Source organism: Myotis yumanensis, unplaced genomic scaffold, assembly GCF_028538775.1.
Source record: "Myotis yumanensis isolate MYYU_CA2020_CCGP unplaced genomic scaffold, mMyoYum1.0.hap1 SCAF_10, whole genome shotgun sequence".
NCBI lineage: Eukaryota > Metazoa > Chordata > Mammalia > Chiroptera > Vespertilionidae > Myotis > Myotis yumanensis.
Window position 1 is genome coordinate 74,824,019 of NW_027223761.1, and position 72,089 is coordinate 74,896,107.

Below are 72,089 nucleotides of genomic sequence, written 5' to 3' on the forward strand. Positions count from 1 at the left end.
AACAGAAATGAATAGAAGGATACATGCAAAACCCCTTGACATGGTTGCTCTTGAGAGGCTGCATAGAAACAGTGTCAGGGAGGGGGGTAAAGAGAATAAATAACTAGATATAGCTAAAGAGGGGCCTTTATGAATGGTGATGGCAGTAGACTAGGGACTGATGAGTATGACTAACAGAAATTTTTATACTGGATTTCCTTCTTTGGTGTGCAGATAGGGAGTACCATCTGAGATGAGTGTTAGTGGAGAATGGGGTTTAGATAGAAAGGGATGAAAAGTGCCATTTCATGGCATGGCATGAATAAAGCAAATATTTGTAAAACAGAGAGTGTTTGGTTTAGTTTTGCGGGAACATAATTAGAATAATAATAAGAGGGTAGGAGAAAAGACTAAGAAAATAGGTTGGTTCCAGATAGTAGTTGAACTTCTGTTTCCTCTTTTTTAAAGTATAAAATTGATTTTTAACAAGAAAGTTTAGCACCTATTAAGAGTAGGGCAATACTAGGAACAAAAGCTACAGTGAAGAATTACACCAGTTCCTACTCTGTCATTCTTATGGTGGGAGATTTTCGTATTCAATGATTGAACACCTACTATGTGCAGAGGACTGAGGATGGGCAGGTTAATGAATACATCCCTTGTGTTGTAGGTATAAGTAGAATGATAGGGACACCCATAAAAAGGAGACCTCACAGGGGATATTGGGAGCTGGATCTTGAGAAATGATTAGGTATCCATCAAACAAAGTACATTTATATGTATTATCACCTCCTTTAATTCTTAACTCTGTGAGGGTGAATTAAACATCACATATTAAAGGTATACTGCTTAGGGGTTATTATGAACTATTGAGCAAGAAGAGAAGAGGGTAGTTTGGTAGCCCTGCCAATCCTTGTGTTCCTCTTCCTAGTATCATGCTTTGTTTGAAGTGTCCCTTTTATTTAGCTCCAGGTGAATGAGCAAAAGTATTCCTTGAGACTATTGATATTTCAGGGTGTTAAATGATATGTTTACCAAACAAAATACACAATTTATACACATTATTAATAATTCAAGCAAATACATTCTCTAAAGGGAAGTCTTCCTTTCATTCTCTCTACATAGAGGCAGAATTAGTAAACAGGTTAAAACAAAGTTCCTCTGTCAATATAATTTTTAATGATATTATTAAGGGTTACAAGATTCCTCCTTCCTTTGAAGCAGACTAGTAAGAAGCTAGGATATTTCCTTGATAAGTGGAATGGGGAAACTGAGACAGATGGCCGATTCAAACTTGCCTCATCCAGCACTCTGACTCAGCTGCCTCCTTCTCCTTTGCTCTACCACTCCTTTAAGCATTAAGCCCTCAAAACAGTGAGGTTCTGATCAGCATCAAATAATCTTAGGAACAAAGCCTCAGGTCTGTTAACCACAGAGATACAGTTTTGGTCAAACTATACCGGTAGATAACATCTAAGCCTCAGTTGTGCTTCGGCACCAGGCCCAAAAAGCAGCTAAACCAGAGGAAGCAACATCATGATTGACATCAAGACCAGATGCAATGACTAGTGACCCCCTATCCTAGCTCCCAACCAAGCAAGCAGTAGAGATCACAATCCTGAAAGGGCACACCTTAAAACTGATGAATGATCTCTTGAGATCCTCTCCTGAAACCTCCCCTAAAATTCTGGCCTTTATAAAATAGATAAAAATCCTAAGGCAAAAGGCCCAATGCATGTTTTCTCTCCCCCGTCCTCTCTGTTTCTCTCTCTCGTTTCCCACACCCTCCCCTCTCATCTGCATCTATCCCTTGTCCCTTCTTTACCCAGCACATGTCTTTGCTGGTATTTCTCCTAAGCTCTAAAGGTTTGGCTAACATTGGTCCTTCTTTTGCCTCTGTAACTTGTTTCCTAAGTCCATGCCGCCTGGCTCACCTCTTCCACCTCCATGCTAAATAGACTTCCTCTTGCACTAGAGTTCTTGGCTCTGAATTCTTTCTTTGCCAAACTCAAGAACTGAGGTTACTGAACCAAGAGCCCACTTTGCCACCAAAACTTTGACAAAGGGCTTTCACTTTCCCAGACACCAATGAATATAGATGTGCGAGCAATATTTTTACTTAGGTTTATAGTGTTTGGTATCACTATACTGTAAAAGATTTACATTTTAGTTGAATGTAAAACTAACAGCCAAGATTATTTTAAAGATTTTTTAACATTTATTTTTAGAGGGAGAGAGAAAGAAACATCAATATGGTAGCTAAACATCAATTGACTTCCTCCTGCACACCCCCTAAGGGAGTCGAGCCCACAACCTGGGTATGTGACCTACCCTGATAGAGAATTGAATTAGTCAACCTTTCAGTGCCCAACTAACTGAGCAACACTAGCCAGGGGTAACTTCTGACATTAAAAAGTTAAGTATTATTTTCTAAATTAAATGTTTTATTTTGCATAGCATGCATTGTGTCTCCTAAGAAACAAGGCATTCATTTTCTTGTTAATGAGCTACTTCTTCCTGTTGATCAGTGTAGGTAGCTTGTCATATCAAGTCAAGGACACTGCTTTGGAATTCATGTAAATAGGATTCAATTATCCCCAATGAGTTTGCAAATCATTAATGCATAAATCATTAATTTGATAAGCATAAGATCTTAATGCAGGGGAATTTGGAGCTGATGTCAAAGACACTTTAAAGTTACTCCATTTATACATTAATTATTAACATGCTCAAAATGCCTAGTGTAGCTAATTTTAATTATAACAAATCATAACTTACACAATAAAAGTGGAATGGGTAAACTTCTTATTTCTAGCATAATTTTCTATAAAACCTAACATTTCTTTAGATTAAAATATAACTTTATTGGACAGCCAATGTCACTTAAAATAAAGATACCAGCAGAGCATTCCTAGATTATCCCATTAAGTGCTTTAATCCCTACAATTCATGTTATGTATGAGAACATAAAGAGAAGCTCATTGTCTACATGTCTTCCATTTACTTGTAAACATTTTAGCTGTCCCTGCCCCACTTACACAATAATTTAGCTTATACCTTCAAATATTTAAAAAATTATTCATTTAGCAAATGCCAATTTGTCATCTATTATATACAAGGTCCCATTTAAGACATTGGGTAGTAAAACACATTAGTGATGCATAAATTTGATAAGCTCATAATTTGTAAAATATATTTTATTTTCATTGAAAAGTATATAGTCACTATAACGAATTGATCACTGAAGATACACAAGCTCTATGCTGTTTTAAATCTCTTCTTCCTTTTAAAGATAAAATAATGTAATATTTATTAGACATAATCTCTTCCCCTATTTTTTATAAATCCCCTTATATCATGCTCTCTTTCCTATGACTCCACCAAAACGCTCATATGTATTAACAATAACCTCCACCAAGTCCACTGTTGAATTCTCAAGCCTCATCTCCTTGACCTATTGATACCTTTAGGATAACATGGTTATTAAATAACATGAACGGAGTAAAGGGGTGAGTAGATAGAATAGACATATCATGTGTACAGCTTTGCCAAGAAGCTGCAATTTAGCATCCTCCAGGTCTGCTCCTGGCAGATTGCTATAGGAAGGGACTGGATAATGGATTCATTGTTGCCCAGTAAGTTCTGAGTAATGTGGGAAGATGCTTACCTATCAGTCACACCTGGGACAGAGTCAGTGGCCAGAATAGGCATGGCCACTGCAGGGCTGCAAAATCTGAGATACTTAACTTCTGAACAAAGGGGTCTTCTCTCTCTCTTGCTACTCACACCTGACTCCTAGCTTGAAGGGCTTGCAGGAGTTGCATACTCTATACTGCCCCACGTGGCTCACAGACATGTGGACTGCACACAATGGACTAATGGGCTTTGACTAGCGTAATGCTACATCAGACCCAGCTCCACTATGGAACGCAAACTCTGGACACTGGTTCTGCTTTTAGCTCTACTGAGCCTCCAGCCACACATTTTCCAGGACTGGTTTAAAGACAATGGGACTCTGCAACCCAACAAATAGAATTCCATGCCAATAAAAACAACTCATTCTCCAATGGGGGCCTCCAGGAATTCTTATTCCAGCAGTACTCCCACCACCCCACTCCCACTAGTGACAGGAATCCCACCCACCCAATCATCTGGCAACACTAGCAACAGAATATGAGACAGTTGATCACACCCTCTTCTTTAATATACTTTCTGCACTTCACTTAGATTCTAAGCCTTCATATTCTCCTGACTTTTCTTTAATCTTCTGGCTGAGTATCCCCCATGTCCCTGACTACTAGTACTAAATTTTAAAAAAAATTAAATGCCAGAACTTCTCTTTCTGTATTCATGCCTTTGGTTATTTTATTTACTATTATAGTTTACATAGATATACATGTTGATGACTTTCAAATTTATATCTCTACTCCTGAACTCCTGATTTGTATATCAGTTGTATATTTGAAATTTCCACTTTTATGTCTAATGAAGTCTCAAACTCACCAGGTTCATAGTAGTATTTTGCTGTTTTCTCTACCATTTCTCCCAAAGGGGTATTCCAGTTAGCTCCCTCTCAGTAAATGACACCTTGATCCTTCATTTTGTTTGGGTAAATTCTGTGGAAACATCCTTGATTTCAAAATTTCTCTTAAACTTTCACATCTAATATATGAACAATACCTGCCTTTTAAAATATATCCAAAATATGAACCATTTTTACCTCTCTTATTTCTACATTTATGGTCCAAAATAGAAACATGTCTCTCAGGATTTTTGCACTTGGCTACTGGAAAGCCTACTGATCTACTGTAAAGCCTCAGAGGGCTCCAGAGTTCATTAAGTTAAAACCAAAGAGCATGCAATGACTTCCACTTCTTCCCCTTGCCCTCAGCTTCACTCTTCTCTGAATGCTAGACAGGCTCACTCTACCACTGTGCCCAAGCATTCATTGGCTTTCTCCATTCTACTTGTAATGCTGTCTACCAGATGTCAGCATGCTCTTCTTACCTCCTTCACGTCTCTGCCCAGTGTTAGTCTGGACCAGTGTCAAAAAAATAAATAATAAAATAACATAAAATAAAATAAAATAAAATAAAAAAGCCAAACACTAGTTCAAGTGTGAGGACAGATCCTAATCAATGATATGCAATTGTAATAGAGAAAGGTATACAGTGTGGACTGAACTGAACTCTGATTTTCACAGAAATGACTGTGTTTTAGAGGGAGAATGAGAGAAAATGTGGGGTAGCAGTGAACAAGGATTCAATAGAGTCAAAGAATTGAAAAATCACAAAAAGATGGGAAGAGGGGTTGGTCCGTATGAAACCCATCTGGGTTTGCTAACTGGCACTTATGGAAGTTAGACTCTTACCCTCCCAAAGAGCCTGGGAGACAGGAACCCAATGTTCAGGAGCGCGTTGAGAAAAGCATTAAATGCTTTTGGTAACCTTGAGTTTTCTGAGGAAGGTACTTTGAGGGGAGTTAGGGTCACCCTAGAGTTGAAGCCATGAAACTATTCAATCTTTATAGGCAAAGTTTCAGGCTTAGTCAAAACATAGTCTCTGAGGATCTTGGTTAGAGTTTAGTCAAGGAGGGAATCTGGTCAGCAGTGCTGTCTTTAGCCCAGGGATGATCACTATCCACTGCTGAGCCTTGACACTTCTGATACCCCGCTCCTTGCAACACTGCCTGGAAACTCTCAAGGGTGGGAAAATCATTGGACCCACCTCATTTTCTTCCAGTCACTAAGAGATCACTCTCCTTCACTGGTAAATGTTCTATTTTGAAGTTACTGTATTATTTACTATGTGTTTCTGTTTGGTGGTTTTAAGGAGAAAGATAGATGTGGTTCCTATTAGTCCATTTTATAAGTAGAATTTCTATTCTTTGTTTTTAAATCTCTTCCATCTCATAGTAATATAGCCACTTCAACATTCTCTTAATTTGAAATTTGCAGGTTTTGTTTCCATTCTTTGTTTCAAGCCCTGTATGTTAAAAATTGGTTTATTGTAGAAGTTATAAAATAGTTTCAGAGTTTTGTGTTTTTCCCCCAATCTGACAATCTTTACTTATTGAGATGTTCTAAACTTTGTTGATATTTTTGGATATATACTTACCATTTATATGGTAATTTTCTACTTGTTCCACATGTTATTTGAACTTTAGAACTATTTTTTAAATTCTGCCTTGTTTTGAATTAATTTATTTTTAAGGTTTCTAATATGCATCTTTAGTTTATCACTACCCACCTTTAAAAATATTTATTCCCTTATTCACAATATAGGAAACTCATATTTCCTAGTTTTGTCTCCCATTGCTTTTGTTTTTCTGTCATACCATTTACATACATTAAAAACAACTCATTATTTTGTTATTTACAATTTAAGCAATTAAATGTCATTTAAAGTAATTAGAAATCAGAAAAATGTCTTATACCTTAATTTTAACTATTTTTGGAAATCTTTATTCTTTTTGTAGATCCAACTGTATGACTGGTATCATAGTCCCCCTGCCTAAAGAACTTTTACATCTTCTTTATTCAAGTCCTCTGACAATTATATCATATTTTTTTTTTTATTTTTTTTTATTTTTTTTTATTTTCCTCTTAAAGTATAATTATATCATATTTTTTGTCTGCAACAAAGTGTTTATTTTACCTTCATTTTAAAATAATTGATAAACTTTATTTTTTAGAACATTTTTATATTTAAAGGAAAATTGAAAATATACTAAAAGAGTTTCCATATATTCCACATTCAGATTCTCTTTATTAACGTATTGCATTAGCATAGTACATTTGTTACAGTTAATGAACAATTTTTATTATTTTTTAAAAAATATATTTTATTGATTTTTTACATAGAGAAAGGGAGAGGGATAGAGAGTTAGAAACATCAATGAGAGAGAAACATCAATCAGCTGCCTCCTGCACACTCCCTACTGGGGATGTGCCCGCAACCAAGGTACATGCTCTTGACTGGAATCAAACCTGGGACCCTTGAGTCTGCAGGCTGACGCTCTATCCACTGAGCCAAACTGGTTAGGCAACAATTTTTATTATTACTATAACCTTATTATATAACTAGAGGCCTGGTGCACAAAAATTTGTGCACTGGGGTAGGAGGAGGTCCCTCAGCCTGGCCTGTGCCCTCTCACAGTCTGGGACCCCTCGGGGGATGACCACCTGCTGGCTTAGGCCCACTCCCCAGGGGACTGGGCCTAAGCTGGCAATCAGACATCCTTCTGGTACCCCGGGAGCCCTCAGGCGATTTCCACTTGCCAGCAGGGAGCTGACCTAAGCTGCAGTCTGACATCCTTAGTGCTGCCTAGGAGGCAGGAGAGGCTCCCACCACCACCGCTGTACTGGCAGCCATCAACCTGGCTTGTGGCTGAGCAGAGCTTCCCTGAGGGAGCGCACTGACCACCAGGGGGAAGATCCTGCATTGAGCGTCTGCTCCCGGTGGTCAGTGTGTGTCACAGTGACCAGTTATTCCCAGAGTTTCTGCTGTTAGGGTCAGTTTGCATATTACCCTTTTATTATATAGGATAGAGGCCTGGTGCATGGGTGGGGGCCGGCTGGTTTGCCCTTCAGGGTGGGGGTCCCCACTGGGGTGCCACTGGGGTGCCTGGCCAGCCTGGGTGAGGGGCTGATGACTGTTTGCAGCTGGTCCACCCCTTCAGGTGGGGGTCCCCACTGGGGTGCCTGGCAAGCCTGGGTGAGGGGCTGATGGCTGTTTGCAGCTGGTCACATCCCCTTCAGGGTGGGGGTCCCCACTGGGGTTCCTGGCCAGCCTGGGTGAGGGGCTGAGGGCTGTTTTCAGGCTTGCCAAGCCTCCCCAGCGATGGAAGCTCCCAGCCTCTCCTTTTTTGCTTTTTTCCCCCTGGGATTTATTTACCTTCTATAATTGAAACTTTGTAGCCTGGAGTGGAGCTCAGAGCCAGCCAGGGCTTGGCTTCCTCCATCGCCAGGGGCAACCCAAGGCTTCAGCTCCATGGCCAGCTGAAAACAGGTATCTGGGGTTTATTTACCTTCTATAATTGATACTTTGTTGCTTTGAGTGAAGCTTAGAGCAGGGCCTCAGCAGGCTTCCTCCATCATTGGGGCAAGCAAGCCTCCTGCTTGTTCCAGCTCCATGGCTGCCAGCCGCCATCTTGGTTGGGTTAATTTGCATATAGTCACTCTGATTGGCTGGTGGGCGTGGCTTAAGGCATAGCAAAGGTGTGGTCAATTTGCATGTTTGTCTTTTATTAGTGTAGATGTCCATAGTTTATGAAAAGTTTCTTAGTTTTGACTTATTGCCCTTTTCTGTTCCAGGATATATTCCAGCACCCTGACTGGCATTTAGCTGTTATGCCTAGTAAGGCTCCTCTTGGCTGTTACTATGTTTCAAATTATCCTTGTTTTTGATGACCATGAAAGTTTCAAGAAATACTGGTATTTTTTCCTATAGGAATTGAAATAGTTTTATTTCAGAATACACACACAAACACACACACACACTCATATGTATATATGCCATGAATTAAGTACTCTGAACTGTTAAAATTAGTTTGGATATTTGAGAAGGAATATCTTTATTCATTTGGAACAAATAAATTATGCATAGTACACTTGGTAAATCACAGTGTCTATAAGATAATATATGTTGGATGATATAAGTTGTCTCTAATGGTGGAATCAAAGAAATCTAGGATTATGCTTTTCAACATTCCTTATGTAATCATCAAAGAACCTACTATTTGCCAAGTTCTATATAAAAAATGCTGCTCTAACTGGTTTGGCTCAGTGGATAGAGCATTGGCCTGCAGACTGAAGGGTCTCAGGTTCGATTCCAGTCAAGGGCATATACCTTGGTTGCGGGCACATCCCCAGTAGGGGGTGTGCAAGAGGCAGCTGATCAATGTTTCTCTCTCATCGATGTTTCCAACTCTCTATCCCTCTCCCTTCCTTTCTGTAATAAATCAATAAAATATATATTTTTAAAAAGTGTAAAAAATGCTAAATAATTTTACAATTTAAAGTTGTGGCATCTGCTCTCAAATCACACACATGTAGTCTAATAGGGGCAGCATATATAAACAAATGATTGTATCAGACGACAGTGATTCTGAGTTAGATACTAAGTGCAAAAACCAGTAACAACCCAATGAAGGAAGTAACCAACTTCATCTGAGAGGGAAGAATCAAGGAGCATTTATTTAAAGATCTTGAAGGAGAAGTAGTTGGTCGTTAGGCAAAAAAATGAATGCGTATTCAGTGTGGAAGATACTGCTTGTACAGAGTGAAATACAATGGGTTTTCAAAATCACATGTAATTGACTGGAACTGATGAGGAAAATAAGACATCTTTGGGGGGAGACCAGCAGCCTGACTCTGTACCTAGTTAATTAGTATCCCTAATGCATATTCCTATTATCCTATAGTCTAGTCACTGCCCCTTCCTTAATTATCTGGTCTTGCAAGACCTGTTTACCTAAATACTCACATTTTACAGAGGCCATAAGCCATGAACAATACTAGCACACAACCCCCAGAGGGGGTTATCAGTGCTGGCACCAGGCCAGGCCTTTAGATGTGTTCTCATGGCCCCCATCCCAACACACGGGGCTTTTTGCAAGGCCTGAGAAAGGTCCAGAAGTATGATTCTTATTTAGGGGACAAAGAAACCGAAGGGTATAAAGAGAAAGCTTCCTCCATATTGGTTTGCTCAGGATTTGGAAACAGGCTCCTCTGATTCTCGGTACTAGTACATCTGGAAATAAATATGTTTTTTTTTTTTGTATCTCCAAGTACTCCTATGTGTGTATTTTCCGGTCGCCTGGTAAATTCTGTAACAGAACCAAATTCATGAGTTTGGACTTTAACCTGGAGGTAGTGTGAGGTATTGTTGAGGATTGAGCAGTTTTAGAAGGGGATTGCATAGTTGATTTGTTGTTCAGAAAGTCCACTAATAATAGAGGATTAGTTAAAATAAAAAACAAACAAAAAAAAAACTAGAAAGGAGAGCTCTGGGGAGTCAAGTGCAATATTCCAAAAAGAAGAAGCAAAAAAGACTGAAGTAGAGCCCTGGTGATGGTATTTACAGGTGAAGATACATGGGAAAACTCCTTCAAATAGTAAATTTGACAGGACTTAGTACTTTATTAGTTGTGCGAGGCTGAGAAAATAATCTAAGATAATGTCAAAGTTTATCGCAAACTACTGGTTGGTAATTCTAAAATTAAGAGAGGTGACATGCAAGAAGTATAGGAAGGGAGGAAGAAAAAACCTTGAGAGAGAAAATGATGAGTTATATGTAAAATATTTAGCTCATGCAAGGTTGGCAATATGCATATGAGTCTGAGAGCAGATTCAAAATCTGCATTAAATATGTATCCTTATAGAAGACGTCCAGTTTATTCTTCTCTCTGATGTGCTCATATCCTCTTCCTTAGGTCTTTTATCATAGCAATGAGAGGAACATTTATCATCTGGCTTCAGTTCCAATACTGTTGAATGACTAAAACGTGAAGACACAATAGCACATTAGAAAGTGATTTTGAAAGCACTACTTTTTCAAAGTTAGAGAAAGGAGAATATCACTAGACACTCTATTCATCCATTTCTTCTAGTTTCATCTACCACTGGCTGCTGAAGCTCGGGGCAGGAGTGTCATGATTTATGAAGCATAAGATAACATTATGCTATGACAGCTCCATGTCAAGTTTTAGCAGGTACATTGCTGCTTTATACACTAGAACTACACAGGATTTGGTCTTCTCCCAAGCAGAAAGCTTGTGTATTTGCTAGTCTTCATAAAAAATCATCCTTTTCCATGTTGAACCCCAGTTGTTCTGACCTAAGTTGCCAGCCAGAATATACCCGTGCTGCAAATTTGGATTCTTGAACATCTTGCTGTTTCCTGCTCTTTCAGTTTCTATGAATTTCCAGATATTTTTCTTTCTGTCTTGCTTCTTTGATTTTATGCTCTGCATTCATGCCATCTTTTGATCTGACCTAACAAACATCTGTCACACCTCACCTCCACCTTAATATCAAGTAGTGATTTGAGCAGAGAAGCACTTACTAAGCCAGTTCTTTACTCAAGCCCTCCCCTCACTAACTGATGCCAACTCTAGCAGAAGATAAAGCTAGATGGTAGTGAAGAATCAGAGTATGGAAACAAATATGTCACAGTTTCCTCTGGATGAGTAAATTTACATTTTACTGTTCATATTACCCCTGGAAGTAAGTATTCCATTGTACTTCAGTTCAGAGGCATTTTAAATTTCAATTGTTATGTTGAAAAATAGGAGTGCTAAAAAACAACCTAATAAAACTTCTGTAAGGATAAAACCTTGCAAAGCTATCATAATCACTCAGATAAATGATGCTAGCTTAAGTGGGAATAATCTTTATAGCAAGCTGATATGCTATGTACAATTACTAACCCTGTTTTACAAACCATATATGTGAAGTCTAGTGAGATTAAGAAATTTGCTGAAGATCACATGGCAAATTATAACCTCAGATCATTCTAAACACAAAGACAATATTCTTAACCTCACCAATACATAGCTATTTAGAAAATACTTTTAAAATCAGGAGAAAATATCTTCTGTAATAACAAGAAGAACATTATATTCTATAAAATCCAAATTAAAATTATATATTTATTCTAATTTTAAACTTATGTTGTATACTGAAAAGGATCTGAGTTTTTTAAGCAGAGAAGTGAAGTAATATATTCAAGGACATAGTTAAATTTGCTCTGGGCCTCAGTTGCAGCAAATCTTTATTAAAACAAGTTAGCCTCCTACTGGAACTTCTAAGTAGTTTTATTAAACAGGAATTTCCATTGAAATGTTACCTGCTATTTAAAGTTTCAACAGTATATGATATAATCTCCAAGCCAGGAGCTTAGATTTTAAGTGAGTTTGAAAAAGACATGCCAGATACATAGACCATGTAATACTATATACCAATTACACACATTGATCACAATTTAGAGTCTCTAAATCTTCTCTTCTCTTCTCTTCTCTTCTCTTCTCTTCTCTTCTCTTCTCTTCTCTTCTCTTCTCTTCTCTTCTCCTCTCCTCTCCTCTCCTCTCCTCTTCTCTCCTCTCCTCTCTTCTCTTCTCTCCCTCCCTCCTTCCCCTTCCATTTATCCCTCCATCCCTCCCTTCTTTTTTCTCTCCTTCCCTCCCCTCGCTTTATTTTCTACTCCTCTTCTTTATTTTATTCTTCAGTTTGTCAGTTTATGAATGATATACATAGAAACTTAAGAAACTGCATGTGAATGAGAGTTTCCGTACAGCAGTCACTGATATAGAATCATTGCCAGATAAATGCAGTGCAGGACATATTTATGTGTGGGATACTCATGGTAGGGAGTGGGGAGCAAAAGAGATGAACAAGGAGAAGGAGAAATGGAGCAAGGAAGAATATATATATATATATATATATAGAGAGAGAGAGAGAGAGAGAGAGAGTAGGGCAGCATTCTTGAGGAAAGATATCTGTTAGGCATGTTTGCTGGAAGTCTACTGCCCAGCTGCCTGGAATAAATAGACTATATTATTTTTATTTTATTTTATTTTTTCCATAATAGGGTCAGTAGGGTGAACTCTTATTTATAGTGGAAAATTATTCCAGGAAATTGGGTAGGTGGTTACAGTGAAGTCTGTAACCTTAGCCAAAAATATTCACATTTTATTCTTGAAGAAGGGGGGGGGGGGGCGTTTCTTGCATTATTTCTTACTTACACCCTCCTACCCAAATGTAGGCATTACCTTTTTCTTGAACTATTATAATTTAAATAACATGTTGATTAGTCTTTTATTTAAAAAAACTTCAATCAATTCTCTTATGTGATTTTTTAAAAAGTTTGTGTATTGCAGCTGATTTATTTGAGTTACTACTAATCATCATGATGACTAACCAGTCAAAAAACATTCACATATAAAACATGCCAGGCAAGCAAGACATTTATTTTTTAAGTGAAAGAAAATCTAAGCAATCAATAACACTTTAATATTTATTGACTTATGTAATACCTAGATGAATACTATCTGTGTTTTTATATATATACACACATATATGTATGCATACACATATTCATATACATATACATAAGTGTTTGTATTAATATAAAATCTTTAAACTATAATTATCTGCTTTGTCTTTGGCTTACCACATTGATTATGTATTGTTATACCTCTAATTCTAAAACATCAATATTAGTGAAATACAAATAAGCAAGAAAGTGTTCAATAACTCAACTTGGCAGTCAAGAGTTGGATGGAATTGAATGGCAATGGACTGCAATTCCAGCAATATCTAAAAAAGTCACACCCTTTAAGCCAGTGTCACAAATGAATAATATTGTTTATGGAAAATTCAATCCTAAAGAGGCACAACTTTTTTGACGAAAGTGGGAAATGAAACTGGTACATTCTTGATAGTCTCTTTATATACAACTGCAACATATGAAACTTATTGTCCATGCCTGACATGCAGCTGTCACCCAATAAATTTTACTTCTGGAGGAGGGTTTCATAGCAGATAGGAACACAGCAATGTGAGCCAAAGTAGAATCAAATCTTAGTTTCAACATTTATTAAATTCATATTTTTGGGTAATTTATTTAATCTATCTAATGTTTTGTTTTATGTTCTGGAAAATGATAATAATAGGGCCAGCATTACAGAGTAATTATAAAAATTAAATATTGTACAAACTCATTACAGTTTCTTAGTCATAAAGAGTCTCCTCTCTCTTCATCATTGTTATCATCATCATCACTATCACCATTATTAGTATTTTTTTACCTTTTTTTCTTATAGATGACATATAGTCAGAAATCAGCTAAAGATGAAGAATTACCAAAATTGAGCCACCTAACAAGACCATCATTAGGAATCGAGATCAGGTTGTCATGCCAAAGTCAGAAACATGGGAATATTAGGATATAATTAAACTAAAAAGATAATAAAAGGAAGGCTGGATATGTGGGTGAACAGTTTTGGAGAAGGTAAAGAGAAAGCAAAATGAAGACTCAATAGAATGTGGGCAGGTGACTGATGGGAGCAACAAGGGTTCACATGTCTAATGTGTTTGTCTTTAATGACTAATTCCATTCTTAATTCAGGCACGTGTATTCAAGTTCTCTGCCTTTCTAAATAGCTATATAATTCTTAGACTTGGTCATATAAATTTACAATAAGGTGGAAAATAATTTCCTGGAAATGGGAGTGATACTTTAATAAATGAACACAACTTATTTATTAAGTAGTGTTGTACACTGTAATACTTGTATTACAACAGTGATATTTAAACTCTAGTTTCAATACTAAGCTTGAGGTTTGGAAGATAGTTCATTTTATTAACATTCACCTATATGAAAATGCCCCACTTACCACTGGTATATTCATGTTGCTCTATTTATATGCAAACGTACATCTAAAACTTGCAAATTTTATGTATATAATGCATAAAAAGTATTTCTTAAAAGGAACTCCATAGGCTGTCGGTTCCATTTCCAATGAGGAGTGGGTGAAACATTGAGTTGAGCAGACTATTTCTAGTGAACAAATTATACTGGTAAGGTGCCTACTCCAAAACTACCTGCTGGTGCATAAATTATTAATATGGTGCCATACCAACCAAAACAAAAAAGGTTATATTTCTAGAGTCAAGACCATGCTCCCCTGTGTTAATTCCTAGGACCTTACTTCTATCATCTCTTCACCGGAAAACTTAGCATTGGACCAGGAACTTTTTCGTGAGTGATGAAGGAAGAACTGTATCCCCAAAGCAGGGGAAAGATACATCTCAGCCAGGATATGCACTTTTTCTTTTTTTGTATATCTTTCTTTTGAAAGTGTAAACTGTGTGAAGGTGTCTTTGTTTGCCAATATGTACACTGGTTCCAACACAAATTTAACAGAAGGGGGGTATTGACTGGAAAATGCAATCTACTTAACACCCATTCATACTGATTAGGGTACTTAATTGTCACCTTCCTTCCCATTGAGTATTAAGCTCCATAAAAAATGGCTTATGATTATTTTCATTAAATACAGATCTTTATGTCTATAAACAGGCTTTCTCTCTATTCATAAAAGAATGTCAGAATCCCAAAGGAGTTCAAGGCCATTATTTTTAATGAATACTACTGACTAAAATTATCTATTTATAGATTTATAAATTGTTAAAACTGGGCAAAACATGAAAATAAATCATCTCAAGATTCACATGTATGAATTGGGAAAAAATAATCATGTCATAGACTTTACAACATTTGGAATGGAAATAATCACTAAATAAAGCAGAAGTATTTGGCTTTTGCCAAATTAGAAACATATTTTTAAACTTAGGAAATATTGAGCAATAGCATTCCGAGTATCATATGCCGTTCTCAATGGAATACAATATCAAGTCAAACTATTGTTAATTATACAGCATGATGTGTTGATGTTAAAAGAATCTTGGGTGCTCACACTGAATAAAAATGAAGTTGCAATTACTTTTCAAAGTGAGTTTACATCTTCTTTCACAGTGTTGAAGAGTATCATAAGTAGAAAAATAACGTGTCTTGAATGATAATGTTCCTCTAGTGAAAACATCAAAAGCACAGGAGGTAATTGATACAATTATGTTTTCAAAGTCTTTCCTTGGGAATTTGAAAATCTCAACTCATAAATGGCTTGTAAATAATTAATCCCGACATCTGTTCAGTTCTCACAGCATATACACATGAAAAAATCGTATTTTGAAAGCAAAATATTTTCTTAGGTTCTACCAAAGCCTAAACCTTTAAGCAGGGTAACAGATCACGGCAGGAAGCTTCACTCAGATGCAGAAAATGAGTGGCTTTTTACCCAAATGGTGTTTTTGAGGACTCATTCCACCTGAGGGTACATCTGCATTGGTTATTAAAAAATCCAGCGTCTAATGGATAACTGTCAGGCAGCTAAGTTTTTGTCAGTGTTTTGTGTCCCATACTCCACAAACCACAATAAATCCCGGAAGAAGTCAATTGTTAAAACCTCTCGACTCTGCCACTGCACAGTAGAGAAATTCAATAGCTAAAGAGTCTCACATTTATGGGAGTGAATTACAAAGGTTTAATTTAGATAGGATTTAGATTAACAGCTCTTTCCACACAAATGGAAACATACCACACTATCTCAGAGTTTATGCTGCGGCATTAGGAACTTCATTTCAGCAGTTTTAGCAACAGACTGCACATTACAAAGACCCGTAGAGCCAAGTTGCCTAGCAGCAGGAGAAAGGGAGACTGAAACGTTCTTAAAGTATTTTGTTTAAGGTTGCAAATATGTAGTTATAAATCACTTAGAGGTTTGCAGCATTTACGTTTATTTATTTTGGGAATAATAAAATTGCACAATGTGCTAGTCAAGAGTTTTCTTTGTCTGGACTGTTGAAAAATGGCCAACTTAAATTTAAAAGGAGAATTTGGCTAGAGCACCTAGATGGGAGGAAACAATTGGAATGTCCCGCCACCCCCCCATTGATTAATTTACATCTATAATAATAAAAGGGTAATATGCTAATTACACCCAACATCCTTCCTGATGTCATTCCAGATTTCCTTCTGGACGAAGCCAGTTCCGGAGCAAAGCCCGGGTTTTGGGTGCCTGTCAGTGGCCGGAGGAAAGCCTGGGTCCCGGGTGCCGGAGGGAAGCTGGTGCCAGCAGCAGGGGGAAGGAAGGCCTACTCTTCCATGAATTTTCGTGAATCCAGGCCTCTAGTCTTTAATAAGAGGTAAGATTACAGGAACAATAGTATTAAAGGCTTAATGGTATTTGAAATCCCACCAAAATTGTAGGCATGCCTGCTACTTGTGATGGCTATAAAAAGCAGTAATGTTAATGTTACAGAAAAAGTAAAAAACAGGATCAGAGTTACTTAAACTCATATACATATAGCTAAATAAAATTGAGTAGAATCTTATAGAATTCCTAGAGCAATGGTTATAAACCTTAGCACCAAGTTAGAATCACATGGAATACTTACCTGAACTATCAATAATCCATGCCTTTCTCACCCATAATTCTGAAATAGGTTATAAGGGAGAAAGGCCCCAGTAGCAATAACTTCTAAAAGCTCTGTATAGAAAAGGGCTTTTACTCAGGGCTTAAGTGGGCATTTTACAGAAGGAATAAAGTTCTAGACCATATATTTCATTCCGTGCACCTGAATAACCTCAACTCTTATTCCATCATTTGTTGTTTTTCCCCCTCTTCTTGGTCTTTGCTCTGAAAATACATGCCTAAGAACTGCATGTGCAATTTTGTATGATTTCAACCTTCCCTGATGATAATTACGTATTTATCTTTCTGAGTAAGTGTTACTGGAGGAAATGGGTTTTTCAGCAGTGTCGCATGCAAAGAATTTCAGGAACACTCATGTAGGGGAAGTTTTAAGTGATAGTGGTGAGATTTATTAGCGTGAAAAGTTGTAGCACACTCTCAGAGAGGCCGAGAGAGTGGGCAGGCTATGTGGACTCAGGAAAGGAAGGTAGAGGCAAAAGGACACTCCCCTGCTGCTGCTCACTGCTCCCCTGGTTGCACATCTCAGGGGAATCCTTAGAGTTTAGGAGAAAAGAAGGCAGCAAGTGCCTGCGGGAGAGAAGGGAGAGCATGGGTGTGCTCCAAGGGGGCCCTGATGGCTTCTTTGTTGAGCTTCCACATATTCCCTTGGGTTTGGGAAAGAACAGGCTTCTTTCAGACCACCCAGTCTTTTCTGACTTTCCCCTGGCTTGTGCCCTCCCCCTATCAAATCTCTTCCTGGATTCTCAGAGGCTTCTGCCTTCTCCCAATCTGATCATTTCCCTAGAATGTCCCAGGCTAGTCTCCTCCCCCTTGAATGGTAGGCATTTGGGCTCCTACTGCCCAAGCAGTTAGTAAAAGGAGTTCTTCCTCCCAGTCTCCCCCCACTCCTTTAATCGGGTGGGAAGGTGCTGTTTACTCCCTGGAGTGACTGAAAAGCTAATCAGGCTTAATCAGACGTGTCTGGCTCCTTTCCTTTCCTTCTATTTTGTTAATACCTAACGAACTGCCTATTCTAACAAAAGCAAATAGATTTCCTCATTATTTTCTGCAATATCTGAATCTAAGTACAGAATAGGATATTTACAATTATAAGTAACATCATTAGCTCCAAAACACCAAGCTTTTCCTCAGATGCATAATTTCAGTGTGTAAATACATCTGTGTGGGGAATTACACCAATTTCAGGAGGTCCATCTTCATTTTTAAGGTTTCTTTGCACAAACCTTGAAAAGATTGTTCCTTAAAATAACTTACTTTTAAATAAAAAGTTACTCTGCAATCCCACAGGCATCTCTGGGCTGATGGGATGATGAAGACTCTAATCACAGGAAGGATATCTGCCCACCATTGAGAAATATTTGAAGAAAGCACAAAAAAATGAATTTGCTTTGAGAATTTTCTCTTGTAGAAGACAAGAGCATGGATGCTATGGAATTTTGCATGTCAGCATGACTATGTGAATTTATATGGTAACAAATTCCTTAACAATTGGGAAATGAACCATCAGAATGTATGCATGATGCATACAGGTATTAGGGGGAGAATGAACCTATTTTTATGAAGAAATGTCCATTCTTATCTCCAATAATATTTTTTTGCATTTCAGATATTGCTGAGGATCTACTTTATCTGATGTTAATATAATCTTTTCAGCCTTAATATGATTAACAGTTGCACATTTCCTTTTTCACTAATTTATTTTATCTGTGCATTCATATTTAATGTGACTTTTATTATTTCCATAGAGTTGAAAATGGCTTTTTTGATCAATTTTATAATTTCTGCCTTTAAATAATAGGTATTAGTCCATTAACCTCTACTAACATTTGATGTAATTATTTATAAGTTTGGGTTTATTTTTATCATTTTATTATTTGTTTTCTGTTTCTATCTGTTTTTCCTTTTTTTGTCTTTTTCTACCTGATTCAGACTGTTTTCCATTTTGTTTTTGTTTTGTTTGTGGGAGGAAGAGAGATGTTTCATTTTAATTTATCTATTGGCCTTTTAGCTATATTCTTTGTATATGTTCATGATTGTTTAAAAGTTATTGTTTCTTAGAGTTAATAATGTACTAACCACTTCAAGTAAAATATAGAAACTTTGCAACTAAATAGGTACATTTATCACCTCATTATTCTTTTATAGTTGTGATATATATATATATATATATATATATATATATCTACACTAATAAAAGAGAAAAATGGTATCCGCCCTGCTCTGTGCATGACAGGGGGCGGCGCCCCAACTCCCCAATCAGCCCTGCTCTGAGCCCGACCAGGGTCTGCACCTAGGGATTGGGCCTGCCCTCTGCCACCCAGGAGCAGGCCTAAGCCAGCAGGTCGTTATCTCCTGAGGGGTCCCAGACTGCGAGAGGGCACAGGCCAGGCTGAGGGACCCTCCCTTCCCCCCCGAGGGCACAAATTTTTGTGCACCGGGCATCTAGTATATATATGATACAGCTGTCTTATAATCTGAAATAAAATGTTATAATGCTTTTATTTGGAGAGCATATGAATTATAAAGAAATTAAAAGAAGGATATTAACCTTTTATATGTACCTTTATACTTATTGTTTTTAAATGTCTTCAGTCATTTCTGAAGATTTATTTTACATCGCATTTATTTCCATTTAGCCTGAAGAACTTCCTGGAACATTTATTATAGGAAAAGTTTTCATTTTATTTATCTAAAAATGTTCTATTTTGTATTTTTATTGCTGAGAAATATGTTTGCTGAACATAGGATTCTGGATTATAAGTATTTTGTTGTTGTTTTTTTCCTTCTTCACTTTAAAGACATTATCCCACAATCCTTTGGCCTTCATTCTTCCTAATGACAAGTGGATGGTTAATGAAATTGTGCTGTAGGCAATACAATGTTTTTCCCTTGTTGCTTTGAAATTTTTCTCTTTATCTTTAGCTAAGAGCAGTTTAATTGTGATGTGCCTATGCGTGGCTTTATCTGTATTAATCCTGACTTGTTTTCACTGAGCTTCATGGATCTGCAAGTTGATGTTTTCATTACATTTTGGAAAATTTATATTTTATTTATTCCAAAAATTTTCTGCCCTTTTTTTAATCTCGAATCTACTTTTGGACTTCCAATTACATATATGCTATACTTTTTGATAGGATCGCACAAGACCCTAGAATCTGTTAGCTTTTTCTTCTTCTCAATCTTTTTTTCCTCCTGTACTAAAATTGGATAATCTCATTTGGTTCATCTTCAACTTCACTAAATATTTGTCATCTATATTCCATTATTAAGTACATCTTGTATTATTTCTTTGCATTTCAGATATTGATTTATTAAGTCTAGAATTTGGTTCACTTTTCTTATTTCTATTTCCATGCTGAGATTTTTCTTTTATTTATTATAAGTTCATTTCCTTTCTTTCCTTGAGCATAAGTATAATAACTGCTTAAAAAAACCATGTGCTAATTCCAATATCCAGGCTCAAAGTTTATGCCTATTGATTGTCTTTTGAGAAAATATGTTCTCTTGATTGTTCATATGTTGAGATATTTCAAATTATATCTTGGACATAGTGAATTATATGTTATAAAAAAAACCTCTGGATTTTTTTAATGTTTCTCCCAAGATATTATTATTTTTAAAGGAGGCAGATAACATGGTTGAAGGAAAACTGTAAACTCTGGAATCCCCATGGTGGGTGGCAGTTTAAATATTATATTAGTCTTTTTCGGTTAGCTGTTCTGCTTACTATATGGGAAAGGTTTCCCCTGTAGAGTTTTTCTAGGATTTACCCTTATAATTTCAGTGACACAATCTACTCTTTGGTTTTTCAATCAGAAATACTAAAGGTTTCTATTGGATTTTTAGCTGGTCTTCCTAGAACATACCCTCAGGCTAAAAGCTGTAAAAGGTATAAACTCACTTATTCCTTTTTCCTTTAAATGTCAACTATACTTCAGTTTCTGCCTACATTTACATCCTCTTCTATCACTTTAGGTGTGTGTGTGTGTGTGTGTGTGTGTGTGTGGTAATTATCAGATAGTAAGAACAGAGTAAGAACATATGAAGAATTTAATTGGGTAGAATTGAAATGATATACATTTTAATGATTATGTCTTTTAGTTAGCCGAAGTCATTTCAGAAGTTTTAAGATCTTCTGTGATTATATCATTGCAACATAAATAACAATTGGATTTATGACTTATTATAGAGTAAATCTATTGATAAAATTATTAGCAAAAACTGGCACTATTAATAAATTGCATTGCTTCTTTTGCCTCTACATGTATGTATACTAGGTTCACTATAAAATAATAGGCACTGCCAAATTATTATGTGATAAATAAGAACAAAATTATAGTTCTACCACCAGTGACTATTAAAAAATTGAGTCATTTATATTTGAAATGGCCATTTTCCTATTTACGCTATCATTAAGGTAAACCTTTCTTTAACTTAATATTTATACAAATCCTATGACCTTACTCTTTAAAAAGAATGCTAGAACATTTCAAGAACTTTTTAAAAGGTAGATATATTTACCCTATCAAGGAATGTCATTGTTATTACCACCCCAATACAATATTATCATTTTAAAAAAAAATGCATTCCCAGATAATACAGAAAACAAAATAAAACAAGTCATCAATAAAAATAAGCTGAACGCAAAACCAAACATTTAAAAATATGCTATGACTTTTTTTTTGCCGTTGGGGCTTTATAACAAGCTTGTCCAAAAACTGAGCCAACATCTTTTTTTGCTGATGTTTTCGTTCTTAGGAATGTACTAATTATTTATTTTTGAGTAAAAATATTTCTCATAAAGGAAATGCCTGCACACTTAGACCACCGATGAGGACCAGGTTGTTCAGTCTTTGAATAAAGTTCCTGAGGTGCTTTATGCCTAAAACTTCACTCAGTCTTGCCCTGGCTAATTTGACTCAGTGGTTAGAGCATTGGCCCACACATGGAGGGGTCTGGGGTTCTATTCCCAGTCAAGGGCACATACCTGGAGTGTAGTTATGATCCCTCCGCGCTCCCCAGAGTGTGAGGAAAACAACTAATCCAAGTGTCTCTCTCACTTTGATCTCTCTCTCTCTCCCTCCCTCCCTCACTCCTTCCCTCCCTCCCACTCTCACTGAAAGTCAATGGGGAAAATTTCCTCAGGTGAAGATTAACAAAAACCAAAACAAAGCAAAACAAAAAACCCCACCATTTCACCCAGCCTAGCTAAATAATAAAATAATAAGACCATCAGCACATGACAAAGTTATATGGACATTTTAGATAATAGTGGAGATGTTTGTTGAACAATATTTCTTTGAACATGGCTTCCTTTGGGACATCTGTAAGGGCTGGCATTATATTCTATTTGTGGTAAGAACAACATTCTTGTCCCATTGAATATGCGCTTTTCTTGCTCATGGACAAGAAGCCAAAATGCAGTTAAAACACATTAGGTACGTAAGAGCCCTATGAATTGGTGAGACTGTGGTAAGTCTAGATACAAAAATAAGTGTGATTGTTTTCACTCTATTGATGCATTGCAAGTTTTGTAGTTTATCAGGAAATATTTCCTAGAAAAGGGGAATTATTAGCCAGGTCTTGGGAATTATAAAAATGTTTGGATAAAAGGGAAAGAAAACAAAATATGATTCTCTATTTGGTGTTTATGAGAATTAAATAAAGGCACAAAGACAAGAATCATAAAAATTCAAGAGTGGAAGGCAGATTACTAAGTAAATACATTAGGAGAAATCTAATGTACAAGTATAGGGTATACGATCAAGAAGAAAATATTAATGAATATGTATAATGCTGAGGTCTATTTCTTATAAGAAAAAAGTAAATACAATCTTTGGCCTTGAGATTAACTTGTGTATGTTCAGTCTTCGCTCTGTGTCAATCAAGAAATGTTATGTTATAGTAACAAATGACCTCAATATGTCAGTGGCTGACAATGAAGGTTTATTTCTAGCATATTTTACATACCTATATTGAGTGGGCTGCAACTCTGTTCTATATCATGTTACCATTCAGCCCTAACTGTTGGGGTAGGCTTGTTTTGAACCAGTAGACAGGGCAAAACGGTGAACCACACACTGGCTGAAAGCTCTGCTCAGAAGTGACATACATCACTGCTACTCACATTTCATTGGACAAAGCAAACTTACATGGTTGTGCCTGAGTTTTACAAGTGGAGGAGCACCTCAAAGAGAAACACTGAATATGGTGAACATCATAAAATATACCACTAATATCTATTAGTTGGCCTGAGGTATGTAACTTAACATGTTCTTTTCCTGAAACGCAATTTGTAATTTGTGAAAAACGAAACAAAAATAAATAAATTTTAAAAATGCCAACATTGAGGATTGTCATGAAGATTAAAGTTGATTATTAATTGCCTGGAATAGAAACCGATGCTCACAAATTGCAGTGATGTTTTACTATTATTGTCTTCCATTTACTGACAGTTGACATGACTTTGTTCTAATAGCTCACCCAGAGATAACACCACGTCTGTCAGTCTGTGTGGCTGGCAGGCAGCATCACTGTGCCATCAGCAACAGCTCCAATAAAACTGCACATTTTGACCAGTTGTACATTTTTTTTTAATTTGCTATTTTTGTCACTCAGAATGAAATCTTTGAGTAGGATGTTTGATTGATTCATATTATTTATCAAAAATAGTTTATGCCCCTAGCCGGTTTGGCTCAGAGGATAGAGCATCGGCCTGTGGACCAAAGGGTCCCGGGCTCAATTCCTGGTCAGGCACATGCCCGGGTTGTGGGCTCGATCCCCAGTAGTGGGCACATGGGAGGCAGCCAATCAATGATTCTCTCTCATCATTGATGTTTCTATCTCTCCCCCTCTCCCTTTCTCTCTGAAATAAATTTAAAAAATATTTAAAAGAAAAAAGTTTATTCTTTGATAGTAAAATTGTGGAAAAATAAGAAATTTTTGGATGTCAGTTAAGGGAAGTTATTTTGATAATTTCGATGATTGAATTTATCACTCTGGGCCTAAGAAAAAGAGTTCAAACAAAGTCTAAATCAAAGTGAAGTAATCCAGAATAGCCCATATTCCTACGATTCCCACAAAGCTAACTAAGGATCCAGTTATTGCACCTGCCCCAGCAAACATGGCACAGAATATTCAGGAATTCACTCTATGTGGCCTATGTTTGCATTGTTTTCATCACTGAATGGGAAAATTTGCTAGATGCCCTTGTATTAAATAAAATAAGAAAGACTGGTTCCTAATGACACATGATCCTGAAAATAACACTAAACTACTCTCCAAAGTAGAATTTTTCTTACATATTCTAATTGAATAAAAGCATACATTTTACTTTGTTAGGAGAACTAGGGATTGACCACAGCTCTCAATCAATCACATTTTACTTATTCAGAGGAAGACACTCTGTAAAATTTACACTGGAATAGCCATAAATAATTCCTAACAGGAGAAAAGTCTCTTGTTACAACTACTTTACAGCTGTGGATTAAGTTGGGAAACAATAATACAGCACAGATTTTAAAGTATGAATGAGTACCAAAATGCTTGATACATTATTTGCTTATACAGTCATAACCTATTTTCATTCATTATGGATTGCTGAGTGAGAAAAGAATTTTTATGTCCCTTTAGGTAACAATATTCACTACCACACTTGACCAGTTGCAGATCATGTTGAAACTTCACATCTTTGAAACTTCTCATCTTAGTTTTAAATCTATCTATTGAAAAAAATCATAAACAGAAAGATCTTTTACAAACATTATATCTAAAAAAGTTACAATCCCCTTTGGAATTCTGTTATAACCTCCCTATTTGTGTATGTGTATTAATATGTGTGTATTTATATTTATTTATTTTCATTTTTACTACTTGTAAGCTTCTTGAAAATACAACCTGCCTCTGATTTTTAAGGTTACTGAGCTTGGCACTGTGCATTTGTAAAACAAGGCTCCCTGAACTACTGCACAAAAGTAGAAAACCTTCAGGTGTGGGGTCTCTCTTCAAAGGGACCTTCGAATATTTCCTATGCTTCTCACCACTCCCCACTTCTATCTTCACTCCCCAATCTGTATTTCTCAAGTATTAATTTGATTAACTTATATTTCTGAAGTATTAATCTGTATTTATTAAATATGTTATAGAATTTTATAACAATATTCTATAACACATTTAGAAATCTAAGATAGTTCATAAAATAGCTATATTTATTTAATATCAATTATGAGCTGATGTTATACATAGTATCTTATTTTATTAATATTAATATTGTAGAACTAAGATATGTGTTCTCTTTTTCACTTAACTAATAATAATGTGAAAGACCTTAGAAAAATCATCTTACTGTTAATGAAAAGTAGCATACATATGTGTATGTAAGCCACCATTCTATTTAGTCCAAGCATATTTATCTATTAAGTTTCATGACAATCATAGTAAGTTCTATTTTATAAAGTTTTATTGTCTCAAAATGGAAACTGAGACCAAGATAAGTTAAGTAACTTGCCCCAGTTCACATAGCCAGTTTATGTCAGAGCTCAAAGGGAGGCAGCCAGGCATCAAATCCATGCCTTTAATAACTACACTATGCAACCTCGATAAACAGCATCTTAACTGGTAATGAAGATTCAAAAGGTCTATTTTAACTCTAGAAAGTACAGTTTTAGAATGCCCATTGCAAGCATGAAGGACAATCTACCTCTTGATTCATTTGCAAAGGAGAGTCAATGACTGGCACAAACACAGGCTCAAGAATAAGCCTAATCTTTAGGATAACTGAAGCCTTAATACAGCAAAATCTGTTTATTGGAAACAATTGCAACCAGGATTACAGGATTAGCCTGCTGATCTAAGAACTTGTTGAAGAGAAGATAATTGTGTATATTATATAGGATAATGGGTAACTGTGCTTTTTTAGTTTAAATAAATTGAATAAAATAAAAAATAAATTTACTAATCGTTTAGGTAGAGATATGTGTGGCCTTTTCATAAGGTATATATTATTTGATTAGATATTAACATTGTCTTATATTAATCACAATTATAATACATATTCTATAGTGCCCACACCTATGTAAGGTTAGAGAGTACCAAAATAGTTTTACTTATTTTTAATCAAATTTTAATTGTCACATCTATATAATTTAACAGCAATTATTTTAGCATCTTGTCTTTTTAAAAATACATTTTTTTATTGATTTCAGAGAGGAAGGGAGAGGGAGAGAGAGATAAAAACATCAATGATGAGAGAGAATCACTGATTGGCTGCCTCCTGCACACCTCACACTGAGGATCAAGCCAGCAATGGGCGTGTGCCCTGATTGGGAATCGAATGATGAACTCCTGGTTCATAAATCAATGTTCAACTACTGAGCCACACCGGCTGGGCTAGCATCATGTATTTATCGAGCTGTTACAAAGCAGCCTCCTTGGTATTCACAAAAATAATAATGATCTTCCTTTTTGCTTTAGTGTTTTATTTTTTACTCACAAATACAAAGAAGCTAATGGTAGCTGGTTAAAAAATAACCAGCTAAATAGTAAAGTGAGCAGAAGCACAACAGGGAGTCAACTAATAGCTCTGAGCTTTTAGTACATTTGTGCTCAGTACATCTGTGTTTGTGTTTTATGGAGAAAATGGAGCACTTTAGGCAATCTAGATGTGAATGATTGGAGGGCAATCAAGGTGTGGCCTGTGAAGGGGTGGGAAGGGCTGCTTAAAGATGCCATGATTCAGCCACACTGATTCAGCCTGCACTGATGGGGATAAGGATGTTGATAGAGGGACAAAGAGCAGGGAAAAGTTGCTCTTTCAAATGTATGTCTGCTACTGAATGTCCAGAAGTTTTATTATATTCAGAAAATTTAACCTCAATCTTTACTAATGTGTCCTTTATATTTTATTCCCATGAAAATGAATAAAATCTGTGGGATAGCAAGAAATTAATTACTTTAAAAGAGAAATGCTCTGAATTATGAAAGAAAAAATCATCCCATTTTTGTAAAATGCATCCTATATAACATCGCCATATGGCTTTTTGACTGATTTCTGAATGTAAAATAGACATCTTGCTATGTTCTAGGTGACATAGAATTAAATTCCATAGCAACAGAAGAGTTCCATTAACTAATTACCCTCTTGATCTGTTGCCAAAATTACAGCCATATATCTATTGAAGTTAATCAAACACAAATGAAAATAACTCTGAGAAATAGCTAATTATTAATGGTACTCTAGATTAAAAACCTCTTTGCTTTTATTTATTCTATTTAAAAATTGAGAGTTTATATTAAGCTTAATATGTTCAATCTGAAATATTTTCCTATACTTAAGATAGCTATTCACAAAAGTGAAGACAAACATTGAATGCACTATAAGATCAATACCCCTTATTGCCCAGTCTACTCTTCATTTTCTGAAATGCCAGAGGACATAACTGTGTGCAGCTAAATTTGATTACTGCAGCCTCCAGGTTTCATTAAACATTCTTCTTTTTCAATCTTGAAGTTAAGGAAGAGGGAACACAGGGGGAGGTAACTGGGGGCAGCCAGCTTTATCTTACAATCATGTTGTACACTCATCTGGTCTGTAATTGCTTCTAAACTCTATCTTCAGTAATTATTAAACACTAGAGGCTCAATGCATGAAATTTGTGCAAGGGGGCTCAGCCCTCGCAGCCCCCACTGCCTCAGCCTTGCAGCCACGGCTGCCTGGCAGCCCCAGCTGTCTGTCGGCCCCACCCCCAGCCCACTGATCATTCTGAAAGGTCATTTCAGAAGATTGTTCCACCATACAGTCAAATTACCATATTAGCTCTTTATTATTAGGATAAGTTATAAAACAAGAAATGAACATAAGCTATAAGAAGAATCAGTGAGCACAGCCATTCACATTAGGGTATGCTAGTGGTAAATAAAGAAATTTCCCTTTAATAAATCAGACACTGATTGAAAATTGTGGGGAGGAAAAAAAATTGCTTGGCATAGAACCTGGGTGGCATTTTATACTAACCTAATTCACATAATCTTTTCCTAGTGTTCCAGCAGTGATTGAAGTAGGTTTATTAGTGGTCCCACAAAGGTGTTCATGTGCTTATTCCCAGAACTTGTCAATAAGTTACATTGCCTGGCAAAGGGAATTAAGAATGCAGTTGGATTAGGGCTGCTAATCAGTAATTTAAAATAGGAGGTCACCCTCAATTATCCAAGTGGACCCAATATATTCACAACAGACTTATATTAACCATAGATTTTTTTCCACTCAAGGAAACATCTTCCCCTTTTATCTTTGTTATTTTTCTCACCTACCTCATATAATGCATTTATTTATTTAAGTTATTTAACAGCTATTTATTGGATTTCTACTATGATATTTGGAGAGAGAAACTGTAAATTTATTTCTTTGTTAAGTACTAAATTAGCAACAAGCACCAGGCATCTATCTAGTGTAGACTTGTGGGATAGTGATGTGTGGGATGTGTCTATATACTTGGGGTGTAAATCTGTGAGCCCAAAATATGATCCTGAATGAGTCATTGAAGAATGAGATATGAGCTGTTGCCCGGCTCCCATGCACTGAAAGGACAAAGGAGTGTATAAAGTAAAACACAGTGATATATGGGAAAGATTATTCTATTGGATATATATATCCAATAGAATAATCTTTCCCATATATATATATATATATATATGAAGTGGGAAAAATGCCATGTGCAAAGGATCCAGAAAAGGCAATGTGTGAATTGCAAGTAGTTCAGTTTGACTGGAATGACATGGGTCATGGGAGGAAGCAGCAGAAGTTGAGTTGAGAGAGCCAGGATGCAAAGAGCCTTATAGGCCAAGTGAGAGACTTCTGGACTTTACCCTCAGGGAAATAAGGAATTAGTGTAGCTTTAAATCTGGACACTGCATTGGGCAGGGTTCAGTAGAAAGACATGAGCTACACTAGGCATTTCAGCATGGAGAATTTAGGAAACTGATTTCATAGGAGAGTTGAATGAGTAAGTGGGAACACTAAAGTAATCCTATATAATAAAAGCCTAATATGCAAATTGTCCCCTTGGGTGATTGTTTGACTGGGAGTTTAACCGTGAGACCAGGAGTTCGACCGCTTGCTATGATGTGCGCTGATCACCAGGGGCAGCACAGAACATGGCGTGCATCAGCAATGTAGCGCTGGCAGTGGGTGACAGTGAAGGCGCTGTCGACTCCAATGGTCCCTGATGAGAGCAGGACCTCGGTGGGATGATGGAGCAGGTGAGCGGACGGCACCAGGCCAAGGCGGGTACGAGCGAGCAGGGGTCTGATCATCCCTGCCAATCACTCCGCAGATGGCGACCAGTGGCGGAGGAGGGAGATGGGGCTGTTGCCCGGCTCCCATGCACTGCGGAAGCTGGGCAGGGGGGCTCTGCTCCTATGGATTGCCCTGCCAATGGCGACCAATGGCTGCAGCAGGGTGGGGGCCACCCCCGGGCTCCCAGGCACCGAGGGAGCCAAGTTGGGGGGACCCAGCCCTGATTGATTGTCCCACAGGCAGATGATGGAGCAGATGAGGGGGCAGCCAGGCCACGGCAGGGTGCCAGGCAGGGCTGTGGAGCTGTGAGGCTGGGGGTGCAACCTGGGGCCCAATTTCTGCAGGCTACCCAGAAGGACCCCAGCCATGCACGAATTCATGCACCAAGCCTCTAGTTCAAAGATAAAAACAAATGCATTCCAGGGATAATAACTATGAAAAGCAACTACTATCTCTATGGATTTCAGAATAAATAGAAGTTAAATGGCAGAAATTCAAAGTGGGGTGGGGTATTTGACCTTGGGGCCCAGAACTCTGGGAGGGGAAAGGCTCTAGCTGCTGCTGTTTCTTTATGTGGGTATTAGGAGCCAGATACTACAACATGGATAGAAGCTGGAGGCTGGAAGAAGCAGACATGCTAATAATAGGGCAAAGTACTATTACTGGGGCAATCCTGTCAAGACCTGCAGCAAATGTTTATATTCCCATCTTCCTCTACTACCCCCTTTTGGCAGAACTTAATAACAGGGAGTTAGTAGCTAGCAAAGGAGATACACAGTTTGCAGAATCCAAGCCTCTCTATTATAAAGTTGAGTACACAAGGGTGGACTTGGTTCTGAAAGACAATAATAAATGGCACAGTTCAGTCTCCTAATATTATGCTATTTGGTATGATCCCAAATCCCAAGAGTTGTGGTATTCATATCTGGGTGATGTTAATTTCTCCGTTAGCATCACAAGGTTAATTTAACCTCAATGTTAATTTACGTTAAATCAGCAGTTCTCAACCTATGGATCGTGACCACTTTGGCCGTCGAACGAGCCTTTCACAGGGGTCGCCTAAGACCATCCTGCATATCAGATATTTACATTACGATTCATAACAGTAGCAACATTACAGTTATGAAGTAGCAACAGAAATAATTTTATGGTTGGGTCACAACATCAGTAACTGTATTTGAAGCGTCAGAAGGTTGAGAACCACTGTGTTAAATAGTTACTACCAGCAGTTGTTATAGGAATAATGAAAATAAATATACACAGTTTCCTAACAAGCAGTAAAACTCTACTCAATTGTTATAGTCCTGGTTTCTGTGGAATACTCACAGACCACAACATAACAATATATAAACTCCTTCCTTTACCATCTCATGCACTATTTGGCCTCGACCAGCTTCTCAGCTTGTCAGTGTTCTTTCCCAAGTTTGGTGACTCAAATGTGTATTTCTGAGAAGTTTAAGTCCTTTGTGGCCCTTTGTTTTGATTGTTGTGGTTTTTCCATTTATTTCTACTATTGAACATGTGTTCCTTAGCCAGAAGCTATATTCAGGGCTAGCATGACAACGGACAAGGCATTGTGTAAGTGCACATATGTCAGGGCTGGCGAAGCACTTCAGGCAGGAAGAATAAACCAAGTGCAGAATACGGATTTGTTCCCATGAGGGTGAAAGGCTACCTCACCCATGAAGGAACAGGTCTACTAGACTCCACCTGTTACTAGATGTTTGCCTGATGAGGGACCAGTACCATCCAGGGGCTCATCTCTCTGGTTTTGATCCAGCATTAGGCAGTAGCACTCGCCTAATCAGCCTTAGTGAGGAAAATTCCATGTTATTGAAACATGTGCAATTCTCATATTCTGTTACCAGGATGTGTCAGGGCCAACCTGACAAGTTGAGCTGGGCTGAGGTAGCGAGGTGGGAATTGAGAAAAGAAAGAAAGACAGGAAAGCGGGATCGGGAGGACTGCAGCTCAATCGAGGAACTGCAGCAAGTTTATTAACCACAGAATGCTATTTATACACAAGACACTGAATAGGAGGTCTGTCAAGAGGAATGTATTCTTTGTTCCTCTTAATCTCTAAGGGAGAGACAGAGCAGAAGGACAAATTCTTGGTATAGCAAATCTCAGTAAACAGTTACAGACTTTTTGGTAAGCCATGAAAGGCTGTTCTCATTCTACAAAGGTTGCTCTCATTCTACTGATAACCGCCATCCAAACAAGTCTGGGAAAACTGTGTGGGTAAGGGTCCCAGCCTTGCTAGCCCCCTCAGGTGCAAGGACCTTGTCAGCTTACACCTGGTCTCCAACAAGGATGCCTATAAAAGAGACTGATATCTGCATACCCATTATCTTGTCCACCTAATCGCTGAGAATCTCTGATGCCTACAGCTATTTCGATTTGAAGAGGCTTCACATGAGTCAAAAAACACTTTCGTGCTTTGTGTGCATTCCAAAAGGTTATGTGCATACCTCTTTCCTAGGCCACTTTAGTTATCAATCATCTAATTTTGTGCTTAACAAGTTCCTGACCATCTGACCACCTCTTAGTCCCTGCACATCTCTCAGTCCAGACAGAGACGACCACACACAATGTCAGACATTCTTCCCCTGGGAGGGTTTCACTTCGCCGCCGTTATGTAGGAATACTCTTGACTGGGGCTGCAGTGCCACAGCTGTCCACTCGCAGTTAGTGCCCCGGACCTGCCTAGTCAGATTTATGGTTTACAAAGATCACTCTGTCATGGTGAAAAATGGATTGGAGGACACATTCGCATTTTCAACATATGAGGTAATGGTGTCTTGAACCAACGTAGTGGCAGTGAGAGTTAAAGAAGCATACAGCTCTTGAGAATGAAGAATTCTGTGTACATTTGATACCACCTATCTGATTATTAGTTCTTAGAGGGTGAGGGCTGACTCTAGTTTACCTTACAGCCTTATTCCACCTATAATACCAGGTGCTAGTGCATAACAACAACTACAAAACTTCCTACTTTAGGTGGAATCTCATTTTAGTTTCTCCAAATTCTTGGAGCAAAATCAGCCATTAAAATGTTAGCTTCTCTACAAAGCAGTTTTTACTTTGTTTCCCATATTTTCCAGATATAAGATATTCAGATGACCGACAGATCTATGAAAAGATGCTGAACATCAGTAAGCATTAGAGAAATGTGATTCAAAACCACAATGAGCTGTCACCTCACACCTGCCAGAATGACTACCATTAAAAAAAAAAATCAACAAATAACAAGTACTGGTGAGGATGTGGAGAAAAGGGAACCCTCATACACTGTTAGCATATTGTAAGTTAGTGCAGCCACTATGGAAAGAGTATGGAGATTTCCCTTCAAAATTAAAAATAGAGCTGTTATACTACCCAGCAATTCAATTTCTGGGTAATTTATATGAATGAAACAAGAAATTAATTTAAAGATATATGTACTCTATGTTCATTGCAGCATTATATATATAATCTATATGTATAAAAGAGTAATATGCAAATTGACCAAACAGTGGAACAACCAGAACAACCACTCAACCAGTTGCTATGAGGCACACTGACCACCTCCTGGCCCCTCCCCACGGCTGGCAGGCTCTGATCCCCCGATGGCAAATGGGGAACTGGGGGTGGGTGGCGGTGGGGGATGGGGCTGGCTTCGGGCAGCCGGGGAAGATGGCCCTGATCACAGGCCAGGCCTAGGGACCGTACCCGTGCATGAATTTCGTGCACTGGACCTCTATTCCTATATAATAAAAGCCTAATATGCTAAGTGTCCTATCATTCATTCAACCATTTAACCAGTTGCTATGATGCTCCAACCAGTAGATTAGCTTGCTGCTGGGGTCCAGCCAATTGGGACTGGAGCCCTCCTGTGGTCCTTCCCCAGCTCCAATTGTGCATCGGTGGGGGTCCCTCATCCTGGCCTACACCCTCTCACAATCTGGGACTCCTCAGGGGATGTTGGAGAGCTGGTATCAGCCCAATCCCCACAGGCCGGGACGAGGGACCCCACTGGTGCACAAATCTGTGCACCGGGCCTCTAGTTATTTATAATAGCCAAGATATGAAAACAGTCTAGGCCAGCCGTGGGCAAACTACGGCCCTAGGGCTGGATCTGGCAAGTTTGAAATGAATAAAACTAAAAAAAAAAAAAGACCTTACCCTTTTATGTAATGATGTTTACTTTGAATTTATATTAGTTCACACAAACACTCCATCCATGCTTTTGTTCCGGCCCTCCGGTCCAGTTTAAGAACCCATTGTGGCCCTCGAGTCAAAAAGTTTGCCCACCCCTGGTCTAGGCGATCAAGAGATGAATGAATAAAGAAGATGTATATGCCATTTGCAACAACATGGTTGGAGCTATATAGTATCTGGATGATTTGAAACTTAGAGAAATTTGAGTGGAACCATATGAACTAATCTCTTGCCACAGTAACACTCCATAATGATCACAAAACTTTAGTATCATGCAACATTAGCATGCGTACCACATGTCTAGGCTTGTCATAGAGGCAACTCTATTCGTGTTGAATGAGCTCATCCAAATATCTGAGGGTTGGCCAGGACAAATGGAATAACAAATGGACCTGCTCCATGTACCTCTTGTCCTTTAGTAGGATAGCCCAGTCAGGTTGCCATGGAGCTGAAAGAGGAATATAGGGACCTCACACAGAGTGACAGCCTATAGCTGCCCCATATTATTTGAGGTCCTGAGTCTAGAACTCAAAACAGATGAGATATTATTAACCAAAAGAGTCTTTGAGCCTAGAAAGCCCCTTCCTTAATTTTAATGTTGATAGTCTCATTCCCATATGTAATTTATGGTTTAAAAAATTGTGGAAGTGTGTGTGTGTGTTTTTTTTTTTAAATCTCTGATTAATCTCAGAAGAACATATTTGTTCACATGCAATGTACATGGTGTGATTAAGTGTGATGGTGGCAGCATATACTCAACTAGCAATCTGGGGAAACCTAGTAGAATTGTGTAGTTAGGAGTAACTTGAGGGAGGGTTTGAATGCAATTTGTTTGCCGGTAGGAGTGCTTTTCCTCTCAATTACCATCACGTTATATTAAAGATAATTAAACATTTTCATAGTTTGTAACCATAAAAAGCAATTATGAAAGTAATTTTTTCGTGAAAAAGATCAGTGAGTAGACTGTGTTGAAGATACGTTTCCATTTGCAATGCAGTTTAGTTGTTACATTTTCACCACTGGGGAGTGTTCTTATGTTTTGATGGTAATATTTTTGTAAAATCAATCTGGCAACTTCAGGAATAACATATCACTTAAATAGAACAGAGCCAGGATGATGAAGTTTTGGTATCAGTGCAAGAAGAAGACAAATATCTCAACCAACATGGTTGTATTTAAACAGGAAAGAAAAACAGGTGTGGAAGTCACTGCTAAAGCAGAATTAACTATAGTCATGGTGCTAATTGCACACTCCAAGCTTAATCTGTAAACTGCAATGCACAATTATTGGAAGAGTTCAAGGACTTTCAACAGTAGTTATTTCTCTTGAAGTGGAAGAGGTTTTTATAAACAGGAACAAAAACGTTTCTTGACTCTGGCTTATGAGTTCATTTTCATAGTCTGCCAAAATCTGCATTGAGTGCATTAAGTAAAACTTAATCTCTTTAGGTTCGATTCTTTCTATTAAGAAAAGTAGAAATAATTAGGAATGTAATCATCATAATAAGTATAATATATTAAAATTACATAGATCCCTAGCACTCCAGATGACTTTATCCACTCCTAATAATCCTAGCTTGTGCTAGACAATGTCGAACAGGACCACTCTTTTTTAATATGAGAGAAAATGATAAATGTGTGCATTTTATGACTATGCTATATGTACTGCCTTCCTTTTTATCTGAACTTGAGCTTTGTCTTCACTGAATATAAAATGGAGTAGTCCTTCTTCTTTTTATCTAGGGGACACATTGCTGGAAGAATTTAAGGTTTTAATGAACATTTATAGCCAAATTTGTAAAAATAAAAGAGTGCAATGGCTTGTTCATGCCTTGCCTTTTTGTTCTTTCTCTTACAATTGCCAGAAATAGTCATACTCACAATAAAATATAATTAGATAATTATGTTTTGCAGATTTATAGAAACTCTCACTAGTGTGTCTTAAAAATCAATATGGTCTGCATAATATAGATTTCAAGGCATTTTTAAAAATATCAATCTGTTCATTTTCTCCAGTGAGTTGAATGGTGAGTTATCCTGGATGACAGAGAAAAGTGTTTATTCTCCAGGGAGTTTACTTTGTAGGACGCAAGGATACTCTCTCCTGGGAGCACATCACAGCGCCTAACAGTGAAGGCTGGCGCTATTTTTCCTGAGGGACGTGTTTGAGAGCCAAAGCTCTTTTTTCCCCAAAGTCCTTTCCAACTTCTGAGACTCAAAAGAGAAAAACAAAACCACAGGAAAAAGAAATTATGCTCATGTTTCCATTGGTCTGTACAATCTCTGTGTTTTTCTGGAGTGGACATCACACCCCCCCCCCCAAAAAAAAAAAAATCAAGAGGGAAATAATATCTAAAATGGGACTTTTCCCATTTTAGTCTGTGTGAGTCCCTTATTCTGAGGTGGGTCTCTTTTAGACAGCATATATATGGGTCATGTTTGTTTTTTTTTATCCATTCAGCCACTCGATGTCTTTTGATTGGAGCATTTAGTCCATTTAAGTTTAAAGTTATTATTGAAAGGCACTAGTTTGTAGCCATTTTTATTTTTTGTGCCTGTTTTATTTCTTAGCTTTTTACTATTTCTTTTTACACCAGTCCCTTTAGCATTTCTTGCATCTACACAATGGAATACTATGCAGCGGTAAAAAAGAAGGAGTTCTTACCATTTGCAACAGCATGGTTGGAACTGGAGAGCATTATGCTAAGTGAAATAAGCCAGTCAGAGAAAGATAAATATCACATGATCTCACTCATTTGTGGAATATAATGAACAACATAAACTGATGAACAAAAACAGATCCAGAGACAGAGAAGCATCAATCAGACCTTCAAACCTCAGAGGGAAGGTAGCGGAGGGTGGGGTGAAGGAGGAGAGATCAACCGAAGGACCTATATGCTAGCATATAGGCCTAACCAATGGACACAGACAACAGGGGGGTGAGGGCATGAGTGGGGGGGATGGGGGTAATGTGGGGATAAGTACACATATGTAATAACTTAATCAATAAAAATTTTTTAAAAAATAAAATAAATAAAATGGGACTTTTCTGAGAATTCTTTCATGTAAAGGGCAAGTAACTGTATCAGAATTGTGCATATTCATACCAGTCTCCAGTGGTCTATCTCTTACTCCCAACTACTCCTCAAACTCAATCATGGCGTTCTGGGGCAAGAGAGAGAGAGGGAGGCTGTCTGGATTGGGTTAAGAGGAGGCAATTTCCTCCAAAAACAACCCTTTATTCTTTAAGCCATGGAAAATGAGCAATGTGCCAGGTCCTCTGCTGGGTGCTCAGGAATTGTATGAATATATTAGGGCTTCCACAATAAAGGCCCACAACTGGGTGGCATGAGCAACAGATATTCATTTGCTCACAGTTCTGGAGGCCAGAACCTCCCGATGCAGATGCTGACAAGGTTTGTTTGCTCTGGGAGCCCTGATGGAAGGACCTATTTCCGGTCTCTCCCCTGGACTTACTGCTTGCTTGCTACCTCTTTCTGTGGTGTCCCTCTGTGTATTCATACCCCAAGTGTGTCTTTGTGTGACCAAACTTCCTCTTCTCATAAAGATACCAGTCAGAATGGATTAGTGTTGAATCTAATGGCCTGATTTTAACTCAATCACCTCTTCAAAGTCCCCCTCCTTCCCCCCCCCTCCCCCAGTACAGTCCCCTTCTGAGGTACTGGGGCCAAAGAAGGAAAAGACATTTTTTTATTGTGGAGTAATATCTGTACACACACACTCACACAGGAACACATTCCCCTCTGATTCAAGGATCTTAAACTCTATGGTCATATTTTTCGTGGTACACGCTGAGCTGTAGGAACCAAGTGGCATCCGTTCCATCTCCATGCACACACAACTTTGAAGTAGACATCCACAATGTGTCAAGGTGCTATTAAAAAACCCGCTCACGCCTTTTGTTTACTTCTTGTTTCTTTTCTATGATGCATTAAACAGAAAAGCCAAATGCCAAAGCCACTGGCAAGTTGTGTCTCACTGTGCAAGGTCTCCCTGATGCCAGCTGGTACCCAACCTGGCTCTATGCCAAATGTGCCCTCTTATATATATGTATGAGGATCAAGGTCAGCAGCATACAAGAGATGGCCTCTTAAATGTGCTAATGTTTATTGATTGATTTTGGAAAGCAGAGCCAAGCTACCCTTCATTAAGTGCTCTGTCCATAAGCAGGGTGGCATCCCATAGGCTGAACAGAACAAGATTTCTTATGTAACCTGCCTCATGACATAGAGCCTGGCAACAGGTCAGGCAGGACACCTGGCAAGTTCCCAAGCAGTTCAACTTGTGGAAGCCAATTTGGCTTATAAAAGCATTCTTGTAATCACTTAGTAATTTTCCAAGTTACTTGATGTAGTTACTGATTTGGGGCTATCAAAGCTAAGGCCGTAGGTAAAGTGGCATGCCCACCCTATGGGGAGACAATAGCTACCATGTGAAGAAACATTCTTAATACCTTCCCACAAAATTTGCATGACACCGAGCGCACTGGGAAAAGCCGAACAGTCACCTCACAGGTGCAGCTGTGTGTCCAGCTGGTGAGAAACACAGGCAGCTGCCTGGTCAGCTACCCTTCATGGCCACGGCTGAGCAGAATATTCCAGGCCTCATTCCCAATCATATTATCATCAGTTATTTCAGAAGAACCTCTTAGGTGATGTCCACCTCCTCATAAGCCCTCACTCTTCTGGGAACCACATTCCGGTACTTATCTGCTGTAGGACACGAAGGAAGGCATTGTTTTTGAGCATGAGCAAGACATTGAGAACTTTCTATCCTAAGTAAAACAGAAGGTACGCAAAGACGCATTAATCCCAAGCCTCCATCAAAATACTACTACTCAAGAATACTATAAGAATAATGGTGATAGTGTTTCTTGATAGTTACTAAACTTTATATCAGATAATACACTCATATTCTTTATTCTAAGCAACGGCCAGCTTAGAAAGTATACTTATTTTCCTAAATCGGAGTTTTTGAAAGTTTCCATTTTTATCACTTCTCAAAGACTGCTCTTGGTGATACAGAATTCTATAGAAATAGTTGTATGGGTATTTGGTCATTAAGGGATTTTGCCCCACATTTACCCACATATCTTTGTGTATAAGGAAATATGAATGGTAATGCTAGCCCATATGTTTTGAACAATCCTTTTGTGCTATGCACTATTCTATTGGTTCTTTTTATTATATTAGTCCATTTAAATATATTTGATTTAAAATGTCTATGAGTTTGTTAAATTATTTGCAAAATAAGCATCCTGCTTAGATAACCTCTTTGCCTTCTAGATCTAATATTCTGTTGTTAAAAATATTTCTATTTATCTGTCTACTTATATGCTTATATGTATGCATGCATTCATGCTTGCATATCAGGTTAAATTAATTATTGGTTTAGTTACAGTTTTCAAATATTTTAAATTTAAGAACATTTATACTTAGAAATATGATGTGTAAAAAATTATACTACTCTCTATAAAGACATATAATGAGGGGCTTTCTCAAAGTATCACTATCTAGATAGAAGACAAAACACATATGTACTTCTATGGTTAACATTTAAAAATGTAAAGATGTTGTCATAATATCACTAGAATCACAATTCTTAGAGTCATGTTGATATACAGAGCACAAGTGGCCATCGATTCATGACACATTTGTATCTGTTCAATAGCAATCTATACTAATTAAAATTTCATTTTTCAAACATTGTTGGTATTACCTCACTTGTTATCAAGACCCACCTCCATTTTCTAAATTAAATTTAGGGTTTGGCTCTAATTCTTACTTTCAACCATTGTTTTGATAACTAATATTTTGTCAATGATCCTTTGCAATTGTTGACTTCCATGATCCCCCTGACCATCCATATCTCTCAATCCCTATATCAGTAATATTACACACAGGACCTTCTCATCCAATTATACTATGCTACTTCTGGGTCTTAAATTTGTTGTCAATGTCTCATACCACATTCCCTCAGTATCCACCTCTTCCACAACCTCTTATTCACTTAACCCTTAAAATATGCACTACTTCACTTATACATGTATATCTCCATTGTACAGTCCCTCCTATGATTCATTTCTATTGTCTAACCACATATTGAATATTTTCACTTAGGTAACCTGTAGTCCTTTCATATAGCTAAAGTTGAACTCAACTCCCTCCAAAATTAGAAGCTTTATTTTAAAATTCTCTATTCAAGTGTGTTACCTCTGCACTAGACATCTTAGTTTTCTTGCGCAGTTTTCATACTCAAAAACAATCACTGGTTCACTACTTCATTCATCATAACTATTGCATCTATCTTTACTGTTGCTAAGTTATAATGCCGTCATCTGAGTTCAACACCACTTTGTCTGACTTATTTCATTAACATTCTTATTGGTCTCTGTTCTCTTCCTCTGCAATGTATTTGGCATTCTGCTGTGAGTTTCATCTTCTTAATAAAGTTTTCCACTGCAGAAATCTTCAGTGACCTTCTCCTCTAACCAGACTGTATCTTCATCATACCATGTACTTTGTCCGTATGTATATTAGGGTTTACATCATCCCACTCTCCTGAAATGCCCTTTCCTTTTTGCTTAATCTATTTGCACTTTACTTATCTTTTGTTCCTTAGCTGAGGTCCATTTCTTCCAGAAAGCTTTCCTGTCAGATTTCACTAAAGGTTCTCTTCTTTAAGTACTGTATTCAGGCTGTAACCCTGTAAATGTTACATGTGCTTTATATGCATTGGAGCAGACAGGTTGAGGGGCTCTCACTTCTGTTGAGCATCTATTACTAAATGTCAGAGCTGTGATTCAAACCAAGGGCATTTTCTTTTCATTTTCTCATAGAGCCAGTGGTTCTCAACCTTCTGGCCCTTTAAATACAGTTCCTCATGCTGTGACCCAACCATAAAATTATTTTTGTTGCTACTTCATAACTGTAATGTTGCTACTGTTATGAAGCGTAATGTAAATATCTGATATGCAGGATGGTCTGAGGTGACCCCTGTGAAAGGGTCGTTCAACTGCCAAAGGGGTCACGACCCACAGGTTGAGAACCGCTGCCATAGACCAATTTATTTAATATAGCCAATGAATTACTTTGGTACTGAAGTATGTCTTACCTTGTAAACTGTGTCTCCCCAAAGTTCCTATGATAAAATGTTAACTCCCAGGACCTCAGAATGTAACTGTGTTTGGAGATAGGGCTTTTGAAAAAGTAATTAAGGTTATAAAAAAAAAGTCAGATAATTGGGCCCAAATCAAATCTGACTGGCATCTTTATGAGAGAAATTAGGACACAGACAACACACAGACTGAGAGGCGATCATATGAGAACATGAGAACACAATGGGAAGGTGACCATCTGCAAGAGGCCTGAGAACAAAACCAACACCGTCTACACCTTAACCTTATACTTCCAGCTTCCAGAACTCTGAAGATATAAATTCCTGCTCTTAAGGCAACCTGGGCTGTTATTTGTTGTGGCAGCCCTAGAACACTAGTATATTTTTATAAGTATTTGTGTACAATATTTAATTATGAGGTTCTATGAAACCCAAGTGTTAACATAAATAATGTAAGTAACAACATGACAACATACCCTTGTCAGTCATACCTTGACATCTGCTTGGTGGGCAAACATTACACTTTTTAAAAGATATTTACAGCCCTAACCGGTTTGGCTCAGTGGATAGAGCGTAGGCCTGCGGACTGGAGGGTCCCAGGTTCGATTCCAGTCAAGGGCATGTGCCTTGGTCGCGGGCACATCTCCAATGGGGAGTGTTCAGGAGGCAGCTGATCGATGTTTCTCTCTCATTGATGTTTCTAACTCTCTGTCCCCTCTCTCTTCCTCTCTGTAAAAAATCAATAAAATATTAAAAAAAAAAAGATATCTACATTATCCTAAACAGCTAAACCTTGCATCCAAAGGTGACTGAACATTCAGCATCTAAAGTGAAATAAGCCCTATCTGGTTTGGCTCAGTGGATAGAGCATCGGCCTGAGGACTGAAGGGTCCTGGGTTTGATTCCACTCAAGGGCATATGCCTGGGTTGTGGGCCCGATCCCCAGGAGGGGGTGTGCAAGAGGCAGCCGATCAATGATTCTCTCTCATCATTGATGTATCTATCTCTCCCTCCCTCTCCCTTCCTCTCTGAAATCAATAAAAATATATCTTAAAAAAAAAGTGAAATAAAAATATAGTCAGTACTTTAAATCCCCATCATTAAATGTTGCTTTAGCTTTATATTCAATTTCGTTTCCTTTAGAAGGAACAATTAAGTTACGTTAGTCTTTTGTATTCCTTTGAATTTAAATGCCCCTGAACTGCCACAAATACTTAGAAAAAACTCAATGCTCCTTTTCTGAGCTTATTCAAAATCTAGACTAGACAGTGTAGAAACTGTTTGACTGATGGTCCAATTTCTTCCTGAAATAAAGAGCCACTGAGTAGATTAGAAATGTGCAGAGATGTTTTTTTCTTCCCAAGGCTACAACTACTGCTCTGAGGATTTGTATAAACACTCAAAATGTCAAGACTAATTTAAACAGAAGCAAATATCCCTGCTATTGGTGTTGACATCTCTGTTGACCATTTCTTACTATAAGCAACACCTGGAATAATCATTTTATATCTAAAGTCTTAAAACCCAGGAATCCAGTTCATCCTATTTTTTTATAAAAGTTAGTTTTTAATGTTTAAAATTCTAAAGTTTACTTATTTTTATGATTATAAGTACAGGTTTAAAAGTATAGTCCTAAAATGGGACTTAGCTTTGATGAGAATATAAAAATATTCAATGTAAGCTTATCTCTGCTTTGCTCTGTTTATGTATCTGCCTTTTCCTTTTTATTCTTCAAATAGAAGGATCACAAAGTGTTATAGGATGGATTCCCTCAGAAAAAAATTTCCAATATGGACATTTATATCCTGGAAGCTTATTAGATTACCACTCGTGGGGAAGTAAAGAAAGGTGTGTGAAGCAGGGGCAGGAGCTGAGCTGAGACACAGTCACAGTAGCCTTAGTTGAGTCCATGGAGAGCTCTGGAGCCAGGAAGGCCTGCAGAGTCACTGTAAACTCTAGAAAAGGGCTGGGCTCCTACCTCCACCTTGTCAGGTATTGGGTAGGTGCTTGTGGGGAAGAGGGCAGAATTTGGGGTGAAATGACTCTCTTTCACTGATGGCAGTTCTGGAGAAGGGCTCAGTTCTGGAGACTGGCCATCTGCCAACATTTTCAGAAACTAGAAGAATGAATGCCTCAGTCTTGAAGGTGAGACATCATGCTTAAAAACTACAGCATCCTCTAGAGTACGATATGCATTCAATTTCATACATATTGGCCACATTTTTTCAGGTTAATAATTTTAACTGTTATGAGATTCAAGTCCCTTCTTTGAAACTGAGACTATTAATACCCGTCAGGCTTTCTTATAGTAATTCTGTTAGGAGAAAATATGAGTGAAAATTATTTGGGGCATGAAGGGTCAGTGCAAAAATATATGTTAGCAATGATCTTGGTTCATTTTTTTTTTTATTGTACAACTAAAGAATTGAAGCCTGCTATGGGCTTCTGTATATATTACTGTATACCGGACACAGTTCTAGCAATTTATGTTTATTGCTTCATGTAATTCTTATTGTGACCCTTTAAGAAAATAAACTCAAAAAGGTCATGTGACTTGATCAGAGTCACACAGGTAGGAGCAGGAGACAGTACTGATAGTCCACTCAGTGGTAATGCATACTTTCAACCACTATGAGACATTGGTTCTGGTGAGAAAGCAGTCAATAGAAGATTAGTAGTCATGTCTTCAACTTTCTGAAATGTAGTTTATTTAACCTATACCTGGAGCCCACGGTAGACTGTAAAGCAGAAAAAGCAAACTGGAAACCAGAGGCAGGATGCACCTTGATGTGTGTGATTGCTAGTTTTTGTCATTTTTAAAAAATTGAGTTATAATACAATGTGACTCCACAGCCATTATGTTTAGTATCTTACCAAGAAATTTAGCACCTATAACTTTATACCACATATAAATTGACTTTATGCAATTACATCCCCAGCCTGTCCTGCTTAGGCACTCAAGTTTGAAACCCAAGGTTATCCATATGTAGATGACAATGATGATGATGATGATGATGATGATGGAGGAGAAATAAATAGAAGAAGGAAGTGAAGGAGGTAGAGAAGGAAAATATATAAAAGGGGGAAAATGGGAGACATTTATTATACAGTTAACATTAAGTAAATAAATAAAATAAAACCAATGCCAACTTAATCTCAAATGCCACACACTTAAATGCACACATGTTTACACACACCCACATGTGTGTGCGCGCACACACACACCTCCATATATGTTTACACTCATATGCACACATGCCCTCACACTCTCATACATGTTCCCTTATTTCTGATTACTACTATCTCAACTTGGTGACCAAATAGATTCAGACATGGAGACAAGCTTGTAAGTAGTATTTGAAGAGTTTTATTTACTAGTACATTGTATTGTATTATGTTTTCATTCCTTATCATTCTTTGCAAACGAAACCTTGAGTAGCCATGACCTTGAGCAAGTCCTCTAACTGCTCTGATTCTCAGGATCTTCATCTGTACATAGGCATAGTGATTTCTCCCTCACAAAACTGGCTGAAGGGGGGTCTCCACGAAATGAAAGCTGAGGAGGTGCCGGCACTCAGAGGATAGTGCAGCAGGTGCACAGTCACCATTCAGGTTCCCTCTCTCTGACTGTCCCCATTGGACAGTGTAGCCAGCCCAGCAGTGGCTTATCTGATTATAGGGCCCTGCCCAGGGTCCTGAAGCACCCACCATACTGTTGTATATGTTTAATAATATTTTGGTTGTTTATTCCTATGTTGCTTTCTGTTTTATATCCCACATATGAGTGAAATAATATGCTTTTTGTCCTTTCCTTTCTTATTTTGCTTTGCATAATTCCCTCAATATCCATCCATGTTGTTGCACTAAGCAGTATTTCATTTTTTCTTATGGCTGCATAGTATTCCATTGTATATATGTACTATATCTTTTTTATACGATCATCCATCAAAGGACACAGATTTCCATGTCTTGGCTATTGTGAATAATGCTGCAACGAATATATATTTATATCTTTATGAAAAATATTTTCAATTTATACCCAGAAGAATTGAAGAATTGCTGGGTCACATGGCAGCTCTATTCTTAATTTTTTGAGAAACCTCCATACCATTTTCCATAGTGGCTGTGCCAATTTAAATTCCCATCAGCAATGTATGAGAGTTCCTTTTCCTCCACATCCTCTATAACACTTGTTATTTCTTGTCATATTGATAAGAGACATTCTAGCAAGTGTGAGGTGGTATCTCATTGTGATTTTCATTTGCATTTCCTTTATAACTGGTGAGGTTAGCATCATTTTATGTATTTCTTGGCCTCTTGGGAAAAATGTTCAGGTCCTCTGCCCATTTCTTTTATTGGATTGTTTGTTTTCTTGTTGAGTTGTATGAGTTCTTTATATATTTTGGACATTAGTCCTTTATCAGAGGTGTTGTTTGCAAATATCTTCTCCCATTCTAGTGATTGTCTTTTTGTTTTGTTGATGGTTTCTTTTGTCACGCAGAAGCTTTTTAGTTTATTATTTACTTCACTTGTCTTTGGGTCAGACTCATACAGAAGAAAGGGAACAATAAACAATACTTACTAGTAAATACAAGGGACTCTATAAGAATACTACGAAAGCCTATATTGCCACTAAATTCAATAACCTATAGGAAATAGGCAAGTTCTTAGAAATTATACCTTCCTACACTAGATCATGAAGAACTGAAAATTCTAAATAAACTAAGTTAGACAGTGAGAAATTTTTTTAAAAAAAATATGTATTTTATTGATTTTTTACAGAGAGGAAGGGAGAGAGATAGAGAGTTAGAAACATCGATCAGCTGCCTCCTGCACATCTCCTACTGGGGATGTGCCCGCAACCCAGGTACATGCCCTTGACAGGAATCGAACCTGGGACCTTTCAGTCTGCAGGCCGACGCTCTATCCACTGAGCCAAACTGGTTTCGGCAACAGTGAGAAAATTTAAACAATCATCAAAAACCTCCTAAAAATTAACAGTCTAGGACCACATGCCTTCACTAGTGAATTCTACCAAACATTAATTTTTTTTTAATTTATTATTTTTAAAGGAGAGAGGAAGGGAGAGTGAGAGAGAGAAAGAGAGTGAAACACTGATTTGTTGTTCTACTTATTTATACATTCATTGGTTGATTCTTGTATGTGCCCTGACACAGGATGGAACTTCCAACCTTTATGTACAAGTATGGTGATTTACTAACCAACTGAGCTACCCAGGCAGGCCAGGGTCAATTCTACCAAACATTTAAAGAAGATTTAATACCTATCCTTCTCAAACTCTTCCAAAAATATGAAAAAGAGTCAATACTTCTTAACTCATTTTTTGAGGCCAATATTACTTTGATACCAAAACCTGAAAAAAATAATACAAAAAAAGAAAACTACAGGCCAATTCCTTTGGTGACTATAGATGCCATAGACCTGGAAATTTTTATGCTAAGTGAAATAAGCCAGTCAGGGAAAGGCAAACACCATATGATCTCACTTATATATGGAATCTAATGAACAAAATGAACTGATGAACAAAATAAAACCAAAGGCATGGATACATGGAATAGACTGACAGATGTCAGCAGGGAGGTGGATGAGGAGGACTGGATGAAAGAAGTTGAAGAGATTAGACAAAGAACATATACTCATAGCCCGTGGACACAGACAGTGTGGTAAAGGCCAGATGGAAGAGGATGGTAGGGCCTGGGTGGAGGTGAGTAAAGGAGAGGGATGGGGGACATCTGTAATAATGTCAACAATAAAAAATCCAAACAAAATACTAGCAAATCAAATACAAGAATACATTAAAAATAATACATCCTGATCAAGTGGGGTTCATTCCAGGCGTGCAAAAATAGTTCAACATATGCAAATTGGTCAATGTAATACACCACATTAACGAAATAAAGGGTATAAGTTATATAGTTATATTATTAGAAAAAGTATTTGACAATATACAACATCCATTTACAATGAAAACATTCAATAAAATGGGTATTGAAAGAAAATACCTCAACATCATAAAGGCCATATATGACAAACCCTCAGTTAATATCATAATAAATCATTAAAAACGGAAAGCTTTTCCTCTAAGATCAGAAACAACACAAGGTTGCCCATTCTCAAAACTACTATTCCACACAGCACTGGAAGTCCTAGCCAGAGCAATCAGGCAAATGAAAGAAATGAAAGGCATCCAATTTGGGAATGAGAAAGTAAAATTGTCACTTTTTGCAGATGGCCTAATTAGTCATATATATATAATCTTAAGGAGTCAAAAAATTAAAAACTATAAACTAATACAGTAAAGTTGCAGGATATAAAATCAATGTACCAAAATCCATTGTGTTTCTATATACTAACAGTGAAATTTCAGAAAAAGAAATAAAAGAAACAATTATATTTGCAATTGCAACAAAAAGAATAAAATACCTAGGGATATAATTAGCTAAGGATGTGAAGGACCTTGTATACTGAAAACTACAAAACATTATTGAAATAAATTAAAGAAGACACAAAGAAATAGAAAGACATTCCATGTTCAAGGATTGAAAGAATTGATATAGTTAAAATGGTCATATTACCTAAAGCAATATTCAGGTTTAATGCAACCTCCATCAAAATCCCCACGGTATTTTCCAAAGAATTTATTTTTTAAGCATCAAATCTGTATGGAACCACAAAAGACCCTATGTAGCCAAAGCAATCCTGAGAAAAAGAACAAAGCTAAGGGCATCTCTCAGCCTGACTTCAAATTATACTACAGAGATACAATAATCAAAACAGTATGGTATTGGTAGAAAAACAGACACACAGAACAATGGAATAGAACTGAGAGCCCTGAAATAAACCCACATGTACATGAGCAATTGATATTCGACAAAGAAGCCAAAAAATTACAGTGGAGAAAAACAAGTCTCTTTGTTAAATGGTGCTGGAAAAATTAGAAAGTAACATGTAAAATAATGAAACTAGATTTAGTTTTCTTATTTAACACTAGAGGCCCAGTGCATGAAATTCTTGCATGGGTAGGGCCCCTAGGCCTGGCAGGTGATCAGGGCCTTCCGGCTGCTGGCCAGGGCCTCCCTTCCCTGGCTGCAGGCTGCCAGCTGGGACCTTCTTTAATTCTGTGCTGCCCCCTTGTGGTCAGTGTATGTCATAGTGAGTGATCAAACTCCTGGTCTCCCCGGTCAAACTCCCGAGTCAGCTGCTGAGTGCCGGGGTCCAGCCCCAGCAGTCCAGGGGTTCCCAAAGGTGTGGACGGAGTTGGCGAAGAATGTTTTACACGGAGACAGCGTTCAGAACTCTCTAGCTCTCTCTAATCTCTGTGGATCTTCCTGTGCCTGGCTGAGGCCACAGAGAAAGATCCCCAGGCAAGCTGAGCCTTTATTTTTATAGTCAGAGGTAAACAAGGTAGTGGTTTCCATAGTTACACTGTTCTTGTGAGTTTCACTTGTTTACACTGATCTTATGAGTTTCACTTGTTTTTGTTCTTGTTGCACTTCCCTCAGCCCATTAGCTTCCCAGGTAAGATCTAGGGAGCATTATAAGGTCAAGCCTAATTATACTTAAGAGGACTGTGCCCTCTAAGCTGGGACTTGTTTGTGACTTTGCCAACAGGTCAGTCTGAAGCTTAATCCTATATTGGCTCCCCACATGTCACCTTTCTTTTACTTTTATGCTACTATAATGAAAGTTTAACTTAAGCATCAAGAACAAAAAGCTACCATAATGACAGTAAAACTTAAGCATCAAGAACAAAAAGCTACCATAATGAAAGTAAAACTTAAGCATCAAGAACAGTGATTCCCAAAGTGGGCGCTACCGCCCCCTGTTGGGCGCTGCAGCTATCCAGGGGGGCGGTGATGGCCACAGGTGCATTTGGGGACATATATCTTTCTGTTTAATTGCTATTAAAATTTTTAAAAAATTAATTTCCAGGGGGCGCTGAGTAATATTTTTTCTGGAAAGGGGGTGGTAGGCCAAATAAGTTTGGGAACCACTGATCAAGAATAAAACTCTGGCTATTAAAACAATAACAAAACAATGCCAATGCAAAAACAGTAGTAAGTGAGAAATCAAACTACAGTAACATTTTTCTACTAAATGAAAGTTTCTTTTGCTGATTTACTCAGAGTCCTTGGACGTGGCTATGCTGGACTTTGCAGAAGACTGGCAGCTAACCAATGCTAACATAACCAGAAACATGGTTGAGGGAGTAGCTTCCACTTCTTGCTTTTCTACCATCTGCTGGGCTTCAGTTGTGAACTTCTTCAGCTGACCCCATGTTGGCACCTCAGTCCCTTGCATAGCCTTCCTTTTCTTTTTTCCGCTTTTCTGTCATCAGGGCAACTCTAAGTCTTTGGAACAATGGGACAAGGAGCTTCTCTGGGTCCATTGTGGTGACGCTCGTAATGCTCTGGTACCCAAATTGGCTGCGCTGCTCCTTCTGGAAAGATACAAAACACTACCTCTTCCCCACATCATTACTAGATCTGGTAAAACTCTTGTCTGGTTTGTGTATCCTTCTACCAGGCTGAGTCGGCAGAGGCTATTGTACAGGAGGCCTGATGCCTTTCGGCTGCTGTACAACCCTCTGCATTGTATTTCCAAAAAATCTAACATATAACATTATTCTCCCTTTTTTTTTTTTTTTTTTATAGAAAAGGTTTATATTGATGAAATTGTCAGTTTTTCTTTTTGTGTCAAGAGCTAACTTTAATGTGTTAAAACTAAGTAAAATGCATTTACTCAATCCAAAGCAGGCATTAAAAAGAAAAACCCCAAAAGTTCTCTTGTATCCATTTTAAGAGTAGGATTGGCACTTTCCGCTATTACCTGAGTCCTGATCTATCACCCCAGGGAGAGCTTGCCAATCCTGCACTTTCCCGGGGTGGAAAGGCTGCAGTGGGGTTAAGGATAAGGCTCCTTGGGCCTACCTTCTCCCATGCCTCTACATTTACCTTTCCTTCCTCAGAAAAGCATGGACACGCTTGTATAAAACATTCCGTCTGACTGGGAGTAACCTTAACTCCTCTGCTAGCAAGCATATGTGTTTAAAGATCAATACAGAGTCTTTTTCCTTTAGACTCAGTATGGCACATCTTCTCAATCTAAGTTCTGTACTATCCACCTTCTTACCCTACTTATCCTCTATAGGGGTGTCTGCAGCACCCTGGTGGAGTCCTATCCGTCCCTAGTGTGGGGGTTCTCAATTGGGGGTGGGGCTTACCTAGGGGAATCCTGTTCGGCCTATCCGGGCGCCATATGCCAGGGTCCAGCCCCAGCGGTCCAGGGTTTCCCAAAGGTGTGGACGGAGGTGGCGAAGAATGTTTTACACGGAGACAGCGTTCAGAACACTCTAGCTCTCTCTAGTCTCCGTGGATCTTCCTCTGCCTGGCTGAGGCCACAGAGAAAGATCCCCAGGCAAGCTGAGCCTTTATTTTTATAGTCAGAGGTAAACAAGGTAGTGGTTACCAAAGTTACACTGTTCTTGTGAGTTTCACTTGTTTACACTGATCTTATGAGTTTCACTTGTTTTTGTTCTTGTTGCACTTCCCTCAGCCCATTAGCTTCCCGAGTAAGATCTAGGGAGCATTATAAGGTCAAGCCTAATTATGCTTAAGAGGACTGTGCCCTCTAAGCTGGGACTTGTTTGTGACTTTGCCAACAGGTCAGTCCGAGGCTTAATCCTATATTGGCTCCCCACAGCTGAGAAAATAATGCTACGTAACAGTGACCACCACAAAATTCAGTAAAGTCATACTAAGCATCTATCACTCCCTTTACAGGTCTGGAGGTTTGCTATGCATCTGCTGTTTAGCTAGGGCAGCTTTGCTTCAGATACGTCATTCAAGGGCCCAGGCTGGGGGATTTCAGCTTTCGGAGCATGTTCGTTTTATGTGAGAGATCAGACACTGCCAGTGGGCAAAAAGAAACACCTGCCACCTCTTAATAACAAAGCTCAGAATTGGCACCTTGTCAATTCCACCTAGGCCTGACCATGTGACTTTGGCCAGAAAAGTCACATGGTCAAGCCTAAAAATAGATCAATGAGGCAGAAATGTGTATTTGTCCCACAGCTGAAGAAGAGGGGAGTAAATATTTGAAGAATGAAAATCCAAGGTTCATCACATCCACTCATTGCAAAACTAAATACTTAAACAAAAGCCATCTCTAGTTTCTGAGTCTTGTCTTCTTTGTCATCTCTATATTTTCAGACATGCTAACCTCATGCCCGAATTCCTTTAGCCACTCTTCTTTTGCCTGATACATCCCTATATCTCTTCTGCAAGATCATGAGTGAATGTCGCCTCATCTGCCAAGCCTTTCCTAACCCATCTTGTAAATTTTATGTGTAAACTGACTTGTACCTGTGTTGCTATTAAAAGACACATGTGCGTGCACACACACATAACACGGGTGCACATTCTTAAAGATTTAAAGCAAATTTTTTCTTTCTCCTTTTCTTTGACTTTCTAATTCTCTCTCTCTCTCTCTCTCTATATATATATATATATATATATATGTGTGTGTGTGTGTGTGTGTGTGTGTGTGTGTCACCCTTCTTCCTACCACCTCCATCCCCCCTCCTTCCTTTTCTTCTTTCCCTCCTCTCTCTTGTCTCCCTCTCTCCTTCTTCTTTGTTTCTCTACTTCTTTAATAATCTTGAAACAGATGCTAATCTTCTCATCAATGTTTCTGGTCCTCTACATTCTGAATATATGGTTGAACTACAGTTAATTCTCTTGTCCCTGGAAGTTAAGCATAACCATGTGACTTGTATGCCCAGTAAAACATGTGCAAAAGGTAAGTGCATCTTTGAGGAACAAACCTTTAAGAGCTGGTGCACAATTCCCCATCTTCCCATGTAGCAGTGAAAACCAACAAATCCAGATGATAGGGCTTTCCTCAGGAGAAGTCTCCAGATGTGGACAGTGTGGAACAGAATTCCCCAAGGATATGGCATGTATGAAGTGTAATTAAAAATACACCTCTGTTATTTTAAGACACTGAGATACTGGATCATCACCACAGCATTAACTAGACTAGCCTATTACAGATTCTTCTTATTTTTTATTATTTTAAGATCTTTTTATTATTTTTTAAATTGTAATGCTGTGAACACATTTTTTATTTTATTTTTCAGTTACAGTTGACATACATTATTTCAGTTTTAGGTATAAAAACTCATATTCCTATCAAAAGTTCTCAAAACATTGATAGGGAGTCCATTTTTATAAAGACACTGACAAGGATACCAGTAAACCCCGCTGCTCATACAGCATTTCGATTATATGAAATACAATTTGAAATACATAGTTGGCAGCTCTTGAAAAAAAGTTAATGTTTTCAATTACTGAACTCATATAATCACTAATGTATAAAATGTTACAAAATGTGAGCCCCCTGATATTAGGTTACAATTTAAATGAATGAACTAGTCATTAGAAACAAAACATTAATTTTCATGTGAACATTTTAGTAAATTGTTTTTCAATAACTAATTTTAGATAAGTTTGTTTCTACGTCAACTGAGTTTAGTCAATGCCTCTGTACTCTGTATGGGAAGCATATATCCCATTTTACAATTAATTAACTGACTTTACCTCAGCAATTCATCTCTCTCAAGATAGTGAATGAATCTAGTCAGCTGCATATTGAAATGGTTCTGAGCTGGTAATCTCCAGACATTACAAAATATATTGATTATTCCAAAAAGTACAAAGTCCAGTTGAATACATAGTTAAACTTATATTAATGTCGAGACTCTAGAATATTGAGCTGCCATTGGTTTAAATAGAATACCTTTAGATTTAAGCTTTCATATACTAAGTATATGATTTCTTCTTACAGAATACAGAAAGAGTAATAACAAAATAATATTTATTGAATTAATTGCATAAGCAGGGGAAAAAGGACACAATCCCATATCTGGAAAATGGATGTAGTGTCAAATAAGCTGCAATGGCTTCAGAAGCCAAAATGCTAAAATGTATCCGCAAGGTTAAAAGAGGTTAATTTGCAGGACTGGGCACACTGCCCTGGTGGACAATGATTTTCAGTAATGATCCTTCAGAAAAACACCTGCAGATACTTGCTTTGAAGCAAAAAGATGACCTTCGAGGACAGGGTCTCTTCCTCTTTGAACATTAGTAGTGTGGGGATATGTAGGTCTTTTAGCTGCATTAAAGAACTACTTTGGCCTGAGAGTGGGAGATCAAGGAACTACTCCTCAGAACTCATAATTACTACATCTGATTTTATTTATTAAATAAAGAAAATATTAATAAAGTCATTGTTTCTAGTTGAACTTCCTGAGATAATGTATGGAATGACATAGCACTGTATTTGGCATATAATAAATGTTTCTGCTGGATTTGTGAAGAGCTTTGTTAAGTACTGTTTGTAGCTGTTTCTTTTGGCACACCTGACTGACCACCCCCCTCCCCTGGGGCTGACATAGTAGTCATGCAAAATGGTTAAGTGAATGGAGAATAAATGGATGAATACATGAGTACATGAATTTGTGGGTGAGAAATGAATGGCTGTTGTGTTAAGCCACTGAAATTCTGAAATTCGTCTGTTACCTCACTAATATTGCTCTGAAATGTACCTAAAAGTACATAAAAGTATCACACCTTACTTCCTTTAGGCATGATACTGGAGAGGAAAAGGTGACGATACAGGAGAAAACCAGGGGTAAAATCCTGACAGAAGAATTTCAGGTTCCTTCTGCAACATCGTCTTACAGAATACAGACGCTTCAGCATAAATATTAAGCTCAGAGGACTATGATAATTAGCACTCACAAAAGGGAGACAGGAAAGCTGTGAGGACGCACCTGACATTGAATAGTAGGAAGAAGACTTTGCAGCTGTCATTGAGCTGATTATCTGAAGGCAAAGCATTGCTATTTTGTGCAAACACTATATAATACGTAGGGAACAGCAATTAGAATCATGAGTCCTTGAATAAGTGAATGGGGCCTGATGGTGTTTACTCAATTTTAAATTGCTGGGGTAGTGATTGAAAAATAATCCCTGCAAAGCACTTTGAAAATTTCACTCCTAGGGCATTAATGACTGACTAAACCAAAAAACTAGGTAAGCAAGAGAGAATTAAGGAAAACAATCTCGCAGCTTGTACTTATGGGGAGTCTCCCTGATGTCTCCCCCATCATCTGTTTCCATAGTAACAACAGGTTTCCTTGAGCTTTACAGATGGCATTCATTGAATGTCAAAACACTTAGTGAAAAAAAATGTACGATGTAAATAGACTGAACTACTCACCAGAGTATTTTATACTCGCTCAGCATTTACTTGTGCATTTTAAAAACCCATAAGCACTGATGCAAAGCAATAATTTATTGGCCATTTCTTCCCACAGAATGAAACAGTGAAAAGTGATGTTTTAGCACTTCAATGCTGATGCTAGATCAGTTCCCAAAGCTCTTTAATGTGAGGACATACAATGGACACATTACAAGTTAGATCTGTGGGACACAGCAACAGTTAATTTTCTTTGAATTTTCTCCTATGTTTAAATTGGAAGCACAACAATGGGATCATAACAACAACCAATCTTGGCATGACTTAAATTTATTTATTTTCCTTAAGCCAACCTTGGGTACATTTATTTTGGTACAGGAAAATCACATTACTTATAACTACCATGAACTCCTTATCTTTTTCAAACAATTACCATGCAGCACAATCTTAGTAATGCATTTTATTACCTGTGTCTGCCTGACTCTGGCAAATTTTACTGGGTTACAATAGTAAGTTTGTAAGGACTTTTTTGTTTTTTATTTTTTCTACCTAAATTTAACCTAGAAAACTTAGTGGAAATTCTTTTAGAGAACCAAGCAACTGGATATATTAAAATAAGCCTTTGATGGTATAATTAATTTAAATTTCATCAAAATGAGAACAGCATTTACTCAAATATGTAAATATGCCTATAAGACAGAAACAGCAGGTAGAAATATTGCATGTTAGGCTTCCAAAAATGATCAATCCAATAGAAATACAAATCACTGTCATGGGTAATCAGGCATCAAGCAGTACAATAATGTGTCTGTTTTAACTCAAAATGTTATACCTCAGATTCTAGACATCAAATGTATATAGAGTTCACTCTTAAAACCACATTGAATTGAGAATGTGGAGGGATATATTTAAGGAGAAATTCCAGACTGACAAGCTAAAGGATGGGGACAAAGTTGACTTTTGCCTCTAGAATATTTTCAGATACAATATCCGAAAATCATAAAAGGTGTCTGAGTGGGAGATGGTCAAGAGAAGAAAGAAGAATGGCACTATGGAGTAGGAGAGAATGATTTTAATACCAGGATGAATTTCTTCTTCTGTAATTCAAAGGGACTTATATAATACAATAACTCAAATTATAATACTTTTAATTCATTTTTCTCTAACAATTATTTACTGGGACTGATTCTAAAGCAGATATTGTTGTACCTGCTATCTGAAAGGTGTGAGGCAAAGAAAAAGAAGGCAATAGAACATTCTCTGAAAGAGTTCATGATTTAGTTAGAATGTGTATTGTTTATATAGATAAATACAGAGAAATAAGTAAATATAATGTTTCACAAAGTAAATTCTTATTCTAGGGGATTCATTGAAAAAAAGGCTACAATCTCTTATGGGGATCAAGGAAAGTTTGAATATAGGAGATTACTGTGAAGTGGCCCTAAAATATTAGAGACTTTATAGCATCTTTTCTTCTTAGACTATGGTAATTTTAACTGAGTTGCACAGATTATTGGAGTCTTTGCCAGCCCAGTCCAGAACCAATAGTCTAGAGCAGTGGTTCTCAACCTTCCTAATGCCTAGACCCTTTAATACAGTTCCTCATGTTGTGGTGACCCCCAACCATAAAATTATTTTCGTTGCTACTTCATAACTGTAATTTTGCTACTGTTATGAATTGTAATGTAAGTATCTGATATGCAGGATGTATTTTCATTGTTACAAATTGAACATAATTAAAGCATAGTGGTTAATCACAAAAACAATATCTACACTAATAAAAGACAAAGATGCTACTTGACCATACCTTCCCTACGCCCACCAGCCAATCAGAAGAGTATGAAAATTAACCGAACAAAGATGGTGGTTAATTTTCATACACAGGTGCCCAGTGAAGACTGAAGACAGTGTAGAAGGAAGCCAAGCACTGCAGAAGGGAGCCAAGTGGCGGAAAAGGGAATGGATCAGAGGTAGCAGAGACGGGAGAGGAGCTGAGGCAGCGGACACGGGAGGTAGTGAAGTGGTGGATAAGGGAGGGAGCCAAGGCCACGGAGACAGGAGGGAGCTAAGCAGCGGGGAAGGGAGGGAGCTGAGGTGGCAGGGAAGGAAGGGAGCCGAGCTGGCAGAGACAGGAGGGAGCAAAGCCCACCTCCAGCTTCGCTCCCTTCTCTGCTTCGCTCTGGCCTCAGGAAGCCCTGTTCTTGCAGGAATAGGCCCGAGGAAACCCTATTCTTGCAGGAATCTTTCTGCAATAGGCCTCTAGTGTAATTATATATGTGTTTTCCACTGGTCTTAGGCAACCCCTGTGAAAGGGTTGTTCGACCCCTAAAGGGGTCGCAACCCACAGGTTGAGAACCACTGGTCTACAGCATGGCAAAAACTCTCTGCTTAACCTAACTCTAGTCAGCACTCTCTAAATCATCAAGGCCCTGACTCTGGGCTCTGTCCTTGGCCATGTTAGTCTAGTTTAACAAGAATTCTGGTGGATCACTTCACAGAAATCTCCCAGTCTTGATAACTATAAATTCCTCATCTACCACCCTGGATATCTTCTCACCGGGTCTGCTTTCAATAAAAAATCTGTTTGGTTGGTCTAACTAGAATCCCCCTAGTTTAAATGTGTCCTTTTAGTAACTTTTTATCCACGCACTCCTACCCTGTTCCTTGCCTATCAGTGTCCACTTGTCCTCCTATTCTGAGTTGAGCTCAATATATCTCCTTTATTGCAAAACCCCATCATAATAGTAACTGCAAAATAAAATCTGTCCTCCTATTTTTAACAAGGGTCGTGAATAATTTTAACATGAATATTTTCTACTATAACCAGGGAAGCATCATGAATTCCTGGGTAGAGAGTCTGAAGAAATGCATTGGTTCCAAAAATTTATGATATTTATCTTATTTTTTTGTTTATTTTTATTTGGGTTATGTTATTTTTATACTTCTTTAGATAACTGAGATAGTATTTTTGTACTCCATTCCAATTTTTACTTGAAATAGCAATCAATTTATATCAGACAGAGCAAAAAATATTAATTCATAGCAATATTTTTTAAATATTTGTGGTTCAAAAGATCAGAAGATGCATTTTTGTGGCTCAAATAGAAGTTGGGGACATTTTGACAAAGAAATTTATTACAACATTAAAGAGTTGGTGCTTCCTTCAGTAAGATATGTGAGAGCCATTGAAAATTTTAAAGTAGGAGAATGGTATGACTGAAACTAAACTTTAGGGAAGGGAAGGTGTAGTGGGTTTTATTTCAAATCAAAGAGTAAAGTTAGAAGGCTGGGTATGAGTTTGTCATGTTGTAGTGTACCCCCGTGAATCACACAAAGGACGCCCCAAGTCAAGAAATGAATTAAGGAGTCATTTATTCAAAAGCCGGCGGCTACAAGGGGACTTTAGCTCTCCAAACCTTGCAGCCCTGAATGGCAGTAGCATTAGGCTTATAAAGGCAAAACTCACAAAGGCAGTAATTATATCCCTAGGGTTGGAATGAGGAACTATTTTGCAAAAGCATTTTACAGAAGCTAAATTGAGCAAAGTTAGTTATCTCTAAAGATTAATTATAGTTTTAGTTCTTGGAGCCACTGAGTCAATGGAAAACATTCCCTGGGCTACTGAGTCAACAGAAAAGCGATAAAAGCAATTAAAGCAATTTCAGTGGTTCTGGTTCTCAGGTACAAAAGAATGTTTTTTGTAAAGAACACAATGGGGTCTACAACAGAATGGTTTGATTTACATGAATCTCCAGGAGATCAAAATAACTTCCCTATTATTTAAGCAAGCAAATGATTACAGAAGCCAGAATAGCAGGGTTAAAATTCAAACAGCTAAGAAGGAGATTACTATGTTTCAGTCAGTGGTTCATGTAGGAGGGCTTACAGGGAAGTTACATTCCTTTCTGTAGATTTTCTAGTACAAAACACTAAGGGACACCATTCACATCGTATTCTCTGTGAATGGCACCTTACAATTGTGCAATACATACTGTCTTCAAATTCATCTTAAATCTCATAGAATATTAAATAGACTTGCAGCCATGATATTTATCTTTGCCCCTTGCCTGTTTAACCTTTTGGTATGTTTCATATCCTCCAGTTTAGAAGCCCTAAAGCTACAAATGGTCCTCCAGATGGAACCGCAGATGGAGGCCGCTACATCCTTCTTCTGTGGACCCCTAGATCGCCCACCTCCAATGGGACCCTGACTGCTGCCCCAATCAACAACCCATTTGTCAGCAGGAAGCAGCCAGGAAGACCAGCATCCCCTGTCCCCAAAGGCAGTTGGGGTTTCCTAATCGGAGGGGGGGACTGAAGGAGTTTTCAGAGGTAAAATGGACAGGTTTAGGGAGATTTAGGAACTAGGGGGTCCATGGGGGGGATCTGCGGGGCTGCAAAGCTGGGAGCTGCCACAAAGGCATACATTTACAGAATAAAGGGAGAGGAAGCCACTCATTCACAGAGTAAAGAGGAAGGCCACAGGGAATAGAAAAATAAAAGAAAGCAAAAGAGGGGAACTCCATTTAGGGTTTGAGCTCTGAAGCTTCTGTAGAGACTAACCAAAGGGTATATCAGGACACAAAGAACTGCAGCCTTCATCAACCTTAGAAAAGAGGGACTTAGTGGGTCTCTCCCCCTCCCCACGTGGGATTCTGTGCTTGTTCCCCAATAAATTTCCACCTTTTCCTATTAAAAAAAAAAAGAAAGATTTTACTAAGATAAAATGTAAAGGTAATGAAAACATTTAGAAATAGTTATGGCAAACTGAGAGGGAACAAAGTTACATCAAAATTTTAAATCCAAGTAACTTGGATAACAGAAGTAAGAAACAGCTTAGTCAGGAATGGGAGTAGAATATGTAGTTTAGGGTGATGTTGAAATTTATGTAGGATTAATCTGATTTGCCTAGGTGACATCTAAGTAAATACACACAATAGATATTGCAGATTTGAAAGGACCTGAGTTAAGATCATACTTGCAGCCACACACACACACACACACACACACACAAAAATAGGGTGAGATTACAGAAAAGAGAAAAGTAGTAAAACAGCAAGTGCAAAAAATTAGTGAATGCCTCTACCAATCTTTAAATAAACTATGAGGACAAAAAGTATATCAAAGGGTTAGGTAGAAGAAAGTAGAAATTTAAAAAAAGGGGGTTTCGAAAAGACAAATGGGGCCAATAATGTCAAACTATATAGAAAGATCTGGAAGGGAGAACATTCAATAAAAGCATTTGGATTAAATAGCTGAGAACTCATTGGTTATCATCAGTAGAGTCGTCGTCAAAATATCCGTGGCCAAAAGAAGGGAAAAATGATATAGAAACTTGTAAAGATCATTGAGAAAAAATACTGTTTCTGAGTTAAAATATTTGTAGATATGGAATAAAATGCATAAGGATAAAGATAAAATAGGACAATTAAAGATAGCAGAAAGTATGAGAAATTTATGGAGCAAGGTATCTGTCAAAGGAGATGGAAAGGGGGGATCAAGGCTAAGACAAAGGAATTGAACTTAGTTGAGAAGAGAGACCAATCTCATCATGACAGAGTACACGTAGAGAGAATCCATAAAAATCCAGAGGTCTGCAAGAGAATGCATAAAATTTGAACATGTGTACATAGAATTCAGGTACCTCTTGATCTCAACGAAATATGAGAAAATGTCTGCTGACATTGAAGGTCTTAAAATAATGAAAGAGGAAAAACTTAGAACACCTGCAAGGGAACATTATTATCTCTTTTATTATCACAAAGAGAGCGGAGGGTAATTCTACAGAAAATGTTCTCATTTGTTTCTAGGACCTTAGTCTATGGTATGAAGATTTGGACAATAAGAATACACTTGGAATTCTAAATCTCTCTCTCTTTGCTTCTGCTTCTGCAATGCATCCATGTCTCTTTCTCAGCAAGGTAGACACCACCTGTGTGTTTTATTCCATTTATCCCTCAAACTCTGAGATCCACAGTCAAAAGTAGATTTTTGCACTCTGCATCTTTCTTTTATCCTCCAGGCAGAGCCTCTTCATATTTAAAAATGATGTTTTCTTTATTCTACTGCTTCCTCAAATAATAATGTCAGCAACAATAATAATTTCTAAAATGTACTGAACGCTTGCTTTGACCTAGGAAAATTAGTCAACGCACTTTACATCTATTTCATAAGCCTCATCCAATCTTCAAGCTAGATGCTGTGATTGCACCTGGCCTCCATGTGGAGACACTGAAGTGCAGAATGATTTCCCCGAAACCCTAGAGAAGCGAGTGACAGAACCAGGATACAAACCTCCACAATATGAATCTGAGTTCATATGTTTAACTGATCTCTCTTCTTTCCTGGATCCCCAACTTCTTGGATAATTTTTTCTGCTCTCACTGCATCTACTTACTTTGTACACAATGCCTTTCCCTACTTTTTGTCAATGTGTGGTCTGTAAGCTGCCTCCAACAGCATCTCCTGAAGCACTTTCTGCATCACTGTGGGTGTGTATTGAAAATACAGATTTCTGAGCCACACTCCACAGAGTAAGATCTAGCAACTTCATTTTAATATGTTTACCAAGTGACTCTTGGATGCCCTAAAGCTTAAGACCATCTAACTTAAACACTTGTGATACAACTTCTGCTACCAACTCTAATTTTCTATAATATACACTTGAACAAGAAAACCCTCCTTTCATTATTTCTGAAAAACATTCTTAGTATCTCTTAAACTCCTTAGCATTTCATTCAGTTGCTTAAGGCTGGCCTCGGCCTCACTTTAATTACTTGCTGCTGCTCTTCTCATTCTATGTTCTGTGTTCTAAAGTCTAAATACACCACGCCTCTTACCTCCCACCCCACAATGTGTGCCTTTGCTTATTTCACAAATTCAATTTGAACTGCTTCTTCGATTATCTTGCACATCCTTCTATTCTTTCTCAATGCCCAGTTCAAATGATATCCATAAAATACAGACATCCCATGTCCTTGGTAAAGCCAACAATTTATCCTCCATGATACAAAAGCATATTTTTATGTCACTAGCATAGCTATCTTCTATGAAAATTGATTGCATATAAGTCTTACTTGGCAAGATTGTTAGCTGCTTAAAGACAGAAAAGTGCTGATCTCTGGAACAATCTAGTAGACAAGATAAATCGCCTAGGGATTGGGTAACAAGGCAGATTCAGAACCATTTGAGGCGTGCCAGTAGAATCCCTGAAGCACTGAGAGCTAGAGGAGTACTGTGATGGGCTATGAAATAATTATCTGGTGACTCAAAGGGAACAGAGAATTTAGAACCACAAATGTATCTCTATTACAAAATCTCAAAGCTGCTCTACTCAATAGATCTTTTCATATTAATCTATGACAGGCCTTCCCATCTAATGAAATGAAATGAAGAAATCGAATGAAGGAAAGTGTCTATCAATTGTCAAACATAAAATTAAATGCACTTGACATTTGCCCACTTGGTGTGAATTTATGTGGGACTTTTTCAGGACTGCTCTTAAATGGACTTAGAAGGATGAAGCTATATGTGTCCAATGAACTGAAGAGAGGCTCTTAAAGAAAAATTATGTCATAATTTTCCATTTTGCTCAGACACTTTAAAATGATGAACACTTTTACTAAACCAGAAGTATATGAATTACAACCAAAATATCTATAAAATTTTAACTTTAGCTACTGATAAAACTCTTGGGTGTGAGTTAGCATAAAGCAAATCTTTAAAATGAATTAGGAAGCAGTAGTTTGGTGTGTGTGTGTGTGTGTGTGTGTTTGTGTGTGTAGAAAAATTATCAATGTAGTAATGATGCTCCCTTTTCCCCGCAAATTTTGTGGGGAGAGAAGTTAATATATATATATATATATATATTCAACCAACTTGCTCATTGGATTCTTATAAAAGTGTAGATCATGCTAAATAACCAGCCCCTAATTGTATATTTGTAGTTACCTAAATTTCATTTTAGGCCCTATATTCAATAACTGACTTGAAGATATTATTATAAAGAATCTAGTCAAAAGATATCTATGCTTTTATTTATGTATTTTTTTAATCTAAGAAATACCTCTTCTAAAGTCCTTTCTTGCATCTCTTAATCTTAATGCTTATGATCAGGAAATATAACTTCCTTTCTTTTACTACATAAACTTTGCCTCTTTAATCATAGAATATGTAGATTTAAATTCTTATATCATTGCCAAACAAGGAAAAGGCATACATTTTAGGTCTGAAAAACAAAGCTAATGGAAAAGAAATTTAGCCTTAAATTTATAGTGCTTTTTTGTTGTAAATTTTAGTCTCTCATTTTGGGGGTTTGAAAAAAATCTATTTTTAATTAGGAAGTAAAATCCTGTATTTTTCCTACCAACTACAATAATAATAATTGGAAGTTTAATATCCACTCTCTGATGGGTAGTCAACAATAAATATGATTATAATGATTAGAGGAAAACAAAAAAACACGTAAAAATCAATAAGAGTTAATTTGAAAAATAATTAAGTAGAATTTTAGAAAAAAAAAATATATATCAGTTAAATTAAAAATCCAATAAAGCCTGGCTGGTGTGGCTTAATGGTTGAGCTTTGATCCATGAACCCAGGAGGTTGTAGTTCCATTCCTGGTCCGGGTGACTCCTCGGTTGCCAAAGTTACCCCCAGCAGGGGGCATGCAGGACGCAGCAGATCAATGTTTCTCTCTCATCACTGATGTTTCTATCTTTCTCTCCCTCTCTCTTCCTCTCTCTGAAATCAATAAAAACATTTTTTTAAAAAAAATCCAATAAATACATTAAATAGTTGTTTAGACACAACTAATCCTTTATTTATTCTCTTAGACTTTAAAATCTCCTCTTAGATGTTATTTTTCATTCTTAGATTACATGAAAAAAGAGAATCATTAAATATATAGAAGCAAAATTTAAAATTAAAAAAAAAAAATTTATTGAGTATTCTCCACATGCCAGAGATTTACATGGTTGTCTCTTAACAGCCTGGCTTCAACACCATGGACTACATTCTATTTATTGATATTTTACAGCAGAGGAACCTGAGACTAAGAAATACTAACAAAGCTGTAGTTCACTTACACAAGTTCTGGACCATCTGTTCTAGCCATTCTTTGCTCTTGCCTTTGGCTCCAATAGTTTCAGTTGCTAATTAAACTATCCCAAATTTGTATTTTTGAGAAAAGACCTCTCTTTTAAGCTCAAGAAAAACATACTCCACTGTTAATGATCACAGTCCCTGGAATACCACACTGGGTTTCAAACTTTGCACTGATCTTTACATTCCCACATCCTACTCCAGCTTCCTATTTGAATAACTGGGAACATTTAACTTCTTCCTTCAGCGCCATATCCAATACCAAATCTTCTTGTATCCAGGTTCTAACTATAATTAATATCCAAACAATTCTCTCCACAATGCTAGTTCAGGCCACCAAATCTTTCATCTCAGGTATGACAACAGCTTCCCCATTCCACTTTTGATTTGGTTCTCTTTAAATACTTTTCTATAGACAGCAATTTTCTCAAAAGGCACCGCGGATTGGATTACTCCTCTCTTCAAAACCATTCAGTCAAGTTCTATAAAGTCACCTTTAAACTACTTATAAAGCCTCCCAGGATTTAGTCCCTGTTTGGGTCAACAGCCTCACATCTCAGCAAGCCATCGTTCACACCTGGCACGCATGCCAGATCAAATGCATGTCACACTTTCTTAAGTGTCTGTGTTCATTTATAGAAATACCTGTAATCCCCTTCTCTAAGGTTTCATCCATTACGTTTGTTTTACCTGGAACATACTTTCCTGTCCCTCCACCCTCCTTGCTCAGCTCCCTACCCCATGTCTCTTGGGCTAAATCCCACTTCTCTACAGGGTTCATCTCACCTTGTAACCAAAATAAGGATTCCGCTGCCTGCTGCAAGAATGCCAAACTCAGGAGGCAGGTGCTGGGAAAAGGAAAGAGGTTTATTCGAGTGCTGGCGTATTGAGAAAATGGGGGACTTTAAGTCCTCAAAAACCCATCCTAAGATCTTAGTGCAGATGAAGGTTTTTACGAGGAGGAAGAAGGAAAACAGAACAAGGAGGTTGGGGGAGGGGCTGTGGTCATGCAGCAGTGTCCTTGCTAGTCCAAGTATGGCTTTTCCTGGTCAGAGTCCTTGAGTCAACTATCTGTTGTTGTTTTTTATCAGTGGATTCCTATGTCTGGGCAGTCTGTGTTAGCCAGGGCCTTGAAGGTCAGGCTGCTCCTTAGGGTCACACAGGCACTGAAACTGCTGGATTGTGAAGTATACTAAAATTTTTTTAAAACATGTAAGCTCTACTTTTGAGAGAAAAATCAGGTTAGAGCAACGGGCTGGGTTTAAATTTACTAAGATTAATATGGGTAGCTTTACATAGGTATAGCATATTCATTCCCTGTTATAATCTCTCGTTTTGTCAAAAGGTCATTCATGATTGCTAAACTAGGCTAGGCACTCTGATATTAGTTTGTCTAATTCACTCATTCATTCATTCATTCAATAAAGAGTGACTATAAAGGCAGCATAACAAAATGCTTAAGAACACAAACTCAGGCTAGACTTAGAGTCTTAGCTCCTTAGCAGCTGTAGAAGCTTATAGAAGTGATTTAAGTTTCATTTACCTCAGTTTCTCCAGCTGTAAAATGGGAAATATTATGGCGCTTGCCTCAAAGCAATTTGGGATGTTAAGAAGTAACTTTGAATATATAACAAGTTTCCAACACATAGTATGTAACATGTTAGGTTTTTAATATTAATACTATTTGTTAGGCATAGTGTGAGGCACTCAGATGTGGTGGAGGATAAAATAGGCTAGGTTTATGCTCTTCCAGAACTTACTATCTGGTGAAATAAGAGATACAAGAACACACAAATAATGACATAAATATTAATGTGTCAGCGGCTATGAAATAAAAGCAGAGGGAACATGAAGTCTGTGATAGGGTTAGTAACAGTAGGTAGAGGCTTTGCTGAGAAAGTGATATTTACTGAGACCTGACAATTGAGTAGAATTCAGTCAGCAAAGAGGACAGGTTACGGTTACAGAAGAGAGGAATAGCCCAGAAGAAGTTTCTATGTTTGTCTCTCACTGCTCTCATAATGCTTTTCTTTTCATTATTTGTGTGGTGCCTGTTTTCTGGCCTTCACCCCAACCCCATCATTCCCAACAACAAACAACAAAACACACACACACACACACACACACACACACAAACTTAAAGCTATAAACTCAATGACTGCAAGATCCATAATGTCTTGTTTTGTTCCCCAAAATATCCAGAAAATAGGATCTAATTCTTTTTAAATCTATTATAATCCTTAGTTGATAAAATAGGCATGAAACTCTTTAATTAAACAGCTAAAGAAGTGTTTAGAAAGAAGAATATTCTTTTTTAAATATAGTTTTATTAATTTCTGAGAGGAAGGGAGAGGGAGAGAGAGAGAGAGAAACATCAATGATGAGAGAGAATCATTGATTGGCTGCCTCCTGCACGCTCCCTACTAGGGATAAAGCCCTCAACCCAGGCATGTGTCCTTGACCAGAATCAAACCCAGGACCTTTCAGTACGCAGGCCCATGCTCTAGCTACTGAGCCAAACTATCTAGGGCCAGAAGAATATTCTTGAAAGAGGATATTATTTAACATATAAAAGTATATTATATGTATTTTAATTTGGGCATATTTCTTACAGCAGCATAGATTTCTCTCAGTGGTCATTTCACCAAACTGCTGCAGGCTTTGGCATTATGTTCTTTTGGATCACACTAGCATACAACTTTATTTACTTATAGATAACTATCCAGGATGGGCAACATTCATTATCAGCACAGCAAAAATTATCAGCAAATTTAACTTCTAAATTGAACCAACTAGAAAAGATTCCAATTGTCTTCTTTGTCCCCACACACAAAAAATAAATAAATAAATAAATTAGCAGACTTTAAACCTGAGTCAGCTGAGATACTGAGTAAAAGGGTGGGATAAAGTTTTACTTCAATATGTATTATTAGATAACTAGAGGTTTGGTGCATGAAAATTTGTGCATTGGTGGGGGAGGTCCCTCAGCCCAGCCTGCGCCCTCTGGCAGCCTGGGAGCCCTCAGACGATGTTCATGAGGAGCGGGCCTAAGTCGTTCGTCGGACATCCTTAGCACTCCAGCAAAGGCGGGAGAGGCTCCCGCCACCGCAGCTGCACTGGCCAGCCATGAGCCGGCTTTTGGCTGAGTGCACTGTAGAAGTGTACTGACCACCAGTGGGCAGTTCCTGAGTTGAGCGTCTGCCCCTGGTGGTCAGTGAGTGTCATAGCGACCAGTCATTCCTAGTTGTTACTCTGTTAGAGTCAATTTGCATATTACTCTTTTATTATATAGGACTAGAGGCCTGGTGCACAAAATTTGTGCAGGGGGTGGGGGGGAGGAGGGTTGGTCCCTCAGCCAGGCCTACACCCTCTCCAATCTGGGACCTCACAGGGATTGGACCTAAACTGGCAGTCAGACATCCTCCTTGCAATCTAGGCTGCTGGCTCCTAATCACTCACCTGCCTGCCTGCCTGATAGCCCCTAACCCCTCTGCCTGCCAGCCTGATCACCCCTAACTGCTACCCTGTCGACCTGATTGCCCCTAACTGCTCCCCTGGCAGCCTGATCACCCCTAACCACCTCTGCCTCGGCCCCTGCACCTGGGACCCAGGCTTCCCTCCCTCTATCCAGCTTAAGGCTCCTGGAACACTGGACAGTTTGGCCAGGGCCAGCCTCAGGCACCCAGGACCACAAGTGGCTTTGCCCAGGCTGGGCCAGGCTTTGTCAGGAAGGACGTTTGGAAGATGTCTGGTTTAACTAGCATATTATCCTTTTATTAGTATAGACTAGTGCCCTATGCACAAAATTTGTGCATGGGGTGGGGGAGTCCTTCAGCCCGGCCTGCGCCCTCTTCAATCTGGGACCCCTCAGGGGATGTCTGACTGCTGGTTTAGGCCTGATCCCTGCACTCTCTTGCAATCCGGGACCACTGGCTCCTAACTGCTCGTCTGCCTGCCTGCCTAATCGCCCCCAATTGCCACCCCCCTTTCGGTCTGATCACCCCTAACTGCCCCCCTCACTAGCCTGATATCCCCCAATTGCCCCTTCTGCCAGCCTGATTGCCCCCAACTGCCCTCCCATGCTGACTTGCTCACCCCCAACTGCCCCACCCTGTTAGCCTGATCGCTCCCAACTGCCCTCTCTGCCAGCCTGTTAGTCCCCACTTCCCCTCCTGCTGGCCTGATCGTCCCTAACTGCCCCATCCTGCCTGCCTGATCGCTCCCAATTATTTCCCACTGCCGACCTGCTCACACACAACTGCCTCCCTCTGCCAGCCTGCTCGCAACTAACTGCCCCCCCTGCCAGCCTGCTCGTCCCCAACTGCCCCCCATGTCAGCCTGCTTGCCCCCACTGCACCCCTGCCAGCCTGATTGCCCCCAACTGCCCCCCTGCCAGCCTGTTTGACCCCAACTTTCCCTCTCTGCCGGCCTGCTCACCCCCAACTACCCCCCCCCCCACTGGCCTGCTCACCCCCAACTGCCCCCACCTGCCGGCCTGCTCACCCCCAACTCCCCCCCCCGCTGGCCTGCTCACCCTCAACTGCCCCCCCACCAGCCTGCTTGTTCCCAACTGCCCCCTCCGCACCGGCCTGCTCACCCCTAACCACCTTTGCCTTGGCCCCACCACCATGGCTTTGGCCAGAAGGACATCTGGTCTCCCAGAAGGTCTCCTGATCTACTTAGCATATTACCCTTTTATTAGTATAGATCAGTGATGGTGAACCTATGACACGCATGTCAGAGGTGACACCCGAACTCATTTTTTTGGTTGATTTTTCTTTGTTCAATGGCATTTAAATATATAAAATAAATATCAAAAATATAAGTCTTTATTTTACTATGGTTGTAAATGTCAAAAAATTTCTATATGTGACATGGCACCAGAGTTAAGTTAGGGTTTTTCAAAATGCTGACACGCCAAGCTCAAAAGGTTCGCCATCACTGGTATAGATGCTGGGGTTCTATTTCTGTTCCTCAGAGGCTGTCTGGGCTTATGTACACTCATCTCTGAATAATGAAAGGTGTCCTTGAAAAAGAGGGTCCATTTCCTGGTTCCAAAACATTTGGCTGTGGAGTCCCACCCCTAAGCAGTGATGTTTCTCCCAGAGAGAATAGTCATGTTCATGGTTTACTGGGAGTTAGCAAACCATCTCCACTGTAGTAAAGCTAGCTGGGAAACTAGGACAAAAATTATAATCTTGTCACCATTAAAATCTATCCCACAGCAGAGAGATTAGAATAATCATTAGGTGAAGAGACAGTGATGGTTTGCTTTTATATCACAGGAAAGAAAGATGGAAAGCAGATATGTAAAAGCTACTGTTTTATTTTATAAAGAAAATCTATAAATGTAATCAGAAAACTACTAAGAAGATAATCTAGATTTCATGGAAGATTCTTAAATTCTTGGTGGGGATGATGGTTTCAGTTTCTGCCCTGAATTGTAGCTGCTCTTTTAAACGACAAAGCTTCCATCTGGTCCATCTTGATTTAAGATGCAGTTTTAAAAATAAAACCACAAGGCAGTGTTTACTGAAAGCACAAAATCTCTCTGCTTATCACCCAAGTAAAATATGGATTAAAACAACAAGCCAAGAATGACAGAATTTTATACAATGTTAGTGTCACTTTACTTGCAAAAAAAAAATATGTTAAACGTGCCTAACACCTTTAAAATAATTATGTGGCTCAAAAATTATTCACAGAGTTAAATCTGATCTCAGATAATAGCCTCTGGAAAGGCATATGAAAAGCAAATTAACTTGCAGAGGCATGTTTGCAGTCAGATATTCGCTCTCAAATGATAGGGTAAGCGAAAGAGATTTTGCTGTGGTAAATCACATTTTCTTCAAGAATATGTATGGGATTTGATAGAATTCAATTTTGGAAGAATATAAAAGAAATAAATCTAAAGCTGTGTCAAGATCCTTCAGTTATATAAAATTACACTTTTGAAATTACTCTTTTCCAGAATGGCAGCACTATCCTTTAAAACTTACATGGGTTCTCTTGTACAAGCTGATTGTTTTGTGTGTTTTTAAAAATATTTCTCTAATTTTCCATGACTGCTGAGTTGCTTCTGAAGTAGTATTTTTACCAGTTTAAATTGGTTTATAATTGGTTGCATTTTTGCAATTCAGAGGATTAGCCGAGCACAGAATAACTTTTCACAGGTGTGTGTGTGTATGTGTGTGTGTGTGTGTGTGTGTGTTGCATGTATGTTTGTGCTATTATCAGAACTTAATCATTATTAAAATTTTAGAAATATTTGTTAAAAATTCTATTTAAGAAATAACAATTTTTATCTATGACAATTATGTTAAATTTCCTTTCAAATATGCACTCAACTCTTTTTATGACATTCTTCCTACAGTTTTGGGTCATAGTCCCATTCAAGAATCCAGTGAGGCCTAGCCAGTTTGGCTCAGTGAATGGAGCATTGGCCTGAGGATCAAAGGGCCCCCAGTTTGATTCAGGTCAAGGGCATGTACCTCAGTTGCAGGCTCCTCCCTGGCCCCGGCCCTAGTCCTGGCTCGCACAGGAGGCAACCAATCAATAAGTTTCTCTCACATCGATGTTTCTATCTTTCCCTCTATCTTCTACTCTCTCTAAAAATCAATGGAAAAATATCCTCAGGTGAGGGTTAATAGAAAAAAAAACCAAAAAACGAATCCATCTACACAATGGAATACTATGCTGCTATAAAACAAAAGGAAGTTTTACTATTTGCAACAGCTTCGATGGACCTGGAGAGCATTATGCTAAGCGAAATAAGCCAGTGAGAGAAAGATAAGTATCACATAATCTCACTCATTTGTGGAATATAAGGAACAACATAAACTGATGGACAAAAATATATCCAGAGATAGAGAAACACCAAACGGACTATCAAACCTCAGAGGGAAGGCTGAGGGCGGGGGTTGGGGGGCGGCAGAAGGGGTGTGTGTAATAGATCAACCAAAGGACTTATATGCATGCATATTAACATAACCAATGGACACAAACACTGGGGCAGTGGGGGCTTGTCCTGGGGGTGGGAGTGGCCAGGGAGGGGTCGATGGGGGGAAAAGGAGACATATGTAATATTTTTAACAATAAAAACATGAATCCAGTGAAAGCCATAGACTCTCTCCATGGAGCATGTGAGCACACACAGACAATTTTATACATAACTAGTTATTTTATGGACTTCCTAAACGCCAACTTCAATATTCTCTTGATATTTTTTTGGCATTCTTTTGATAAATTTTCTTACTTTTTAAAAGGAGTTCCTTTTTAATTCAAACATTGACTCATAAAACTTTCATCTGGAAAGAACTTTAGAGATTATCTAATCTGGTTTCCCTAAAGCTCTAAGAGGTAAGGCAGATTCCTCAAGGATGCACCACTAGTCAGTACCAGGGTTGGGATTACAATGCATGACTCCTGGCTATTTATACAATGCTCTTTCAATTAAGGAAGACATTAAAATTCTAAGAATAGATTGCTAGCACTGAGTAAATGACTACTAAAGAAATAAAAAATTAGGCCGATGAAACTGCAAATATTTCCACTGCTATAAAAGCCATTCTTGTGACTAACAGTCGCTTCCCCCTATGATTACACAAACACCAGAATAAATACAGGTCCTGCTTCTTGCTTTACTGAATAAATCCTGTAGGTCAGTGGTTCTCAACCTCCCTAATGCCGTGACCCTTTAATACAGTTCCTCATGTTGTGACCCCCAATTTCATTGTTACAAATTGAATATAATTAAAGCGTAGTGATTCATAACAAAAACAATATGTAATTATATATATGTTTTCCAATGGTCTTAGGTGACCCCTGTGAAAGGGTCATTCGACCCCTAAAGCAGTCAGGACCCACAGGTTGAGAACCGCTGCTATAGGGCTAAATAAGGCACAGAGCTCCCATTAGCTTCAAAGGGACTTTAGTTCTTGGTTCAGCCCAGCAGCGATGCTAAGCAAGAGGAGACACAAGCCAACACCTTTGAGATAAAAGCAGGAAACAAATTACTATATGACACAGTTAAATAATAAGAAAAATGGGCCCATCCTACACACTAATACATTTCTCTGCCAATCTTCTTTAATCTCCAGAGATTTAGCTATCATTCCTTCACAATACCGTTTCTATCACAACAATGAAATCTCTCTAATATCTTCTCAGGGAAACTTTGATACAATTTGTTAAGCAATAATTGTGTTACCTACGCTATTGATTTGGGAACTCATCCCACAAGGAGCTTAGCTAGTCATGAAATTTGCTTGGGCTGTGTTGCTTGACATCACTTTTACAGACACATTGAAGTAAAAGGCTTCCACTTCTTTCAAAGAAAGATAAGTGAAAATATTTCTTAGAAAATTAATGTTCCTCAACCAGGAAGCTAGCTACAGGATGCCAAGTTACTTGGCCATTGCACAACAGATCAGTTTTAAGCACAGGTACTTTTAAAATAACTCCCCGTGGGTTTGCCCAGGAGCCAGTCTGGGAGGCTGGCCGAGAGAGGGCACTGCCTGCCTGGCTTCTGTGCAGTGCTGCTGGGCGGCCCAGAGGCCCACGCTGCACCCCGGCTCGCAGTGTCTGGCTGCGTTCACCATATCTCCACATGGGGACTCCGACGCAATGACTCAGGTGGGGGGTGGGGGGGTGCACTGGGGCCCGGGGGCCCGGGGGCCCAGGTGCTTCCCAGGGCCCAGATGTCATCTGGGACCTGCGCTTCCACCCCAGATGCTCTCGCTTCAATTGCCGGGCAGGCCTAGGAACCGCACCCATGCATGAATTTCATGCACCAGACCTCTAGTGTAAAATAATTGAAACCAGTAAAATCTAGATATGGTGGTTCTCAAATGTAAATGAGAGAACCACCTAGTATTCTTGTTCAAAATCATATGCTGATGCAGTTGGTCTAGGCTGGGCTTGGAGACCCTGTGTTTCCAACAACCTCCTGGGGACTGTTGACCACACTTTAAAAATAATTTTTTTAATATGTTTATATTGATTTTTTTTTTTTAGAAAAAGAAAGAGAAAAACATCT